General features: G+C 41.0%; 1 protein-coding gene across 1 annotated transcript; it reads right to left on the reverse strand.

Annotated features, from left to right (window-relative positions):
• Positions 1–4,614: 4,614 nt before the first annotated feature.
• UFL1 (UFM1 specific ligase 1) lies at positions 4,615–30,584 on the reverse strand. Its single transcript, XM_082216632.1, has 19 exons — positions 30,389–30,584; positions 27,421–27,566; positions 25,651–25,679; positions 24,573–24,670; positions 23,492–23,606; positions 21,241–21,371; positions 20,412–20,470; positions 19,618–19,764; positions 18,556–18,731; positions 16,458–16,637; positions 15,486–15,606; positions 13,690–13,812; positions 12,670–12,790; positions 11,522–11,688; positions 10,483–10,613; positions 9,370–9,450; positions 7,741–7,826; positions 5,611–5,791; positions 4,615–4,863 (listed from the first exon to the last, which is right to left on the reverse strand). The coding sequence occupies exons 1-19, from the start codon at positions 30,463–30,465 to the stop codon at positions 4,648–4,650; spliced, it is 2,385 nt and encodes a 794-aa protein (XP_082072758.1). The 5' UTR covers positions 30,466–30,584; the 3' UTR covers positions 4,615–4,647.
• Between the last annotated feature and the right edge of the window lie 41,505 nt (positions 30,585–72,089).

Consider the following 72,089-nt stretch of genomic DNA (forward strand, 5'->3'; position numbering starts at 1 on the left):
AGGTTGGCAGGAGCAGGGACCGAACAACGGGAGCTCATCCCGTTGTGGGGATTTGAATTGCCGACCTTCTGATCGGCAAGCCCTAGGCTCTGTGGTTTAGACCACAGCATCACCTGTGTCCCTAACTACTAAGTTACGAAAGTACAAAATGTACATTCAAAAATGGTTTCTGAGCTGCAGAGCTGACATGCCTGGTGAAGTCAGCTTGGAAGCATGAAGAAGAGAGAAATGCCTAGGCAGAAAGTATGTAGTGTTAGGGCCAGCTTCCTGCTAATACAAAGGAAGTGATCTCACAGAGTTCTCTAGTAAATTTTTACAGCTCTGTGAGCCTCAGGCCCCTCACGTGCCTATCTGGCAAAACATGGATTGTTCATTTGACTGCAATAATGTCCCACACTCCATAAAGCGTCCTTGGGACTCGTCTCTGAAGCAGCAACCATCAAGAGGAAACATTCTAAGCAGATATACGATAGGTTCCACAGCCTTGAGATTAGATTATAGCTTGGTAAATTGGGATAGTAGTGGGGAAGTATAGGTAATATTTGCTTCTGTTGCACCTGAAGTGCAGGTCCACATATTGGGGGGGGGGAATAGGCCCCTTTTCAGCTCCTGCAGGCCACACACCAGCCAAGTTGGGGGGGGGGCTAAAGTGAAAGGATGCTAAAGATACCTTTGCACAACAGGCTTCTTTCTACATGCTCTCTTGATCCTCCATTCAGGCAAGCAAAAAGAGCAATGAGAGTTAAGGATAAATTCAAGCTAGGCAAAGTAACCCTCAAGGAGGTTGCAGTGTAGAGAGAGCCAGTGTGGTGTAGTGGTTAAGAGTGGTAGACTTGTAACCTGGGGAACCGGGTTCGTGTCTCCGCTCCTCCACATGCAGCTGCTGGGTGACCTTGGGCCAGTCACACTTCTTTGAAGTCTCTCAGCCCCACTCACCTCACAGAGTGTTTGTTGTGGGGGAGGAAGGGAAAGGAGAATGTTAGCCACTTTGAGACTCCTTAAAGGGAGTGAAAGGCGGGATATCAAATCCAAACTCTTCTTCTTGTTCTCTTCTTCTAGGGCTCCTGACCTGAGATTTTGAAACCCGGGTAGAGTCCCCGAGGGCTACATTTGGCCTCAGGGACTGAAGTTGCCCATCCCTGGTGTATCATGTTGGCTCGCCAACTGGTGGAAGCCTCACTAGGCTCATACCTGGGTAAATTTGCAATATGCTCTAATGCAGAGGTAAACACACAGGATTATGCTGACATTCTGTCTCTGATCTCTTGCCTTGCCTTATCAATCTACAATGGATTCACTTCTAAACTTGAACCTCCGGACCAAGTATATCTGCTTCTCTCTGCCAAGTACTCCCTGTTCTCCCTACCCACTCTGGCAGGCATGCAACTTTTTAAGGCTGTGGCCATAGTCCAAAAGTTAACAAAAACCTGCTTTCATCATTTGCTTTATCCGCTGAACCAAAGCTGGAATTGGAGGCTCAGTGAGGGACAGCAGTGGGAAATCTGTTGTTGGACTCCCAACTCTAGCCACTATCATTCTCACTATTATAATTACTATTAAATTTATTATCTGCCATTGACCGGCAGGTCCCAGGGCAGGCTACAATTTAAAATTCAATATTAAAAACAGGTATGTGTCCTGAAAACACCAATCCCAGGTGCCAAATGCCAGGATAGAGGCGTATCCTTAGCATACATTGGCAACTCAGGATGTAGTAGATTTGGAAAGCCATTGTGGGTCACTGGTTAACCTGCTGCCACTCCCAGTTTAGAATTCCATATAGGCTGAATATTGTAGGTCATGGTGGTGACACAGGGCATACTGGAGACTTCAGACACCTGCTTCTTAGCTTGCTTGCAGCTTCCATGTGGTTCTAAAACTACTGATTTGTGATTCTCAGTCATCTATTGCTCTCCAGTTTCTGATGTAGGAAGTCTGCTTCAGAATGGATCGTGATTTGTACAATTACACGGTGTAAAGTAAAAGGAGGTCCTGTAGGTTAATATAGCCATTTAATGAGTTCATGTAACAACAGCTACATTTTTTAAATAAAAAAACCACACCACACAACTTATTTCAGATGGCCTACAGGTTCCTGTACACATTTGGTTGAAGTATGGTCCCCTTTGGTCGTAGACATCATTGTGGATATATTTTTTTTTCATTCCAATTTAACTGGGCACCCTGATGAAGGTGTTTGAATTTTTGTGTGCATCAAAAATTCACGTGAAACATTGTGATTCTTTTGAGAGGAGTAACATAATCTTCAATCTTACTGCCCCCATATTTCCATTGCAAACGTTCAAAATCATTTTCCATTTTACAATAACAGTAGTAACAGGAGAAGCACGAAAGGTAGAAGGGCTTCATGGAAAAAAGCAGAAGCACTGAGCAAGGAGAGCTTATGTAAGAGAACTTGAAGGAAAGAAAAAAAATGAACAGGAAGAGATGGGAGTAATATAAGGTGAACAACGAATAAATATTAAGAATGGGAACCAGCATGGAAAATTCTGTGGGGATGAAAATGACAAAGGGAACGAGGGAAAGACTAAAACTTCTTCTAGTGGGGCAGATATTCCTGCCATGATTTCAAACCAATCACATTTTAAAGGAATCCAAGTTTGCTTCCACTTCAGACACAGCTGCCTTGCCATAGCTCCCTTTCTTTTGTCTGGCTTGGAGCCAATCTGCACGAGTTACATCATGAATGCAGAGAAAGCTGGCTTAAGGACCGGCAGAACTTGGCATCAAAACATGTTCGCAGTCAAGTATCCGCAAAAGAAACCCAAAGTTGCTGCAAAGTGACTTAATACAATGGGAAACAGCAATGCTTTTTTCTTGTTGTTAAACCAAATGTTCCATACAAAAAAGAAAGTATGATTTCACTTATACCCCTAAGAGGTATAAATGCATCTAAATTACAGCAAACAGCAGGAACAGCAATGAAAAGAGTTACGCCTGGCACAAACAATAACAAAAATCTCAATGAATGGCAGTTCGGGAGAATGATTTGCTCAATAAAACCAAGACATGTACAAAGACCTGACATAGGAACTAATGATAACCTTTTCCTAGCCTTTTCTTCTTTAAATGGATTAAATATTGTGTCTCATAATAAAGGTATTACAAAGTTATAAACACCAGAGTGAAATACTATTAAACGTCACATGTATCTAGCAATGGGACACCACAGAGTGTGTTTAAGAGATCACTTTAATGGGCATTTGTCAACATTTGTCCTCTAGCAATGATCTTAAACTGTGACTCTGACGCCCTTCCCCCCCCCCCCCGAACAAACTGGTTATATATGCTAATATTAGGACTAAAATAATTTGGGGATGCTAACTTTTTTAACCACAAAAATTTCTCTCCATAATGTTAAAATGACACAGAGCGCTGTGTATTCCTGATACACAAACGCACAATGAATTTGTCTGCAAAAAGGCTCTAGTGACATTTCATTTTTAAGTGGTTATTAATTTGTAAAGGAAAAATACAGAATCCAGAGATATATGGTTGACTTCTGAGTCCTGAGTAGTAGAACTCTTACAGGTGAAAATTTAGCCAATTCTTTCTTCTCTCTGAAGTGTCCTATACCTCATAGAAATCAACGCTGGAGAGTTGGCAGGGTCTCTGTAGCAAAGGACGGAGAAATGCAAGGGCTGCTCGGGGGAGGGGGTTGTTTTCTCCCCTTCTACCTGTAAGAATGTCCAGTTAACAGAAATGTAAGGACACCTTCCATTTGCATATAAGCAACAACCTTTTGAATAAATGGCATCTCTTTATGTAAGGAAAACACAAGCATTGTGCGAGAACATATTTGGTGAATATGTAGGCTTTGAGATTTCAAAGAACTCATCAGACAGAATTCTATGAAACGCAAAAAATTGCATAGTCCTACACCAAGTTCCAATCCAACAGTTTAAAAAAATATGCTCAATGTCTTCCATCCTTTGAGACCAACACTGTTTCTGTGGCCTACAAAACTGAGAATTCTTAACTCTATGAAAGCTAAATAAATGCTTTGTTCAGTTGCCAGATATTACAAAAATATTTTTAAAGACAAATTATCCCTTTGGTTATGCTGCCTTGCATTTTCAACAAGCAGTTCAGTTCTTTTTGCCAACCACATGGTTGTTGTGTTTAGGACTGTAGTATAATTATTACGGACGCGGGTGGCGCTGTGGGTTAAAGCCTCAGCGCCTAGGGCTTGCCGATCGAAAGGTCGGCGGTTCGAATCCCCGCGGCGGGGTGCGCTCCCGCTGCTCGGTCCCAGCGCCTGCCAACCTAGCAGTTCGAAAGCACCCCCGGGTGCAAGTAGATAAATAGGTACCGCTTACCAGCGGGAAGGTAAACGGCGTTCCGTGTGCTGCGCTGGCTCGCCAGATGCAGCTTTGTCACGCTGGCCATGTGACCCGGAAGTGTCTCCGGACAGCGCTGGCCCCCGGCCTATAGATGTGAGATGGGCGCACAAACCCCAGAGTCTGTCAAGACTGGCCCGTACGGGCAGGGGTACCTTTACCTTTACCTTATAATTATTACAAACACAGCTCCTAAAAGCCAAGGCTATTTCAAGCATTATCACAGTTTTCCTCAGAGAAAACATCCCAACTCTTCGAACATCCTGAATGAGTTTTATTAAGATTATCATTCCTCTGTTACAGAAGATTTTCTGGGCCTGAGAACAAGGTCTTTGACAGAGCCAGCCAGCTCCTGGAGTTCTTTCCGGATTGCCTCTATGCTTTCTTCTGCATTCAGGTTGTTATCCACTGAGTCGTCGTCCCCTTGCCCAATCTTCTTATTTTGACTTATCAGCTGTTTCACTACTAACCCCTGGTATTTGACAAGAAGAGAATGCTGATCCTGAAAAATGAAACAAAATGTGGCTACTAAGAAGGCAATATGAGCAACTTAAAATCAAATGGTGGTTGCGTTAGTTCATAAAGAAGAACCCGCAGTGAGAAAAGCAAGTTCCTTCAAGCATAATTATGATCACATCTCAAAGAATCAAACCAAATGAGATCTGTTTTAACATGATTTACATACCGCTTAGTCATCAAAACCTCTAATCTGTTCACATAAAATATATACCAAGATCACGTTCACAAAAGATAACCTTAACATTTCTTCAAAATACAAATGAGTGATTTTATTTTTGTCTAATATTAATGGGCAGATCATAAAAAAAATCTATTTTAAATATTGCATCCCGTATTTACAGCTTTCCCTGGAAGACCACTGCACTGTAATATTGCACAGTAGCTGCTTCCCTTAAATTCAGTAGAGCGCATACCTAATTTTCTCCCTTGTTATATATAGTTCACACACATAGTTCACTATATGTGCTTAATGAGAATTCTATGTTGTGGAAATTAATTACTGACCCAGTCGCAGAAATGTCCACTTTCATCCCTCTGCATACATGTATATAATCCTATACATATTTACTTTTACTGATTTCCATACAATTTACTCCTAGAAAGTGTGTACAGGATTTCAGCCTAAGTCAATAAAAATAAATAAATAAAGTGGTTTCTGTGAATGCCAGCATTTTCTCAACTTTTGAAAAGAGGAAATTACAACACTTCTTGGTTTTTCCACTGTAAGTACCTCTGGGATCTTTGTACTTAAGAAAGTAATGATCTGTGGCACACATCTTCCGGGTGCATGAAGCATGCAGTGTGTTGAGAACTGGAACAGCAAGACTGATGTCAGGTGAAGAACGAGAGCTGGATCTTCTGTGACTTTCAGCTGTTCAATCAGAGCTTGTCTGTGTTGGAAGAGGATTTGCCTGAGACAAGAAACAGGATGTATGATGAAAAAAGGCTTTTACCTATTTAATTACTTGCAGATTTTGGATAATGGTGAATTAATCTGTAAGACAATGTTCCTTGAAAACTAAAGTTTTGGACTTGGACCACAGTTCAAAACTATAGTTCCACTGTCCTCTTCTGGGGGGCCATAACCATAAACTCTCACCTTCCCATTTGTATGATCTAAGGCCTTTTAGAGTGGGTGGCATGTTTTTAGTGTTTTCTCTCTCCCCATTCCCGCTTTTAATAGATATACTACTATTGTTTTGGTTGCCTGTGGCAAAAAGAAAACAAATAAACTTCGTAATAATAATACTAGTACAAGGAAAATGACGGCAACTTCACAAATACTTTAAAAAGCTGAATACTATTCTACCCATTAACAGGAATGAAAAAAAGCAATTTACTGGTGCATAATATTACCAAGAGGTATAGGTAAGGGTAAAGGTACCCCTGCCCATACGGGCCAGTCTTGACAGACTCTAGGGTTGTGCGCTCATCTCACTGTAGAGGCCGGGAGACAGCGCTGTCCGCAGACACTTCCGGGTCACGTGGCCAGCGTGACGAAGCTACTCTGGCAAGCCAGAGCCGCACACGGAAACGCCGTTTACCTTCCCGCTAGTAAGTGGTCCCTATTTATCTACTTGCACCCGGGGGTGCTTTCAAACTGCTAGGTTGGCAGGCGCTGGGACCGAGCAACGGGAGCGCACCCCGCCGCGGGGATTCGAATGCGATCAGCAAGTCCTAGGCGCTGAGGTTTTACCCACAGCGTTACCCGCATCCCACCAAGAGGTATAGATGCCACCAAATCCACTCATTATACCCTTCTGGTACCAGGCAGTCTCCTACCCAGGTTCTGACCAAACTTGGCTTAGATTCTGCAAGAGTCCTGTGAACTTCAGGTCATGCATTATTACCATCCCATATATTTCTCCAAACGCTGTTGGAAGTGCCATGAGGTTAAGCAACTCTATTGGACAGATTTAGGAAACCAAGACTACAGTACAAGAACATTAATTGCTACTGCTTGCAGAATGATAAAGGGCTTCTATGATAATAATAAATTATGAATACTGCTATTTCTAGCTAGTTAGCTATGATTCCACCAACTGGTCAATGTGTCTTTTCTCTTAAGTGGCCTTAATGTTAAAACACCTCCCCATTGGTAGCCACGTGGTGGTAAAACCAACTACCTTTAATGAGAACAAATATGTGTAAACACACTGTTGAAGTATCTTTCTGTATTTTTTAAAGGATGCTGTTTCCAATTCCAGTTTAATAAAGTTGAAAGCATTTAATGTCAAATTTAGGACTCATAAGCTGCAAGTTTTTATGTGGTCAATATATATACAAGTCTATTAAGAAATAGAACCCATTGCGTTCAATGAGATGGATTACAAGGTAAGCAGGCAGTGGTTTTTTTCCTTTAAAAATGTTTAGGAGTACTCTCATTTTCTTACTCATATTGAAATACTGCCCCTCAATGAGGCCAAACTTAGATTCACAAGATGTTTAGGGGTATCCGTACTCCTACATCCGCCCCCAGAAAAAAAGCACTGTCAGTAGGTATATGTATTCTTAATATAAAAGGATTTTAAACAGCCACAGAATGAAGATGTGTAACTCGTCAAGAGACTTGAATTTAACTTTTGTCCTTCCTAACTGTGAAGGATCTTAAATGAGCATGGGGTGGGGGTGGGGAAGGCATGGCTAGATACCACCAAGAAAGCTTAGGTCATAAGCAAAAAGCTGGAAAGTATCATTTCTGGAAAATCAACTTACATTAAAGCATATTTATCACCCTATTCCTTCGAGTAGAAAGACTAGTTTGCCAGTGACAAAGCAACGACGTTTGCACCTATCATTCTGAAAAAGTGATCACCTGTAGAAGCCTACGGAGGGAAACTATGTATTGCAAAAATATTACCTTTCTTTCTTCTTATCACCCTTTTTCACCATAATATCACAAGCTTCTGCAGCAGCATCAAGACAGGAAACAAATTCTTCTAAACTCTTCAAAAGAAGCAGAACAAAAAGAATAGCAAAGCTATTAGAATCATAGAATCATAGAGTTGGAAGAGACCACAAGGGCCATCGAGTCCAACCCCCTGCCAAGCAGGAAACACCATCAGAGCACTCCTGACATATGGTTGTCAAGCCTCTGCTTAAAGACCTCCAAAGAAGGAGACTCCACCACACTCCTTGGCAGCAAATTCCACTGTCGAACAGCTCTTACTGTTAGGAAGTTCTTCCTAATGTTTAGGTGGAATCTTCTTTCTTGTAGTTTGGATCCATTGCTCCATGTCCGCTTCTCTGGAGCAGCAGAAAACAACCTTTCTCCCTCCTCTATATGACATCCTTTTATATATTTCGACAGTGGAATTTGATGCCAAGGAGTGTGGTGGAGTCTCCTTCTTTGGAGGTCTTTAAGCAGAGGCTTGACAACTATATGTCAGGAGTGCTCTGATGGTGTTTCCTGCTTGGCAGGGGGTTGGACTTGATGGCCCTTGTGGTCTCTTCCAACTCTATGATTCTATGATATTTGAACATGGCTATCATATCACCCCTTAACCTCCTCTTCTCCAGGCTAAACATGCCCAGCTCCCTTAGCCGTTCCTCATAAGGCATCGTTTCCAGGCCTTTGACCATTTTGGTTGCCCTCCTCTGGACACGTTCCAGTTTGTCAGTGTCCTTCTTGAATTGTGGTGCCCAGAACTGGACACAGTACTCCAGGTGAGGTCTGACCAGAGCAGAATACAGTGCCACTATTATTCCCCTTGATCTAGATGCTATACTCCTATTGATGCAGCCCAGAATTGCATTGGCTTTTTTAGCTGCCGCGTCACACTGTTGGCTCATGTCAGGTTTGTGGTCAACCAAGACTCCTAGATCCTTTTCACATGTACTGCTCTCAAGCCAGGTGTCCCCCATCTTGTATTTGTGCCTCTCATTTTTTCTGCCCAAGTGCAATACTTTACATTTCTCCCTGTTAAAGTTCATCTTGTTTGGCAGTTCTCTAATCTGTCAAGGTCGTTTTGAAGTGTGATCCTGTCCTCTGGGGTGTTAGCCACCCCTCCCAGTTTGGTGTCATCTGCAAATTTGATCAGGATGCCCTTGAGTCCATCATCCAAGTCGTTGATAAAGATGTTGAATAAGACCGGGCCCAAGACAGAACCCTGTGGCACCCCACTAGTCACTCTTCTCCAGGATGAAGAGGAACCATTATTATTATTTCCTTTAAATTCAGTGTGAGGTTTTCCACAGGTTGAGAGAAGCTCACCTAATGTGGAGTGTCATGACTTCCTTCTATACACAGAGGTATCTGATATTTTGCCTATATTGTGACCTCCACGGTTTCCCCCATCCCTCTTGCTTTTTTCACACCTATGAATAAAATGCTCACTCTCAGTTTATTTCGCTTACAGTTTGCCTACTTTGAAATTGACTATTAAGGGAAAAGTGAAGAACAAAATCCGTTACTAAATTAAGAATGACAAACCAAATAAAGCTACACTTCTTTAGGAGAGTGGGTGCAGACTGGATGCCTGAAACTTACCTTGCCATTCAGAGAAATGTGGAGTTTTGTTAAAGGACCTCTTGTCTCTTCAGATAAAGTACTCAAAATCTTTTTCCTCATCTATTTGAAGAAGTGTGCAAATCAATGAAGGTAATTTTAGATTCCAATGAACAACATGTTTTGGTCAATAAACTTAAATGAAAATAAGAAAGTAGTCTTAGAAACACTAATCTTCTATGGCAGGGGTCAACCTTATTGGGCCTTGTGACATATTTGCAAACCAGAGGAATGGTCATGGGCACTTTGCACACTGCACAAACCACATTTAGGCTTGAAAAAAGTGGTTTTGTTGCACTGCCCCCAGACAATGGGGTGTTTGTCACCTTCCTGACAAGAGCCAATTTTCTCCCCACACCTATAGTGTCCTGGAAGATCACCCCCATAACAATTAGGCTCGAGAAAAGCCTTCTGTTGCAGTTAGGCGGGGAGCAATTTTGAGGGGGACGCATAAGAGAAAGGAAAAGCCCCAGCTGCAACCCCCCACTAACTCAGAATCACCCCTTCTTCACATCAATTAGGCTTTAAAGAAGCCTTGTATTGTTGCAAATAGAAGGGCTCTGTGAAATTTAATTGTGTGTGTACGGTGAGGTCAGTATGGAGGGTCACAACCGTGGGCTGAGTTTATTGTACCACCATGCCCCCCCAAATGCAATTTGCTTTGAAATAAATCAGCTACAATTGAAGTTTTCTTCTAAGCCTAATTTCGGCAGGGGGAGGCACGTGGAGGCAGGACCCTATGGTCAGCAAAGAAGGTCTCTGCAGGCACTGTGCCGGAGACCTACAGACAGGGAGCAGCCATAGGAAAAAGGTCTGTAGGGGTTGTGGAGATCTAAGCTATCTTATAAGCACAGGAACCCATGCCCTACAACAGGGTCTAGGAACCAATAGACAGCCAAATGTTGTTGGACTACAACTCCCATCATCCCTGACCACTGGCCATGCTGGCTGGGGCTGATAGGAATTGGAGTTCACCAATAACACCTGAAGAAGCACCGGTCCCCCCTCTCCCCGTCCAGCTCTACAATGAGAGGGGGGGGATGAACTAATTGCTTTAAGAATCTGTGAAGATAATAGGAAATAGTATCAAAGTACCTCGGTGGTAATGGCAGTGTAGTCTTCTGCTGCCATCATTTGATCAGCAGCTAGGCAGTTGAAGATGAGGTTAGTGATGTCAGTGCAAAACGTCTTCAGCATGTGCTTGGCAATGTTACTTTGCGTCTCATCTGCAAAACAGAATTTCTGTGATTAAAAAGACAATTTGTAAATATTTGCATATTACATTAGCCAATCTAGAGAGGCCTCAGCCTTTTTTCCAGCCACAAAGCATCTTACGCTCTGCTTCCTGCTGCTTTTACAGGTGTTAAAATGTCTGTGGCATCACAATGCATGAAAGACCTGCAAATGTTATTGGAAAGGTCAGACAAGATGTTTCAAACTAGGCCATCTTTTGCTTCAAGCAGAGAAAGCAAATATTAAACTGACTCCTACGGGCAATTCTGTGCAGATCACAAATGGTAGAATTCAATGAACATCCACACAAAAATATCTGTGGTAGACAGGGGGAGAAGAATAGAAACGAAAGATGTAAAAAAAGAAAAAGTTTAAGTAAATGGATGGGCAGTATCATCACAGACTCTAGTCTAGTTTTAGAGTTCTTTTTGAAATCAGAAACTGCCCAGCAACAGTGTGTTAAACCAGAAATACATTCTGAAGATAAGTGTGTGGCATCCATTACTGCAAGGATACAGTACTGAGCAATGAAACTTCCCTTTCCTCCCTCCACATGTGCCCTGTGCGCTCCCCAAATCTGCTCCAGAGCACTGGTGCTTTAATGGGTGGGCCGGGACCCACTGGTGGGTCACAGCCTTCTCTAAGGGGGACTGTAACAGGAGCACTACCACCATGGAAATATATGGTAAAAGATTGAGAAGCAGATCCCCAAATGCATGTTTAAATGGGAAGGTTGGGTTTAAAAAGCTTAAAGATATTTGCTCTAGTGGGTTGAGGAAACCCTCAGAACAGATTTAAGGTATGCATGGAGAGAGGGGAGGAAGTTCTGTTGCTCAAGCAGAAATCTAGTGCTACTGGAACTATTTACCTAGCACTACCTTAGATACAATCCAAGCTGTACCTGTAAAATGCTTTGCTCCTTTTTCAAATAATCGGATATTATTATACAGGGTGGACACCTCTTCCTGCAAGTCCTTGATGGTCTTTTTCCTGCTAGCTCCAGAGTAAGTAGAAGTGGAGGACATAAATACAGAACGCACAACTTCCTGGTAACTCTTGGTTAAGGGCCTAAAGAACCGGGGCGGGGGGGGGGGGGGATACATTAGCAAGAGACTAGTATTTCTCCAAATACTACAGAACCTCAACACAACAAAATAACATGCTTTCCTATCCGAAGTTGAACATGTAAAGCCAAAGGCATTTTAAAAACATCAGATGCAACTGTTTTTTTTGTACACAACACAATGGCTAGAATAGCACTACACAGGCCACTCACATAGCCTGCAGCTGCAGTAGTTAACAATGGCAGTTGGCAACAAAGGAGGAGGAGTCTGGCCTGTGTGACTGCTTTAAAAATGATTTCTTTTGCTGGCTTGGAGCTGCTTTTTGTGAGATCAACAACTTTCTGCTGCAGACACATCAGAGAAGGGAGGGTCAGCAGGCTATTTCTCAAGGGCCCAACAAGGCCTGTCTTTTGAACTTTGAGAAGAGAAGAAGAATAGTTTGGATTTGATATCCCGCTTTATCACTACTCGAAGGAGTCTCAAAGCAGCTAACATTCTCCTTTCCATTCCTCCCCCACAACAAACACTCTGTGAGGTGAGTGGAGCTGAGAGACTTCAGAGAAGTGTGACTGGCCCAAGGTCACCCAACAGCTGCATGTGGCAGAGTGGAGACGTGAACCCGGTTCCCCAGATTACAAGTCTATCGCTCTTAACCACTACACCACACTGGCTTTGAGCTGTCTGCTTTCATCACACTTGGTTAATATGGGAACCTGGTAACATAAGTTTGCTTGATTTCATCTTCCCTTCCATTTTTTATGGGTTGTCAATTTTTTAGATTGTAGTCGTTGATAGTTACTGCATTTCTTTTATTGACACGTAAGTGACTTGGGGAGCCCTTCTGGCTGAAGAGTGGGATATAAATGCTGTGAATGAATGAATGAAGGCCTTGCAAGATGGAACACCGGAATTTTGATTTTTCATTCAGCTATAGGATGTGTTAGGCACTGTTTAAGTCAAAACTGAGATAAATAATTGAAATTACCTTATTAGATGGTCAGCGAGTTCTGTTATAAGCTCTTCAGGACAGTCCCTTACATGTTTTCTTAAAACATCCTCAATCTCTTCTGGTGACAGAAAAGGGATCTCAAGGTGCTTGCTCTTATCTGCAATGATCATGAGAAACATAATTAGTATCTTCAATTTACTTGAAATCTACCATGTAAGAACACCAAATACATTCCTCTTAGTATCAGGACTCCCACAGGTCACAAAAAATAAGCATGTGCCGACTACTGATATTCACATTATTCAAAATTGCTACTGTATGTTTATGACAGAGCCCTAGATTTTTTCCCTCCCCTTATTTGCTTTTGTGATTGGATTAATTCAGGAGCCATTTGGAAATATCATGGTAAAATGGGCTTTCCCCCAAAAAATTGCTGTTAAAATTATATGGATACACTGTTGCCATTTGCAGTAAGTAATGTTACCAGACATATATCAGAAATGATGCTCCAATGTGAAAAGGTTATACGATTTAAAGCATTCAGGTAAAAAAAAAAAAGGTTTATCCTGGGCTGCATCCAACACTGTGCAAGTGTAAGACAGATAATGCAACTGATCTTCCTTTCCCTTCCTGTAGCTCCCTGTACATCCCTGAAGAACTTCTCCAGAGGGCTGGGGGGACCTGCCAAACGTTGCCAGCTATGACGTGCTGGGCTACAGTACATGTAAATCACCTGAAACCAGGTAATGGAACTTTGCACTACCAGAGTGCTAGCATGTTCCTCCTCACACTTGCAGCCCCATATTAAAACAGCTCACTAAATTCTCTTCATCATATTTTTTTTAGTTCTGTGCTTGACCTTGATTTTTGCTTGAAGTAGCATTTCTGTGTTATCATTAAAAGGATTCATGTCACAATTCAAATAATTATCTTAGAGAAAAATATAATCATACTAATATATCTGGATACCTTATAGGAGAATATTTCATTACAAACTCAGTACTGCATTCACAAAACTACAAGGATTAGGTTACTATAGTAGAATAAACTACAAACTTGAGCTGCTTGTTTGTGATTCCTCATCACTGTCAGCATCTTTTCTGCCCTTCTTCTTGGCTTTCTTGATCTTAAATTCTCTGGCGTTTCCTCCACCGCTACTTTTCACACTTCCAGTGCCCTCTGGTGGAAAGACTACTTGATTAGCATGTGAAGTATTACTAAGTCAAGTGATGCTTTGACAAATATAATGAAATGAAACCAAAATCCTTATAAAAACAGAGAAAATAATAACCCTGACTATACTATGAAAGTAAACAGGAGTTACTATACCTGGATGCATAATCAAAGAAAGACAGAGCTAAGAGTATAGTATTTCAATATTTGTTCTAATTTCTACTTCATCAGTAAAGCAAACTGATCCTTATGAAAATGTGACTCAGACTTAAGTCAAATAAAAGATAACGGTAAAATGAAAGAAAACAATGTCCACAGCAAGTTCCAAATCAAGATGAAAGGAAATGCATTTAAGCTGACTGACAATGAAATTAACACAGTTCAAGCAATGCTGAACAGGAAATATTCATGATTACTGTTTGCCTTTTGAACAGAACTATCATCTGCACATTTTATTTCAAATGACCCTAAACCAACTAATTGTAACACTTGGGCTACAACCCTATGCTCACTTTGCTGGGAGTAAGCCCCAATGAAATCAATGGGTCTCATTTCTGAGTAGAAGGCAATTCTATAATTGCAATTTGTGAGTGTCCCAATGCCATATGTTAAAACAATAATGTAAAATTCAAGTGTAGTTTTTATTTTGGCATACAATGGGTACTCTGTTTTGGAAGAAAAGCATTATATCAAACTTTGATAAAGTTTGTTAAGAGCCACTCAGCATAAATGCCACTATACAATCACAACTCTGGTTGATCACATTCAAGCTATTTGAAAAATTCAGTGTATATAGTTTCTAAACTCTAGCAAATCCTTTTCATCCTCTGATTTGTAAAGTGAAATGACTCAATTAAATGAATATTCCTTACTTTAGACTACAATCCTATGCACAGCTTCCCCTGAGCCCCATTGAATAGAGACGAGCTTACTTCTGAGTAAACATGCATCATATCGTGCTATCAGAACACAATCATTAACATCCTGACCAAAGCCTTATGGTTTGATAAACAGACTAAGCAATGGTAACATTATGTATATAAACGTGTGACTTGACATTTGCATTAATTACACGTTTGGGGGTGGGGAATGCTAATAAATAAGAGAAATGGCTATAAAGACAACACTGGTATAAATTCCTTCCATCTAATTACAGCTTTAGAGTCTGCCTTATATAGTGCTGTCTAGAGAGCTTCTATAGCCACCATGCCCTAGAAAACTCTGTTCTCTTGGGAGCTTTCCCCATCAATATGGATTTCTTGCAAACTCAATACTGAGTTCTTACTGTACATGTTAATATTCTTCCCCACAAACAACTAACCAATGTTTCTCATTTAGTCAAGTGCCTTACGGTGGGCCAAGACTAAATAAATAAGTTGCGAGTGGTGATGGTGATGATGAGAGGAGCTGTTCTGCTTCACATGTCCAGCTACAGAGTATAATGGCAGAGTTACCCTGCTCCCTCCAACAATCTTTTCTTTGCATTTCCTTGAGCTGTGAAAACCTGACAATAGTCAGCAAAGAAGAGAAGCAGTACTCTTTCTTCCCAAAACCTGTGTCGCTATTGTCAATGCTGTAATGAGGGAGAAGTCCTTGTCATGCCAACAGGACAGCTGCCAAACTAACAAGAAGAAACCATGGAATCAGTAACCAAGTAACTTATGCCTCCATTTTCTTACCTGCTGCTTTCTTTCTTCTTTCATCTTTCTTGTCTTTTTTACTTGAAGAAGCATTTTCTACAAATGCAGACTGCTTCAGGTCCTCTTCTGTGATTAAGTGCACAGGGTTATTTTTCATCTCCTAAAACGAAGATCATACATGCACCTGTTCATGTGAGATGCACTGGAACATACTGCAAATCCTTAAGGTTTCTGATACTATCTCCCCTCCTGTTTAGCATGGACGTAATGTCCCAGACACTCATAAGAGAGTGCAACACATGAAAGGTACATACTCAGCTAATATCTGCATGAGGTATCCCATTTGTCAGGTACTATTACCTTAAACTTAGACACCATCCACTGAGCTGTGCTGGTTTTGATAGGAAGAAGATATGCAAGAAATATAAACAGAATAATCCCATTTTTTCCTATTTTACTCTGAAATGCAGCAACATATCTCAGTTTTCTTTGTTGTACTCTCACCTAGAAATAATCACTAGACAACCTTTCCTTGCCACCTGCTGTTTTGTTATTGATTATCACAGTAGGAAAGCCAAGAATCTGACAGTGACTGGCTTGAGATATAGAATATGGATGTACAAATTCAAGGAATATGAGCCAAATGTGATGGCATCCCAATATTCTCCCAAAATGTGCTGCACAACACTTACAAAACAAAGGTGTCATTTTTAACTATAAGCAAAATTAAATGTAAAACACAATGATGGACAATGCTGATTCCATGGGTAGGTAGTTCAGCTCAAAGACATAAAAACATCATTAATATGTGCTAAAGCCAGGCTTGCACAACATGTGACTTATCAAGCTGAATGCAGCCCGCCAGCCAGAGATTGTTCTATTAACTGCAAAGACAGCTGGGGAAGGAGAGAGCACCTGATAGGCCACACTGCATTACTGGTGAGTGGAACTGAGTTTGGTCGGCTGTAGCTCATGCAGCCCTTTTCTAAAACAATGTGCCCAGAAACAAACCTTTTCAGCTTTCTGGTGCATCAGATCACTAAACAAATCAGCACAGCTGTTGATAAATTTCTCACTGACTACATTAGTGTCACCAAAGACCAGAGTTGAAGGTTGTTTACTGAAGGATCTCATCACTTGCTGGAGCAACATGCTGGCATCTTCTACAGAGAATGAACTTGGAAGAAGAGGCTAGGAGCAAAGAAGCAAAGCCAAAAAAAAAAACCCATCACATTGTTATTTATTGTTCAACCAACTGGCTACAATATATAGAGTTGTTTGTATAACTACCATGCATGATATTCATATCCTGGCACAGAATTTAGCAGTCCTGAGATTATTTTTTTAATACTGCTAGTTTTTACAGCTGCAAGAAAAGGTTTGAAAGGTGTCTGAACGATGCCAGGTGAAATCTCAAAAGCATGAGGTGAGGTGGGTATTGACTACCCTGAATAACTTTCTGCAGCAGAAAATAAATTATGCACATCTCTCTGCATTGACTCAATCTGCAGAGTTGATACTCACTGCAGAAATCAGCTTTAATAAGGTGCAGAATTTAGGTTACCTTGATGCAAAATCCTGCCTGTCTACTCATTTAATCTTTGTCTTGTGTTAGAGAGATGAATAGGTGAATAGGTGGATGAATGTACTTTAATAAAGAGGATTTTTTTAAACCAGAAAAACTGAAAATGTAAAGATGACATTGAGAGACAGGAGGTTGGGAAATCAAACGCTTTTTGACAAAATAAATCTTTACAGCTTTTTGTAAAGTGTCAAAGCCGTTTCAAGCTACTTGCCATGTTTGCATTAAAATAATGTACAAATTAAAAACTCCAGGTAGAATATAAAGCCAGGTAGAATATAAAGCCAATTCAAAAGGCATTTTATAACCTGCAGTATTTGATAACAGGAGTCTGTGCCCTCTGCCTGGATGATGACAGATAAACATGTAATTCCCTGTTTCTAGGGAGCTTGTTGGGAAAATTATTACTGCCACTTTGTACAAAACTGGTTTCTATCTATTGCAGTGAAGCAACTGTGAGCTAAATATGTCCACAAACCTACAGGCAAGTGGTGTGAAGAATTTTAAGCTGGAATTACAGAATGTTGTAAAACACACAAGTGTATTAGAGTTAACCTGTGAATTCAGTTAGTGGCTTTATCACTCTCTTTCAGTGCTGCCTGGGCCATAATTTATTTCCACTTCCAATTTTTCACACTACCTTTGGTAAATTAAAAAATGCATGTGGCACCTATTCGGAGGAGTAAGTATGCTTTCAGTCTTCAAAGCTCTATAGCTCCCCCCGCCACACCCGATAAGGAACAGTTTCTATCACCAAGCTAAAAGCCGCTTTTGGATAAATGGAATACAGGAATACGTACTGTCTATTGAGACATAAAGCTTGATAGCAAATCTTTTTTTGTTTAAGAACTGAAGTCCCATCTACAAAAATAGCATCTCAAGGAGTATTAGATTCTGCCACATCAACCCTAAGCTCTTGCTCAATATTGATTTGGCAGAAATTATGCTTTGAAATTAGGGCTTAATGCTTCTCAAGCTGGAACAAGCGAGACTAGCAAGTGATGACCTTTCAACTGCCATGTCCTTGCAAATTGCAGTAATCACTGCTTTAAATCTGTGGTGTATAATTTTCCTCTGTGTAGCTGCATAAAATAGTCTCTGTTGCCACATAGGAACACGGGGAGCTTCCTTATATAGACAGATAATTGGTCCATTTGGTTCTGTGCTGCTGGCAGTGACTGGCAGTGGTTCTACAGGATCTCAAACAGGGTATCTATCCCCCATGACCCCACCAGGAAATGCCAAGGATTGGACCTGGGTCCTTCTGGAGGCAAACGGTTGTAATGTAGCACTGTGGTGAATGTTTGGCAGTGCAAGGATTTCCCTTGCGTGACGGAACATTCTCAAGTCTCTTACTCCAAACAACCTTGAAGTTTGCTCAACTCTCAGGAGATTTGGGGATGACGCATAGTGTGACGGAGGGGGGAAATCTCCTTGTGCTAGTGCAAGAAGTTCAGTCATGACCTGTGCTGTGACCCCTTTTGAAAAATAAAGCCAGCAGAAAAAAATGAAAAGCAAAGAGCATACCGCTATATCCACCCACGTTCCAGAGCTGATGGCTTCATCCACGGAGGCCTCCACCTGATCCACAATTTCCTGACCAACACAAGATGATTTCAGAAACAAGAGCTGCAAGGACTTGTACCTTTTCTTTATGTAGTTCACAGGGTCTGGGATGCCAAGTCTGGACAATGCATCAAATTCTACAAAATTACAGAAAGTCCTTGACTTTGAAGAAAACTAAACCGAAACAAAACAAAACTGGGGACAATGGGCTAGACATCTCTCGGTGGACACTAACTACCCTCTTCGCAGCCTCTCTGTGGCTTTTGTTTCTTGCTCACTCTGAAGCAGTAGGGAACCCAGGAACTGGTGTTTGTATGTTAACTTGATATCACTCCCCAAATAGGAGAAGCTGGCTAGCCTCCATTTTCCCCAATACAACAGCAATAGCTTCACTGAACGGAATAATGAAGAGTTGGGATGGTCTTGTCCATTCCCTGCTGTCCCATCATGTGTGGATTGCCATGTGTGGATTCAAGAGTGGGACTAGGTCTGCTCTTCCAAACCTGCCCTCTATTACCAAAGCTTACAGCTTCATCCAGGACCAAGGAGGAGCTCAGGAATTTGTCCTTCTTCCAACCCAGGAACTATACTAGTGAGCAGGGGAAGGCGATGTTCTGCATTGCATTATCTCCTGCACAGGTGATGAGAGGTGGAGGCCGGTTATTAAGGGGAGGAGGGTGCTGCCCCACAAAACTCAGTCAGACCCCAGCTACTTGTCTTCTTACTCCCAGCCAGCACAGAGGCTGGCACTGTCTGTCAGCTTTCTCCTCCTTAGTTTTAGTGATGCCCTTGTAGAACTCAGGAGGGAGTAGGATGGGGACAAAATAAGAATTGGCTCTGTCTGTTAGTGGCTCTGCCTACTGCTAACCTTCCTGCCCCACCAGTCTCAATGGGCACCAACCATTACTGATGAGGAAAAATGGGATACACGAGGGTCGGAGGGAGGAAGAGATCTTTAAGAAATATGCTTCTCTTGACCAGTAATTATCAGAAAGAAAAGTTCATTCAAAAGGGGTAAGTTACCTAAATAACCATTTTGCTTGAAAAATGAATCCACCCAGTTGCTCTGTGTTCTGGAGTAAATGTCAGGGATAAACACAGCCTTATCTTGCCTTCCACCAACCACTGTGCCTTTCAAACGTCCAGTACTAACAAGTTCTTCTAGCATAGCTGGGAAAAGAAACAAAGCAGTCACAGCATTAGAAATATTTATGAATATGTGATTAAAAATACAGGGATTACAACCACAACTCAGAGGGATGTATGCAGGCCTATATTTTTTTCTGGGCAAGTTAATTAATTTGAACACACAGACACACCTAGATAGATAGATAGATATTAAACTGTTCTCCTCTCACCTGCTTCCTCTAATACAGTACATTATATATTAGGTGGGGAAGTGTCACAGGCCAAAATAAATGCAAACTACATTAAATGATAGTGAACAGGAGGGACAAACAATAATGATGTGTAGTAAGCAGGAGCTGGAATAGTTTGGGTAGTGCATGCTAAGGACTGCAGAAGTCTTTTGGAAATGAGGCAGGGTTATCCCTATAAGGCATGTCATGCAATGCCAGAACTGTTTAACTGAAACTAGCTCAGCACAGACCACACCTCCTGTGCTGGTCCCCCAAAACAAACAAACAAACAAACAAACAAACAAGAAAAATGCATTTTAATGGGTCAGTTTCACTTTGCTTTCGAAAGAAGAAAAAGGTAGGCAAGCTTCAAACCTTATCTTAATTGCCTCTTACTTAACACTTTCTGATATTAATTACAAAAAACATCAGCATTAAATAAGTCTGAACAAAACTCACAGTAAAGCAGATGCTCCTGAAATCCATGCCGAGTTATTAGGTTAATTATTGGCGTAGGTCTAAAGAGAAAAGTGATATATATATAAGAAACCAGGACGCTCATACATAAACACTTTGGGCAGGATTCAGCATCTGTGAAAATCACCCCTTGGTTGTCCCGATCAATTTGCCCATCAACAAAAGCCCTGTGGAAGGACTTCCATGTGTGCAATGGGACTCTCCCCCCTTTCCCTATGCACAACCAAAATCGATTTTGGGGGGCTGGGAGAGCCCCCATAAAAGCACATGGGGGGGTCCTTCCACATGGCAAGCCAAAATGTTTGTCCTCATGGAACCATCGCCTTAGCACAACAGTGAATCTCTCCTTAAATAGCTTTATTTATTCCACATCGAGCACCAAGTTTGTGAATACTGGAATAAAATAAATTCCTATTTTCTACTTCATAAACAGAATACTGTTAGAATATGTTATGCAACCACTAATGCCTTTTGTTTCTAGTTTTTTCACTGCTAAAGGCAAGAAATTTGTGGAGATTTTGCAGGGAGGAAACATTTAAGGTTGGGACTTCAGTAGCTGCGTAAAGATTTGGAATTTTTTATTGGAAAAGTTGGAGAATGTCCAACTTTTGTCTATTTATGGGAGCAGATTCTTTGATGAAAAGCCAGAGCCAAAGTGATGCAGTTGCCATTGCTATTGTAATTAAAAACAGTTATGTTTGCTCTGGAAAATTTAATCTTGCTTTTATGCAGGAAGTGTCTGCATATCTCACACAAGGAGCAGATAATCAGAGCTGTTTATCCCAAAACAGAAACGTGTCTTTCAATTTACCTGGTAATGGCAGTGAACAGACCACGGATCCGGGCCCGATGCCGTGTGACAAATGCATCTGTGAAAATCACTCCTCGGTTGTCCTGATCAATTTTCCCATGGATAATTTTGCCCAGGCGGATGGAAAATGCCTGAGAACATAAACACAGCAATTAACCGGAGAAGCTATTTGACGTTGCACTGTTTTTACATTTTGACTTTATGCTGCTTTTAGCAGGCTTTTAATACGTGCATGTGGATTCAGCCTTGAGACAGGATTTGATGTTAGGCTACAACCAACCGTTAATCCACCACTGCTTCTAGGTACAGATAAGAGATCCCTCTTCAGAACTTGAATGCTCAAGAAGACAATTAAGACAATGTAGGAACTCACATTCCTGCTTACTATCATGGGACTTGATAGTAAGGAAGCTCTGAAGTATGGAACACATTATAGCACTAAGGTTAAGTTTTTGCAGTTGATGGATGCCTCCACCATCTGTAGTCCTACTGGTACATTCTGAACAATACTCAATGGATTCAAGAGCGATAAGTGTTTCAAAAATTTGTGTAACTTGGAATTATCCTTCTGCCTGAAACTTTGGCTGTGCTCTGTTTCCCATCTGTCAATGGCAGCAGATTTCTAAAACCTTTGGTCTGCATTCTTTTATTTGGATTTCATCTTATTTATTCTAAAATATTTATGTGCTTAAAAATGAAGGTCTTTCTGGCAAAACGCCATTAAAGAGGTAGAAAGGTGGGCTTTCCAAACTTGGGCATAGTTCCAGGGCCCTAATCAGATACATTTCAGAGATTATTGGAGACAGCCAAGATGACTCAGTTAAAAATCTTAATAAGCCTTGTATGCAACCTTGAAATCTAACATAAAAGGTAGCATGTTTTAAAACAAATGTTATGAATGAATGAATGGTACCCCCAAGCCAAACGCTCTAATGTTATTTCAGAGCCACCTCCTCATATCAGAGTCTTGCAGGAGGGAATGTTGAATGAATGGAAGATTGGGGGCCAAACAGGGAGAAAACCTTGAATTGCTGCTGCCTTATCGATGAAGCTGTGAAGTAGAATCCTGCTGTGTTGTTCTTGTTTTTCAAAGCAAACAACAACAACAACATGATGTCCAGAAGGCAGGAATCGACACCTATCATTCTTACATAGAAATCCATGTTAGTACTGAGAAAAAACATGTCATGTGGCGGATCTCTGACCAATTTTGAAGTATAATTAAGGTTCTTGCATCAAGATCCTAAGAACTCTTGTGCAAAACAATATGAACTTCAGTGACAGAATACCTGACGTTGTACCAGTATTAGATTACACGCAGTTACATTACTTGGTACTTTGCATAACCTGACGTAAACAGGTTCTCATGTGTAAATAAGACATAATGTAGCCCATTTTACTTCCTAAGTTGAGGCCCTATCCAGTGTTCCCATTCTGCTAGTGCAAGAGACTTGGGTTTGCAGAACAGAACTTTCCTCATTCCTCCTTTGCCTGTAAGCCCTCTAAATGCCCTCAAAATAAACTCTGAAGTTGGGGGACCCCAGAAAAAAAATGGGATGAACACAGGGGGAGGGAAGAAATGCAAGTGCTATGCTGTGTTGTAGCTATGGGGGGGCGTAGTTGGTTTTTTGCCCCAGGTGAAGCCTCCAGAGGGGCACCATTGAGGCTCCCAACCTCTGTGTGTGTGTGTGTGTGTGCGCGCACACCAATGCATGGGTTGGTGTGCCCAACTAGGTCTTTAAGCTAGGTGAAATAAAGCCTAGTTTTGCTCCTGGTGCTATGGATACCATCCTTATTTTCCTGGTATGTTAATTTAGGAAAATGCATTTTTGCTCATCTGGCTGCAAACCAACACACTGGGGAATCAACAAACACTTCCAGTTTCTACAGCCCAATGGTCTGTGCTAACCAATGACTACGGATCTTAAGAATTATTTTTGCCTTTTCAGAGAATCTTACTGAAGTAGTAGATCAGATAGGTGTTCCTTTCTTATACTTGAAAAGACTGCTTCACTTCCCTATTATTAGACACAGTGGCTGCCAGGAAATTAGATTCAATACTGCAGTCACTGTATTTAGAAGCAATAAGCAAATTAAAACCATGTTAGACTTTAAGTACCATAAGAAAAGATGTTGTCAAACTTAGATCACAAGCTAGTGCATTTGATACTGGAACTTATTATCATAATAGTTACGAGAGGTGAAATATCACATGCTTTAGTGAAAAGTTGGCCATTTTCATATTAATTACCTGCTTCAAGAAATCTCCAGGAAGGTCATATGCCTTGCACAAATCAGATATTTTCACTTGCCCAGATTCCTGTAACTTGTCATTTGTTTCTTCTGCTATCTGATCTAGGTAATTCCTAATATAGAAAAAAAGGAGTATAAAATTCCAAATTTGCCTTGTGTGCTGTAACATTATTTGCTTTTAGTAATCCTATATACCGGTAGTACTATATGAAAACATTAAGTGTGTGTTGCGTCTACTACAAACTTTGTAAAAGATGTGATCATTCTCCCTCAAACAGAAGTTACCATTAGCTTTCATGTTTTACAAAACTGATAAAGCAAATGTAATTCTTCATAGTGTTCTGTTGCTTGATATATCTCCTATGAAGCTCATTTCTAAAACTTAAAGATCGTAGGCTGATATTGGAGTTTAAACTGAGCGGCACCCATATCTGATATCACAGCAAACATATGGTCCATGTCAGCAATAGAACGCTGCATAAATACTAGATATAAACTGTGATTTAATCAGGTTGTCATTATATATAGGTAATTTGCCCAAGGTCCATTTAGTCCAGCATCCTAATTCTCACAGCTGGCAACCAGATTCATATGGGAAGCCTGCAAGCAGGACCTGTGTACTCTCCATTTGTTCTTTCCAGCACCCGATTCTTAAAGGTGATACACATTACACTAAGTAGTAAGAGTTCCTTGCACACTGTGTCTCTTTTTCAAACGACCCAAGAGGGCAAACTACTTGCTACTGATGCTAAGGAGTCTCATCCATCTCCTCTACACACACTGGGCATAAAAGGGACACAAAGCCCCCCCACCTTTTAATTTCCAGAGCTTTTTCTGTCTTTGTCTCAACAGTAATGAGGAAAGTTTAAATGCCTTCCTTTGCATTAGCGAGCATAAAACAATAATGTGGTTCTCAAATGTTTGTATGACTTCAACTGCTCAGCTTGTACAAAAGCAGTGGAGTACATTCTCAGACACAATGCATAATTATTGGCTTCCATTTCCTCATTCTGGATTAATCACATCTAAAAGCCCATTACACATTTACATTGTATTTAATCACTCTTGAAAGAACTCACTCATCTATAAGCTGCCCCAATACTAGTTGAACTGTTCGGTCTGATTTGACAAGGTCATTAGCTCGGTTTTCAATATGGAGCAGATCTACATTTACTACCTGCAGGGGGGGAGAAACAGGTTAGCATCTAGAATTCAAAGCCATCATCTACTGTTAAAATGGTACACTTTCACATTCACAAACCATTACACTCTAGCTACTTTTCAATAATTCAGATACAGGTGTATCTTAACTGAAAAAGAAAATGTGATATTGGAAAAGAAAATAGCAATCAAGACAAGTTAACACACAAGGTAATAAAATCTCTAATTATTATGAAAAGCTTCAATTTAGCTGAAGCTTTTCAGATGGAAAAAGGTTAGCAGAAATGAAATATTAATTCCCTGTCTCAGCGATCAGTCATTGTTATTTGTGCATACTGTGACATTTAAAAAGCCCAACTTCCTTGATAGACTCTAAACAGGCTTCAAAAATTAAAACAAGTGTGATGGGGTGCTTATGTTGATGAACAGTACGATTATGTTGCTCCCATTCTCTGTAATTTTATAATAATATATAAAATTACAGAGAATGGGAGCAACATAATGGAACCTACAGAGACACCACAGTTAGTAAAAATGAAATATAGGTTAGCAGCTAAGTGTTTATACTCCAGAGGTGGGGAATCTCCAGGACACGGGACAATTTGGCCTGCTAGGTCTTTCCCCCAAAACCATGCCCACCCAGCTGACATTACTGGTGGGTGGGTGGACAGGGGTTAATGCTGCACTGGCTGTGTGATCCTGTTCCCAGCAGGTAACAGGACTGTGTAACCTAGAGGCAGGATTTAATCTCCCCCCGTCAGCTAACTGCAAGATTGCAAGACTGGGGACTTAAAAGGGAAGGGGGGGACACCCACCCATACACTATTCAGTAAGTATTTAGGTTTCCATACGCTACCCACTTACCTAGGAGTAAGCCTCACTGAACACAATGAGACTTATTTCTGGGTACAAAACCATTAAAAACAAAAGTGTATTTCAAATTGGCCCAATTAAGCACAGATAAAAAGAAAAGTATTTATGCTTAAAGCAAGTTACCTGTTGCAAATCAACAATGTTTACACGACCTGTAACAAAAGAAAGAATATATTAACAAATAGATTTTAATGCTTAATACAGAAAGTCATAGACGAAGTACATTATAATGAACTGTTTTATTACTCTTTATATTTTGATTTGAAACTTCAAACATGGTTTAATGCATGTTGTCTGGGAATTAACCCTGCTTGCTAAATGGAATTTACTACCATGAAGTGTGAATAGGACTTCCTTTATACATAATTTTTCCAGCATAGTTGCAACTGCCTCTAAGTTTCTTGCGTATTTGTCCAATTACATGTAAAGGCATCTACACATGGAAGAAAGTCATGCCACTTGTGTAGAAATCTTTACACATACCTGGACCAGCATGGTGTTAACTATAAAGGTGGTGGCAGCAGCAACATCTGGAATAGCAAAGAGTATTTTGCAGGCACGCTCTAGATCTTCCATGCACGCTAGTACCGCAACTTACATCAGTGGAGGGAAAGCTTTCAAAAATAGCTATACATGAAAGTGCCCCCACTTTGAAATGAAATTGGAAGAGCTTGTGAAAAGAGTTGTGTGCTCATTAAAGTGCACAAGAGTTTGTATCATTTGCACTATGGTAAACTCCACTGAAATAAGTCTGTTAATCTGCATAAAGAATAAGATTTTTGTTGATGAAGCCTGCTGCTAGCTAATGCTTTGTTCTTAAACTAAACAAACAATGGCATGAAAACCCAAAAGGCCTTTGCCTTTATTCCTGTACTCAGCATGAAAGGGATGCTACAACTTCAGATATCAACTGATACATGCCAGGAAGAAAGCTCCCTCAATTATTCTTTTCCTCATACCCTAGGAGTTTAATTGTTACCAGCAGTGGCACAGCTACTGTTCAAACCCAATCTTGAGTGAGGCAACTGGCAACTTCCAAAATGGGGAAAGAGTTCATTTTTAAAAAAAAGAAAACTGTGCCAGGCTGGGGGGTAAGAAACCCTTCTTCTGATTCAAACTCATGCTTCTCATGGGTGCTTTTTATGCAAGGGATGGAATAACTAATGACGGTTTGGCTCTTACTCACCTTTCAGATAAGACCAGACAGCTTTGTAAATACAACTGAATTCTCTGTTACAATCCTGTCTCCAGTTTCACTTAACTTTTTACACTGTTTTTTACAACTTTCCCATTCAGTGCAGACAATGTATGTAACATACCAGAATAGTGCTAAACTGTGCTTGCAATTCCACATAAAAATATCCTACATACTTCTTTGCACTTCCTTTTAAATGATAAATGAACACCAAGTATTCCAAATTCAGCAGCAGCTTGAGAGGTAAGTGGAATGACATAGAGGCTGCAGTCCTATACCCACGTGCCTGGGAGTGAAGCCTATTGAACTCAATGGAACATAGTGTTGAGTAGACATGTATGGGACTGCAATGTAAGTTACCTAACATTACCATTATTAGATGAGCCCTGGGTTCCTTCCAAGCTAGGATTCTGCCACTAGCAGTTTGGACCATCAGAATTGCTGCTTTTGTTTTTCACCCCACCCCTAGCTGATCTTGAAGATATGTCAACAGGAGTATCTTTCTAATGGTTATTTTACTTTGGTGAGTCCATTCGCACTATGAAATAGTGTTAGAATCATGACCCTTAAATGCCTCGATGGCAAAGATACATGTTTCTATGTATTTTTATTTTCCCAAAGCAAATTACCTTTAAAGTTTCTTTCTCTATTGTTGAACTTGTAAACATATTTAGAAATAATATTTTTTACACACTTACCACCATGAACATGAAGTTCATCACGGATCTCTCTGCTAATCTGCGCAGGAGTAATATACTCTTTTCCATCAAGAGTATGCACCACTTCCAGCTGTTTTTCAGCAATCAACTTAGAAACGATCTCTATGCAATTACGTTCCGACAGTCTGCATACATAAAAGAACAGCAAAACATCTTGCATGAGATCCTGACAACTTGATTTTGAACAAGTGCTACTTCATTTCTAAGACAATCTGGAGAAGCTTTAGCAATCTATTTATGCCACAGAAATTTTCAGTTAAGACAAGTGTTTCTGACAGATTGACAATACAATCAAATTATCCCTTAACGCTCTGTCTTACTGCAAACAGAAAGCAGAAAGGTGAGTTTCACTACCACCACACCATGCTTACAGGTTAAGCAGGGATTCTTATCAATATTAATAAAACTGGGAATGTTACTAGGGGTCTGTACTCCAGATTAACTTGTGCAAAACGGGCAAGAAAGTTGTTTATTGGGGCTGATCAAACTTTGTGGAGCTTCATATATACTGATTTCCAACAGCTTTCTCCCCACACCTTAGATTCCAAGGCATTTCCCAAATACCAGGATAGCAACTTGTAGGTACATTCGACAGTGGATGCCTAATGCCGTTTTCACAGAATTACTGCAGATTTTTTATCTTCAGCAGATTATATCAGAACTTGAAATGTAACATCGCATTGTGTTTTTGGATAATATTGGTTACCATTCTAAATGCACTGACACTAATTATGAGTAATGGATATCAATTGATCTTTTTTGCAGCTAAATGGAACAGAAGTTTGTATTGTATTATATGGCCATTCCACAAACGAAAGCAATTGCCAGCCTTATCACAAGCTCACAAAAACACTGTCTGCTAAATATTAGACCTTGTGGACTGCCATGGGCTTTTCAGTTTTATATTATTATATTAAAAAATAATACAAAACAGTATGCAGTAATACATATTCTGAAAATGTCCAAACATGTATGTCAAGTCATACTTTCTTAGTTCTGTTCTCATATATTACACACACACACACAATCATATTCAACTGTCATCACAGTAATCAAAGGTCCAGTACAATTCTTTCAACGGCAAAGCCTGCTAAAATAAGCACTTTGATGAAACTGCCAGAAATCATTTTCAGGTGGCCCAAGAGTTACCCTTTTTGTGCTTTCACAGCAACATTGCAAGTTGCATTTTAGTGAGCTGGTGCAGCCCTTTAGCTTTACAGTACATGCATCTTAAAAGACCCACAAACGTATTATAGTACTGGGATGCAACTTCCATGGACTAAAGAGTCCACTTCATGAGGAGCAAGCCGAAAGCTTATTCCCCAAACAGATACGTCAGGAGCTACAAGACCCTTTTAAATGCTTCTGCTGCAAAGCAGGCTGACACAGGAGATCGATATACCAGGAAATAATAATAATTATAATAATTTATTATTTATACCCCACCCATCTGGCTGGGTCCCGCCAGCCACTCTGGGTGGCTTCCAACAAAACACTAAAATACAATAACCTATTAAACAGTAAAAACTTCCCTGAACAGGGCTGCCTTAAGATGTCTCCTGGCAGCTAAAAAAGCCAATGCAATTCTGGGCTGCATCAATAGGAGTATAGCATCTAGATCAAGGGAAGTAATAGTGCCACTGTATTCTGCTCTGGTCAGACCACACCTGGAGTACTGTGTCCCGTTCTGGGCACCACAGTTCAAGAAGGACACTGACAAACTGGAACGTGTCCAGAGGAGGGCAACCAAAATGGTCAAAGGCCTGGAAACGATGCCTTATGAGGAACGGCTAAGGGAGCTGGGCTTGTTTAGCCTGGAGAAGAGGAGGTTAAGGGGTGATATGATAGCCATGTTCAAATATATAAAAGGATGTCACATAGAGGAGGGAGAAAGGTTGTTTTCTGCTGCTCCAGAGAAGCGGACACGGAGCAATGGATCCAAACTACAAGAAAGAAGATTCCACCTAAACATTAGGAAGAACTTCCTGACAGTAAGAGCTGTTCGACAGTGGAATTTGCTGCCAAGGAGTGTGATGGAGTCTCCTTCTTTGGAGGTCTTTAAGCAGAGGCTTGACAACCATATGTCAGGCGTGCTCTGATGGTGTTTCCTGCTTGGCAGGGGGTTGGACTCGATGGCCCTTGTGGTCTCTTCCAACTCTATGATTCTATGATTCTATGAATGTCAGGTAGTTGTTTATCGCCTTGACATCTGCTGGAAGGGTGTTCCACAGGGCGGGCGCCACTACCGAGAAGGCCCTCTGCCTGGTTCCCTGTAGCTTTGCTTCTCGCAGTGAGGGAACCGCCAGAAGGCCCTCGGCGCTGGACCTCAGCGTCCGGGCAGAATGATGGGGGTGGAGACGCTCCTTCAGGTATACTGGACCGAGACCGTTTAGGGCTTTAAAGGTCAGACTTTGAATCGTGCTCGGAAACGTACTGGCTAATGTTAAATGCACGGGGGAACTGTTGACACGTTTGCCGGATGCGTGGGAAAGGGCGGCGGCAGCAGCAGCAAAGCACGGATTCCCAGGGCGGACAGGATCGCTGCTGCTGCTGCTCCACTGGCTCCTATGCCTTTGGCAGCAGCACCTTTAGCAAATGAGCCTTATCCGGGTGACATTTTTCTCTGGGCCAGGAAAAGCTCTAGCCCCGCTGTACTGCATTTCTGGATGCCAAGGTTGTCAAAAGCAGAGCACGCGGAGCGGGGATGAAAACAGCAGCAGGCCACCCTACTTTAAGAGCATTACGGCACTAAGGTGCTGAAGGGCTGCGCCGCTTCTCGGAGCGTTACGGGTCGTGGCCCAGAGGGACGCCCGTTGAAGCGGCTGCTGCTGAGCAGGGAATGAAGGAGCCTCGGGCTCGTCGCGCGAGATACCGTGGAAGGAGCGAGATTCGTCCGCGCGAGGGGGGCTCGCGGGTGGCTCCTCCCCTTCTCCCCTCCCCCCCTCACCTCTGAGTCGCCTGGGCGAACTGGGCGGATTGGAACTGCTGGGACAACTTCAGGATCTCTTCCCAGGTAGCCGCCATGGTTGCCCCGCGTCCGAGGAGGGGGCGGGGAAAGGGGGGGAGGAGGAGGAGAAGGCGGTGGCGGCGGAGTGGGAACGGCGAGGCCTCTGGCACTCACACGTCAGCTCAAGAACGTTCCGCGGACGGAGCGCGGCGGCGGACATTCCTCTGCAGTTCCGGGCAGAACGCGATCTGGCTGCCGCGGCAGCGCCACCTGCAGGAAGACAGCTGCCACTGACGGTGCGCAGGGGAATGAGGAACGCATACACACACCCTCCTCCCTCTCACCGTCTGCAGGGGGATCCGCGTGCAGTCAAAATACATTTTAGGAAATCATTAAAATGCAACGTGCACTGATGCCCCCCCCCTTTCCTGGCTCTTGGCGTTTCCGGAAACATCAAATTCCGCCTCTAGTGTCTCTTCCCTAACGCTTCCTAAAATAAATCAATAGGACCGCAACCGTTGTGAACTTGCAGGACGAATGCGTGATCTAAAATGATCTAAATGTGCTTGAAACATTATAGAAAACAAAGCATAACGAGGTAATTAATTGCTGTGGGTTTGTGAGCGCCGGTCACGTCGGAAGGAGCCCGCGAGGCACACGTGGATCAGGTTCTTCTATCCTGCGCAGAACAGGGTACCCGATCTTCCGAGGGAGGCGAGGCGCAGCCTTCTCCGTAGGTTCGTTCCACAGGAAAATATCACCTTACCAAGTTGGGGTATTTAATATGTGCGCTGTCAGGATCCGCCCATTCCAGTAGTTCCCACACACCACCCAACAAATAGATGGGGCAGCCTAAAAACTTGCGTTTTCTAATGCCTTCCTGGCATGCGGGACTCTTGCAATTCCCTGCGGCTGCCACTGCACACTTAAGGCACATTGAAGCTGCAGACATGCGGGGCAGGTGGCCTGGCACCACGGGGGTCAAGCCACCAGAGGGGAGAAGGGCCTGCAGCCGCAGTCTGCACACTTGGGATACCCGGAGTCTTGGAATGAAAACTGGGCTGGTGCCAATGGGCAGCATCTTCTTTCACACACTTTTTCTGAGAACAACTCACTAGGTAGAGGAGACATGGAGGAGGCCCTTCAAATATGACAAACTACAACAAGCAATGCAAACCAATTGTTTATCGTGCTCCTCTTACATTTTCAAGTGACTTTTTCAGCTTTGCTGGCAAGAAAAGATCACAAAAACAATTTTGTCTCTTTGTACAGATTCATTTGAGGATGAACAATGGCAGACACCGGATTGATTTTTTTTTAATTGCTGTGCCAATATTTTAACACTGATTGATGGCCATTTGCAAAAAAATTACAATGAATTCAGGTTTAACATACATTTTACCTTTCACCAACTGTATCATATTGATTCACTCTGGGAAAAGCCATTTGCCTACCCTAATTAGAAACAATAAAGGAAAATGCCAAGGTATTAATGTTGTCAAAATGAATCAATGCTGTAAGTGTGACAAACTATGTTACAAAATATTAATATACCCATAGGTGTTTGCCATCACTGATCATTCACATAGGAACAAACCACATTGATTAACCACGTGTGAGTTAATGGAATATTATGCCAGTCCTATAACTTCTGTTCAGAGTTACTGAGGGCTTCTCTGAGATTCTTGAGACTGAGGACTGTATACAGCAACACATAAATATTTGATAGTTTTAAGAATAGTTTAGACTTTTGTTTTGCCCACATTTTTATTTGGTTTCTTTTGCATGGACAGGGCACTAAAAAGAAAGGTGGTGCCCTACTGTGTCAGACTCAAGACACCTTTGAAGGTGGCATGGCCAGTAGCATGGAAGGACAAACTCCACTCCCTGATAGGAATGGTGAGAAATAAATGTACTTTCCATTTGAATGCAAACCCACCTAATTTGCACTTCCTGCACCCACATGTGAACCAAAACATTTCACCAACTACACCTGGCAGTATGCCTCATTGATCTCAGTGGGACTTACTTCTGAGTAGATGTGTACAGGTTTGCCCTGCAAATTCTGATTTCTTTATTCGGGTGGGAACGAAAGCCAACTGTACTAAACCATTTCACTGAATACATTTCCACACTCTAACGTTGTGCCAAATTGCCTTTGATCTTGTTTCAGGAAAGTGTTGAAATGAAACACAGGGGTTTATTGAGACTATTTATTTTACCTCGTCTGTTGAATACGAGGCAGCAACTTTTCAGTGGAGGACAGATACAGTTTTAATGCTCTCAGGCTTTTGCACAGCTTGAAATCAAATTTATTGTCGTATTAGTAGGATAGGTTGAAAAATATTAAAGCTGGATTAGCCACCTGCTTGTCATCGTGCAGCTAAATACTTGAATGAAGAAGCTTGAGAAGCTGCCATTTGTGGAACAACTGGTCATTATGGAAGGATGCAGCTATACAGAGGATCACATTTTTATGCAAGCAGAAACAACACCGCAGTTAGCATAGCATCATAATTTTTGTATGCCCCTTTTTCCATGGTAAGCCATCCTCAAAGTGGTTCACATTGAAGAGTTTACACAAGATAAGTCACTAACTATTCCAAGGTTCAACAAAAGGTAAATAATCATATAAATGATGGAGTAATGGAAATATCTCATATTGATGAAAAAAAAATCAAATGATTCACTGATAACTTATAATAAATAACATCTGATAATAAAATGTTAAAACAATCCACATAATAGCAAAAACAATGCATCTCCAAAAACAAATTTTGATCTTCACCAACAACCACTAAACAATCCCCCACCATGATGGTTTTCAGGCTCCTTGAGCGGCAGAAGCAGCCTTTATAGCTGGCCTTGATGATGGCTTTGCCCTCTCAGCCTAGATGAAAATGGGCCAGACAGAGAACAGGGACTAGGCCCCGCAGGACTCGGAGTGAGATGGGACCAGCTTTCTCTAGGCACCCAGTTTGAACACAGGAAGGGGAAGTGGGAATGTGTGGGCCAGCTAATGCATCTTCATCAGAAGGTGGGGAGGAGCAGCATTATGTGTAAGTTCTAACCAATGTTAGAACTTGCCCCATTTCTAGTACCTTACCCCCCCACACAATTACAAGAACTGGAGCAGTCTGTACTTGTGGATGTGTCTTCCTTTAACACCCTCAGTATATCCACCTATGCCCAACCAGGAACCAAGACCACTGTACGGCCCCTTTGCCAGCTGAGGAGTGTGTGTGTGTGTGTGTGTATGCATACTGCTTATTTAAATAGCAAGAAGATTAAAAAAGAAAATCCTAAAAGCAGTGATTTGATACTTCAGATTTTCAGTAAGTCGGCCAAGTGTCTCCGGGAAATTTTTTCTTCCCTGAGACCTCATTATTTGTTAGAAAAGTTAAATCTGCCACAGTTTTGCTATTAGCCTTGGGTTACCTAACTACTTTTGCCAGCATTGAATTGTGCCTCAAAGTTAACTTCCAAGGAAGGGTTTTATAGAGCTGCATGTAGCCCCAATGGCTTCTTCCTAGTAGGATGATGACTAACAAATGGACCTCAGAAGTTTATTTCAGCTACAGCAGAGAACAGGGCGAGTCAGCAAAAGGATCAGTGGCCAGTTGATAAGAACAGGGAGCCGTGTTAATACTACAGTTGGTTCAGTGCTTGAAACCAAAAGTGAAGGGAACAAAGTCCAGACACGAAGTGGGTCACAGGTGCTCCTCTGTAAGAGTTAGGATATCTCACCCATTGCTCTCAGGAAAGAAACCCTTGACCGTGAGACACTGCATAAAACTCACACTGCTGAAGAAGACTAAATGAGCTTTCAAACATTTTTTATTGAACCTGAGGGGGAAAGATACTAATTTATACTTACACCTGGCATTTGTAACCAAGGCCATCAGTCCTGCTGTCTGGCTGGTCCTGCTGCCTCCTGCATATCTAGGAATGGAGGAAGAAATTGTCCCAGTTCACATTTAAAGGCAAAACTGTCTAATTTGCATTCTTTTTAAATTCAGTAGCAAGCAATACAACATATACAGCATCCTTTACAGAGTACAGAGGTTCAGAATAAAGAAGACACAGAAAAGGGACAAAAAGTGTAAAAATAACCATTATTCTTTTTCTTGTTCTTATTTATTAAATTTATATACCGCTCATTATCCGAAGATCTCAGGGTGGACCACAAAATAAATAGTTAAAACAAAAAACAAAATAATAACTCTTTTTGCATAAACACGTTTAAAAGGCCGTAAAATATTAACCAGATAGAATATATCAACCACATCTGTTTAAATGGTGGAATAATTAAATTGGTGGAATATTTGCCATGCTCCTGGATATTAATGGAAGTCGCAAAATCAAACCAAATTAAAATAAGCATCGCTTTTAAATCGGCCTCTAAATACTCTCAGCTTGTGCATCAATTGTGTGTTCAAAAGTCACTTTGAGAGGGAGATTTATAAATGCTAAACATCAAATAGGACCTCTGGTAATAAGGATTCTGTCTGAGCAGCACTGATATCAATCTCAGATTACTCTACTTCTGATGGACGGGGGCACCCATTTGGGCTCTGCTTCAGGCAGGTAGCAAGCTGTCTTGGGCCAGACCCACACTGCAAAAAGGGTCAAATTGGCTTAGTGGATTCAGGCTCCTCATTTATGCCCTGCTGTGATCTTGAAGATTAGCCAATAGTGTGTAAGTGAGCAACATGGATGTGATTCCCAAGAGATCTCAGACCCAGACCTGCTTAATTCAGCAAAGTGTTGGCATTGTTGCACCTTCAAAGCATACTTTCTGATGGTAATGATGCTACCTCTTATTTACGTATATGATGTTAGCCGCTCTGAGCCCGGCTCTGGCAGGGGAGGGCGGGGTACAAATAAATTATTATTATTATTATTATTATTATTATTATTATTATTATTATTATTATTACTACCCCATTCTGGTTCCTAGTCAGCCTCCTCATTAGCCGTGACTGCTGCAGTGGGCACACAACTCACCACTGTGCATGTTGTTTTCTGGACCAGAGGAAATCTGCCCCCAATAAGATCTTGTGGAAGGAGAAGAAACAATAACGTTTCCCACTGAAAATCATGTAATCTGAACTGTAGACAATTTGATCTTCCTTTTATTCTTGGCTTTCATTATGCAGTGTTGCATGTTTCATGGTGAGACTGGTGTTAAGATTATTAACTTTTCTTTTTAATGCTGTATTGGACTAATTTAAAAGCTGGGGAGAAGCTGCTGCTGGAGTTTGATATGAGGATTAGGGAAACAAAATAAGAATTAACTTGAGAATTTATGTTTCCAGCCTCCTCCTTTCTAGAACGAATCATGCTGTGAGTTAGGGGATTTGGGGTGTCAGTTTTTGGGATTTATAGTCATTTTAATTCCTTATTAAATTGAACATGTTTTTCACATTTGTAATTTTACTCTGGAAATACGGGTATTGCCTTACATACTAGTTTAAAAATAGAAAAAGGCAAGCAGAGACACACAGTACTTTGAGGTGACAAGAAACGGGTGGAAGGAAGCGCCTTGTAACCATCCTCTCCCTTTTCTGGCACTTCCAATTCAATAATAATACATTTTGCAACTAACAGTTTGGTGCACTTTTATAGTGCCCTACATCAAATGCCTGAAGCAACCACCTCACGCCGTCTAATGGTAGGGCCAGCCCTGTTAAGTGTGGAGATTAATGGTGGAAGAGCACAACTACCTGAAACTTTCAGCTCATGGCATGGAAGCTCTTAATGTGGAACAGGAATAGAAACAGAAAGTGTGCTCTGCATGTGCCCAGAGACACTCTGTTATCTTTTTATTAGTTCACCTCCAGAAGTGGGAGCTTGAAATTAACTCTGGGTTCCAGGTCTTCTGAGGCCAAAGCCCAGTAAAATTCTAATTAAGCATTTGGAAGCTGATAGATTAGTGGCTTCCAGACCTGTTAGGGAGCCAGTTTTCTACTGTAGGCTTTCATAATTACTCAGATCTCTGAGGGAGGAAGTTGGTCAGTAATGTGGTGGGAGAGATAATATTTCTGTTCTTTCCTATTTATTTATTTATTATTTACATACATACATACATACGTTCAGGAGCCTAGAGCCCTCTAGAGACTGCTGAACTTTCAACTTCCACCTGTCCCAGCCAGCATGGTCACAGAAATAGCATTTTCCTATTAGACATATATTTATTGACAACTGCTTTACCATGTGTATTTACATCCCTCTTCGCATACACTTAAAAAAAAAAAGTGCCACGAGGAACAGCTAAAGAGCCGTTATTGCTCTTGCCATTTTGGATCTTCATCAGGCTGGCAGTGTGAACACTGACATATGGGACACAATGTCTCATAAGACCTCGGGCAAAGCAGGCACCAGATGGTAATATTGCCACTTCTTCTTTCTCTCCTTCTTCCTTTCCTTAAATATCGAATATTGAGGTGTAGAGCAAGTCCAGCCTGGCTAATATGATTAATAGAATCATAGAACTGTAGAGTTGGAAGGGATCCCAAATGTCATCTAGGCCAACCGCCTGCAATGCAGGAATCTCGACTAAAGCATCCATGACAGATGGCCACCCAACCTCTGCTTGAAAACCTCCAAAGAAGATCCTTTTCCAGTATTGGATCCATGTAGTCCACTAGTAGTACATTGCTCAATGCTTGGCAATCCCAAATATGACGGTGACCTGCTCTGAATTAAGGACTGTGGTACTTTCATTTTTGGAATCCACCCTCTTCTGCAAAAAGATGAGGGTTTAGAGAGTCACATAACCGTCATGAGTTTCTCTTCTTTCAGGAAGGATAACCGCCATCTTTATATATGGTCAGTGGCGTAGCGTGGGTTGTCAGCATCCGGGGCAAGGCAAGTAATTTGTGCCCCCTAACCCGTGGATTTTAGCAGGGGCAGAGAGCTGCGAGTGCGAGCGCCCCCCCAGATGTTGCGCCCGGTGCGGCCGCCCCCCCCCGGCACCCCCACGCTACGCCACTGTATATGGTGCTAATGCTCTTGCTCTCCTGTTTTGTTAATGCAGGGAGGGGGGAATGACTTTATATTTTATGTTTGTTATCTATGCAACTGAAAATCCAATGAAAATTATTTTTAAAACAACAACACCAACACCACATCACCATCATAACATTGTGCTTTTTGAACGCAGTCCTGCTCATACAACCCAGTAACACAGACCAAATTATCATAACTATATTGCAAATTAAGCAACAATGCTAAGTAATATTTAATGCTGGGGTTTAATTGTTGTAACACCCCCATCCAGGACCTTGGGGTAAAGGATGCGTAATAAATTGTAATAATCGTGAACATATAAGCATAATGCATGGGTCAGCATTCAGGATCACTGTAATCCCTGGGTTCAGTGTTGAAGAGTTACTTATCTTTTGTATTTGATTCTGGCTCAAGCCGCCATCCAGGAAAAAACTGAAGCTCCAGTTTGGAAGATTGAGTTTAGAAATCTGCCCTCCCCTGCTTCTTCAATATTTGCTCTACAAAAGAAGAGCACATTTTCCAGTCTTGGTCTCCCCTTTCTAGGAGTTTCTGAGCTATTTTTAATTTAACTCGCCAAAATCTACACTTCTGACGTGGGCTGTCATACGTCCGGATTTTCCTGACAAATGAATCCCGGCTATGTTTGGGAAATTCCAGACGTATGGCAACCCCTACCCCTTTCTGATCGAAGCTGCACCCTCTATGCCTTGTGCTCAGGGTGAAGCAGGCTCGCTCTTTTGAAATTTATGGAGAGTGGCTGAGGAATAGGAGGCATTAATACCCAAGAGCTCCCCGGTCTACCTATTTATTGAGCATTCATCCTGATTTGCTTCTCCAAAGCTTAAGTGGGCATTAGACTATACCATCCCACACTTTCCAGTGTATTTCTCCACAACTTTCTTAATTGCAAAACAACAACATTTTAAAGTAGATTTGTTGCACTGATGCAACAGAGCACTTTTTAATTGTGCAAGTCTAAATTTACATTAGGGGGGACGTGGGTGGCGCTGTGGGTTAAACCACAGAGCTTAGGGCTTGCCGATCAGAAGGTTGGTGGTTCGAATTCCCGCAACGGGGTGAGCTCCCGTTGCTCGGTCCCTGCTCCTGCCAGCCTAGCAGTTTGAAAGCACGTCAAGTGCAAGTAGATAAATAGGTACCGCTCCTGCGGGAAGGTAAACAGCGTTTCCGTGCGCTGCTCTGGTTTGCCAGAAGCGGCTTAGTCATGCTGGCCACATGACCCGGAAGCTGTACGCCGGCTCCCTCAGCCAATAAAGCGAGATGAGCGCTGCAACCCCAGAGTCGTCTGCGACTGGACCTAATGGTCAGGGGTCCATTTACCTTTACCTTTAAATTTGCATTAGGTGCTTGAATCTCTGCCACAAAATTGTGACAGTCTGGAGGTACCCTCAAGCACTTTTTCTTGAGTAACCTTTTGCAACAGTTACAGTTAAGCATGTGTTGTAGCTCCACCCTACATGCAAATTATGCTCCCTAACAGTGATGTATCTTTGATTTATTGCAATAAGAGCGCACCAGCAGTGCCTACCACTAGGTGGCTTCTCTCCCCCCCCCCACTCCCTGCCATTACAGCTTTACATAAGAGTGGCTTCCATAAAGCTACCCAGCCATGACCAAGGCAAGACTTGAATCGGGTTCATTGGCTCAGAGCAACTCTTAGCCACTATGTGCACCAGCTCTGTTTGTACATAATATTCACTTCTTAGCATGCCAAGACTGTTGTACTACCCAGAGCAATGCCCAATGGCAATGTTCCACAACCACAGACAGTTATCAAACATCTTTTTGTCCAGGCTCATAACAAGCTGTTTAGATCTAGTCTATATGAAAGGGCCCAAATAAAATTGTTAGTAGAAAATGGGGGAAGAATAGAGGCCAAGGGAGGATAATTACGATACAAGTTCACTTCAAAGGTGTGGACAGTGGTACCTTGGGTTAAGTACTTAATTTGTTCTGGTGGTCCGTTCTTAACCTGAAACTGTTCTTAACCTGAAGCACCACTTTAGCTAATGGGGCCTCCTGCTGCCGCCACGCCGCCGGAGCACAATTTCTGTTCTCATCCTGAAGCAAAGTTCTTAACCCGAGGTACTATTTCTGGGTTAGCGGAGTCTAACCTGAAGCGTATGTAACCTGAGGTACCACTGTACAGGACTTTCTACATTCCCATCAGTTCCTTGTATTTGGAGACTTTTGTTTGTAAATAGCGAAAAGCTGAAGTGAAGTTTGAGAGCAGGAATGTAAAGAACTTGACATTTATTTTAAACATGTTATAACAAAATACCAAGAGTTTTCTATGTCTTGCCCTTTTTTGTACCATCCTTTCATAGTGAATCTCTTGTTTTGCCTCTAATCTTGGTTTCACTCTCTGCTCTCATCTCCTCACACAAATGCCAATTGATGCTCTCTTTTCTTTCCATTATGGCCAGGCCAATTATGGCATATATTGCAAATACAATTGCTCAGGGAAAGGCCTGCTAATTAATAGGATTAATTTGATGGTGTCACAGATTCTCACGGGTTTACAATCTGGAGACAATGGCAGTTTGTTGCTGTTGGCACCAAACTCATTCTCTATAATAAGGCTTTGACGGAACCTGGAATGTTTTATTTGATCTTTTATTCATTTCTCAAAGCAATTGCTGGCTCCAAGATGCTGCGAAAACTTAGGCAAGATAAATTTCATTACTCAAAAGTAGTGCTGGCTCTGAGGATCCCCCCCCTTAACTTAGAAGAGATGGTAGTGTTCCAACTAAGAATTATGCCATTGCGCCTCTGGCATCCTTGAGTGATTCATGCAAAGGGAAAATGGTGGAGCCGTTGGAATGGACTATGAAACCTTTCCCAACATTGGGGTCCTGGCAAATGCCTAATTTCACCAGCCACTGGAGCCATGCTTGCTCAAAAAACATTTATCCCATAGCACTTCCTTTAAGGATGTTCTTTCTAGCAGTCTCTTATCACAAGAAGGTGGCCTGCTTCACCTGAAACACTCAAATGCAGTATAGCACTTTGTGAAAAAGCAAGAAGGAACCAGGGGAAGGTATTGGGCTCACATGCCACCCCTTCACCCTCCTTTTACTGTACAGCTGGGGAAGGAAGTTGGCAGCATGTAGTTTCACTTTCAGAGAATCATGGCTTGTTGTTACAGAAAAGGAAGGTGGTTAACCTTAGAAAAGGCAAGTGGCTATTGGCTAAGTCACTGGTGGGGCAGTACCAATTGGAAGAAGCCTCTTATTCTTGCCAGGATTCAGGTTCTTCATTGGCAGCTAGGGTCTTCATTGGCAGCTGGCAAAGAGTCAGGTACATGATTAGGTATTAGTGTATACCTGAAGTTCTCACACTTCACTGACACACATGTACAAGCAATCTTTTCAACAAGGGCAGCCAGTCAATGCCAAGGTTTGCTTCCTTGCAACAAGTACACACAAACCGCACATTCAGCTGTCAAGTGAAGCTAAGGGAATTTCATCATTTTGGGAAGGTGCAGAGTGCCAGATGATACTTGGTAACTTATTTTCTGTCTCAAGAGCCAAAAAGTTGCGGCCTATCCATGCAGCCTAACCGAGTAATTGCATGTATTATTTTGTAACACAATCCCCAAACTGCTTACTCTGTTTGATGCAAGCTTAATGTATCAAATTGCACTGGATATTGCACTGGATTATTAAGAATCCCAAGTGTTCGATTTCCCTTTCTCACCTTCCACGTATATATCTACCCAATTTGATGCAGTAGAATGAAGCTCTTTGAAGCCTTGGGTTGAAAACTGAAGGTCAGGTGAGTTATTTGCAAAGGTTTTAGTTAGATGTGTGCAGGTTAAGCCATTTGGAAAGTGTTTTGATTGTGCTTTTTGTGGTATTTCAATTAAGTATTTGTATTTTATTATACACTGTTATTATGCACTGCACTGGCATATATATTTTAGGAAGCATGGTCTTGTAAAGAAATACCTAACATCTCTTTTCAAACTTCTGATCCCAGAAACTTAACTTTAAAAAGTGAAATTAGGAAAAATGAAGAGGCAGCACTGATCAACAAAGGGAGGGATAACAAAGAAGGGAGTCAAGAGGTGTGAGGGACACACGTTTTTGCCAGCATGTTAACATTTCTTGCCCTTGACCCAGACTTCTGAAACAAGCATTAGAAAGTGTTGCCTTGCTATGGTTGTTGCCTGCCCCTAATTGAAATCTATAATTCCATTACAGATGCATCCAGACACATTTAATCAAACCATATCCTGTTGTGCAAACTGAGATCCAAGTTCACAGCTCATCCCTAAACAAATTACACTCGGCATGAGAGCCCGAGCTCTGAATAGAGGGTTTGTAATGAATGCTGCCATCTCCGTCGGGTCAGCTGGGAAATTGGGTTGCCACTGTTAGCAATTTCTATAGAATGGCAGGGTAGCTCATTTTCCAAGCTGCCTTTTGGATATCTAAGTAGGTTACCACATGTGGTTCCTTATTCTTTTGCATTTGTAGTGTTTTGCTGTGAAGGAAATGCTTAAGCATAATTTCCTCAAGATTTTGCTGGGAGCTAGCCAACATCCCTCCTTCCAAAAATGAGGGCAGCTATCAGTAGCTACCCGTGGATTACTGTTATTCTGGAAACCTATCAACTGAATAACACAGAGCATATTTTGGCAATGTCTTTATCATCAAACAGTAATTTTAAAACCCCTGACACATTTCTGTTTTCCTCCACTAGATCCCATGGCTAAGTTTATTGTCTTGCATTTAGAATTCATCTGAAATATGGAGATTTATATCTTCAGCTCAGCTCAGTGCAAAAATTATTTTATTTTTCTGATTTCATTCCTTTGTTTACGTTGTGATAATGGACTCTAGATGGCAGCGTGGATGAGTGAATATTGAGTGTTATAAGAAAAGCTTTTCCCCTCGATGTAAATACGTTCAGGCATTTAGTGACAGAATTTTCTCCCTATTTCACTCACATTTCTCTTTTCATTATTCTACTACTATTGCTTATCCATTAAACATACAGTAAGGATTCAGAAAAAAAGGATTTACCATCTAAACTTAAAATTGTATGCCTGTGAGTTTTGATGGTGGTTTGGAGTACGCTCTGACCTTTTGTAATAGGAAATGCTGAGGGGGAATAACTCCGTGTTGCAGGCATGTCAAGGGGTTAGTGAACCTTAGGCAGCAGAGTTCAGAGCAGCCAGCAGAAGGGAGAAATTGTGTTCTTTTGGAGCAACTACTTTTCCAAATGACCAGTGAGAGCTGCATTACAGGGCTCAAGTACCAGCAGATTTTATGTGAAGACGAAGCATCAGAGATAACAGACTTCTGGAGGCCATATACAGTACATCATTTCCTTGTAGTACTTAAAGATATCTATTGTTCTGTAACTGTATGAAACATATAAGAAAAAGAGGAAGGAGCTCCACAAATCTAATACAGATATGGGCAAGACATTCTGGGACCAAGAGGATCTCTACCTCCTTTTATACACAGTTTCTCATTGCAGGCTATGGAGACAGGACTTAGTGAGTGCACATCCATTTCTTGTGCACAATAAGAAGTCATTCAGGTATGCATGGGACTTCCTTCAAGGGAATATGTCATTGGCAGGATGGGAAATGACTCCCTTTCTCCAAATTTTAAAATATTCCCTTGCACAGAAAACCTTTTGCACCAATCCTTCTGAAATCTTGTATGTTACTGACCCAGGGACACCTCTGTATATGCCATTTTCATACAGATGCCTTCCCAAAGTATGTGTGCAAACAAGCTTGCATGCATATTTCTGTGAAAACACATGTATCTATTTTTGTATGTGCAGAAGTGAAATGCATTTGTAATTGTAAATAAAAATTCTGGCCAATGGTGATTTTATAGTTGCATCACAAAATGACTGAGGAAAGGGTGGCTTTAAACTGAGACATAAGGAACTGGATACAGAAAGTGTGTTCTAAGTCTGTTCTTGGGAGATTTGAGGTTAGCCTTTAGATGACTCTTCTGCCTGTTTATTCATTATGAGAGTACAGTATTAGCAATCAGACCCTTGGCTAGAAATATGCTTCCTCACGAGACATTTATAGGCACCACAACCAACAAAAGAATCTGGCACAGAATTATGTTCCATTAATAACAAGTCAACTGACAACTTAGGCTGTAGGTGTATGGATACATATTCATTTCTTTGAGGCAGCAAGATTTGGAGGTATGACTATATTATATTTTACATTGCTATTTCAAGCACAGATTGCAAGGAATATTCTCACAAAAAACTCTTCCAACAGCTATATCAAAGCAAGGAGAGAAACAGGGAATTTCTGTCACAGGCAGAAATCTTCTGCAAGTGTGACTACCCATATTCACCAGCAAAAAGGATTATGTTGACAAAACATCCAGATGGTTTTATATTCTTGTTATGACTAAGTCCAAGATCTAGATAATATGTAGTATGTATCAGACTCCACTTTCATAAATGTAAGCTAAAAACAAAAATACTGATTCCACCACAATTGGTCATCCTTCGTTAAAAAACTCCCTAAATTAAAAACTGCCAAAATTATTGCAGAATCCCATGATAGTTAGTCAGAGTGGACAGCTGGCTCATCTTGATGTCTTCCAGTTCCTCCAACTATCCTTTCTTATTCCTTACTGACACTTGGTGCCAAGGGCCAGAACCTTTTGATCTGAAAAGATGGACTAGCCAGTATTTCATTATCAACTCTTAGAACACAAAAACAGATTATACAAACCAGAGCAAAATCTCTTCTTTTTTAGAAAACGAAATAAGATTTAGTTCTGAATTTTATTTAATTTATTTATAAACAGGTCATCCAGAAATTTATGAAAGATTTATGAAATGTGCCTATTCTCAATAATGAATCCTCCTGACTTCTTTAGGTTCTTTATGGTGGATATGCAGAAGGTAGATTGGGATCTATTGTTGATGTCTGGGTGATTTGCAGTGGACCAGCAAGTGTTTTCCGACAGCAGTGACACGACTTCCAATTCTTCCTAAATTAGGCCACTGAAATGAAGAAATATAATCAGGAGAGGATTTCTGAAAGGAACTAAACTCAGTTTGGTTCCTGGCACTGAAAACAATTTTTTAGGCCAAGAATGTTCCCAGAGCTACCCTTTTAAAAAAAAATTAAGTAAAATAAAATAAAATAATTGTATACCTTTTGAACCTGGCTCTGGATGACATATCTTGAGATTCTAGGAGAAAACAAAGTAGATCTGAAAGTCTGAAGTCTGCCCACTCCTGCCCTATGATTATCCGAAACAGCCTTCACCAGTCCCAACATGGTCAAAGATTACTACTGCCCACCTGTGGTCCCACAACCAGTTAAGCAAGGAATATTTATTTTGATAACCAGATAACATTTAATCAGTAGACAAACAAAATACTCCAGACAGTTTTGGATGCTTCTTATAGTAAGGATGGATTGTAGGATCCTTACTGTAGGAAGGAATCCCAGAAATCTTTTGTGTCCTACTTCAATAAACGAAGTAGCTGAAAAATGCTGGATCTATAAATGTGTAAGAGATAATTAGTTATCTCAGCTATAGTCAACCTTACACTACTTTGTTCCTGCTCCATACCTTCCTTCACCGTTATATCTTCAGGTTTAAACACTGGCTCCCAAAACAGCAAAAGACAGAAGTAAAGTTTGTGGCATGACTAGGGCAGCCAAATTTTTGCAGATTAAACATTACAGTGGACCTTGCAAAGGCAGTTTGTCATGCTGGATTAGGCCTGCATATATAGCCGATGAGGCACCTGAATCAGACTCTCCTTTTCCCGTTTTGTTTATCCATCTATTTTGGTGCTGAGCACTAGGATATCCTTATACATGGCATCCTCCTGCACACGGTGCCTTCTATATCAAAGCTAAAGAATTATGCTTTCTGTTTTAAACCGATCTCTAGAAACATTTGGGTAGCAAGCCTTTGAGAAGCTGGTTTGTGTTAATGGGCCATTGCTTTCAGCAACCCTCCCACCCCTTCCACACAACCCAATTTCATTAAGTTTCATAATTTTGAAAAATAAATTAAATTCTATTAATAAATGCTACTTCTCAGTGAACAATAATTGCTTATCAAAACAGCTTAAATTTTTATTCTGTGGCCACTCGAGTAATGCATATTGAAAAACCTTGGTATCAAGTGAATAAATGTGCCAGAGTGATATAGAATATTAATAAAAATACTGAAGCTTGTCTCACAAGATGAGACAAAAAAAAAATATACAATCTTAGCTCACCTCATTGAATGATGAGTCAATATTTATCGAGTTTCCTTTGGGGTAATATGTGACAGCAGCCACAGATAAAAATTTAAATCTATTTTTGTCGTAAAAATAAAACTCATATCCTAGACCTGAAGGAGGAACATGGTGGGCTTAAGCATCTGTTTGTTTTCCCCTCAAGATATTTCATGCTAAAATTAGAGCCTCAGAGCCACTTTTATTTGTGTTATAGCTGAAATTATCTCGTGAAATTGCTGCGTGAAATAACTGTCACATATCTGCTGACATCAATGGCCACATAAACGTATCAAGAGCACAGATGTTTGTTTTGTGGAAAGTTGACTCTGGCTATCCTTAAAACAAGAGACAGAAGATGAAAGCCACTTTTACTGCTGTCTGAGAGGGCAACGGGCTGTGTAATTATTGGCACAAAATTACAAGTCCTTTGAGAAGAGACAGAATGTATTTTTGGTCAGCATTAAGTAGCAAGGAGTTCTCTTCAGCACATCTGGAAGTTGAAAGTAGCACATCAGATAACTGAAATGTACCATTTTATTTGGCAGTTTGAGCTCTCTATATAGCTTTTGCATACTATTATAGCCTGTTTTTTCCTAGTGCATTAGGGTGTATTGAATTTTTCAGTTTTCAAATTCCAACAATAAGGGATGCTAAAAAGTTGTAACGTGACTTGAGAATTCCAAAGATATTTGGAATTAATATAATTTTGTTTTCCTTGGTAAGTAAAATGTGTGTAAAACTGCAAAGAAGTAATTTGAAATGATTGCCAAGGACTTGCAGTTTTGTTGTTGTTTAGCATTACCCAACATTTTCAGAAGGTTAAAATTAAAATTCTTTGTCTTTGTGCTTCTTTGTCAAATGTAGACTTACCAAGCTAAATGTTGTGCAATCACAAAAATAATAGCAGATTTGAATTCTTCATACCCAAAAACATATTTTTAAGACTCCTCACTGAAGAAATGTACAAAAATTAATTACAGCCCCTAAAATGACATGTCCTACTAGTGCATTTATTTCCTTTGAACTCCTGTTGACATCAGTCTGTCTCAAGAGACAATGGAGTGCGCCTCCGGGAATGAAGTCAAACCACTGTCTTAGCAGCAGTGAAGTGACCTCCCTCGGGTGCAAGCCTGGGCAGTGTGTCTGGAGGTCCTGGGCTGCCCAGATGACAAGAGCTTCTCAGCCTTGCTGGTGTGGGTCAAAGGGAAGCAGAACAATTTGTTTAGTCAGCTGTGCTGCAGGAGCTGCCAGGAGGAGGCATACAAGATGCCATTCAACCTTCTTAGGGACTCAAATTTGTGTAGGGTTTACTCTTTAGCATTTTCTTCTTCTGAAGATATGCTGCAAGGCAGCAGAACTTTAGGATCAGATGAGCTACCTTCCCAGGTTGATGAGCCCCATCTTCCCCTCACTTTCCTCTACAGCACATGCAGTTATAATAATAATTTATTATTTATACCCCGTCCATCTGGCTGAGTTTCCCCAGCCACTCTGGGCGGTTCCCAATCAAGTGTTAAAAACAATACAACACTAAATATTAAAAACTTCCCTGAACAGGGCTGCCTTCAGATGTCTTTTGAAGATAGGATAGCTGCTTATTTCCTTCACATCTGAAGGGAGGGTGTTCCACAGGGTGGGTGCCACTACCGAGAAGGCCCTCTGCCTGGTTCCCTGCAACTTGGCTTCTCGCAACGCGGGAACCGCCAGAAGGCCCTTGGTGCTGGATCTCAGTGTCCGGGCTGAACGATGGGGGTGGAGATGCTCCTTCAGGTATACAGGACCAAGGCCGTTTAGGGCTTTAAAGGTCAGCACCAACACTTTGAATTGTGCTCAGAAATGTACTGCCTTCTTGACAGTTGGACCCACTGTTGGTCTTATCTATTGAATCCATCGGAGCCTGTCTTTGCATGCAGGGGAAGTCCTTAACTCACAGAGGGTTTGAGATTCATTGGCTATCCTCACTCATCTGGTTTACCAGCTGATTGAAGCCATCTCAGGGTGTGGCAACTGTTGCATGCAGAAAGCTTCTAGGAGCCACAGGTGAGAGCTGAGTGCAGGGTGGGACCAAAGGTGGACAAACTACCCCAGAAGGAGCATGATATTACCCACCAGAGGTAATATCCATCCCCATACACCCTATACACACCTCCTTTGAACTATTCATATTCTCAGGGATAACAGTCACTGTAGTTAATGGTGGTTGCATAATAGTGCAGGAACAGCTGAAAGAGACAGTGATGCTGCAGTGCTCATTTCTCATAAAATGCAGAATTCAAGCACCACTGCTCCTTCCTTACCTAATAGCTGTCCATTGGTTTGTGCGCTGATCGCCTGTGAGATCTCCAACTGCATAGTTCCTTGAGATTTGCAGGGGAAACAGCTAATATTGAGTAAAAGTTAAGTCATAGTAGGCAAGGTCAGCTCAAGCATGTAAATTCCAGTCAAGGAAAGTCAAATATGGAAGTCAAGAACAGATCTAGGATAACAGAAGAAGAAGAAGAAGAAGAAGAAGAAGAAGAAGAAGAAGAAGAAGAAGAAGAAACTGTACTCTGGACAGCTCCAAGTAAGCCCTGTTGGTTGATACTCTTATTAAAGTAGCTTTAGGACAGCAGAATATCCGACTCATGGACCTAATAGGCACAGCAGTGGTCCTAATTTGGCCCATGAGGCTGTTTTGCACCAGTCATGCTCACATGTGATGTCAGGTGCATGGTAGGTAAACAGATGCTTGCAAAAGAACAATTGGCAGCTTAAAATGTTCCTTAGCAAGCAGAGTTCACTAAAAAACTCCACTGGGTTTGGCTTCACTAGGGAGTCCCCTAGTGCAGCTGATGGTGCTCACTGAATGGTGATGAGAATAAGCCTCTTTGATACCTGTCAGTGCCAATCAGCTGATGAGAGTGTGCCTTCAAAAGGGCTCATTGTCACTGCCAATCAGCTGATCGGCAATGGCAGCAAGTCCCATTGAAGTTTTCCATTTCCAGGCATGGCTTGGATTCCATGGACATTTTTCCTCTGCCAGTCTTGAACGCTTAAATCTTGTCCCATTGTCTTTCCTCTTTCTGTGTCTGGCAGTGAATGTAGCAATGGGAGCCTTTCTATGAGGTTTCCAGATCTCCTCAGCAGTGCTGGGGATCCTGCATGCAAAGTAACCCACCACCGTAGCGCAAGAAATCCATTTTTTAAGAACATGGGCTTTTTTGTGATTAGGAGAATGACAAGGAAGTGCACTGAAAAGTGTGGAATGAACGGATGTAAAAGAAAATGTACAAACACTACAAAAGGAAATCAGAATCAATGCTCAATAAAGACTGGGCAAAGCGTAACCTCCATGTAAACTTTGTGCAAGCAAATCTGGAGAAATACTCAATAAACAGGTCATTTGGAGGAGTCCTGACTGGTAGCGGCTCTTCAGGGTTTTGTGCAGGTAACATTCCCAACCCTACCTGGGGATGATGGGGATTGAATACCTGAGATCTTTTGCATGCAAGCAGCAGCTCAGCTCCTGAGCAACGGCCCTTCCCTCCTTAGGCTGAAGCAAGTAGTTTAATGTATGTACAACATTATTTCTAAATAATTAAAACGTGAGATGGAAGAAGACTATTCAGTCTGCACCATCATGGCATGATGGCCAGTTGTAGGTGCTTGGATTCACTCTGCTTCGGTGGAATGAAAATCATGTTTCATTAACATCATAATTAAAAACGGTTTGAATGTGAATGGTCATTCAGTTGGGACAGCCACAACTGACTGGCTATTTGAAATCCTTGGAAACGACACTAGCTTAAATTATTTTCATCATAAACCTGATTGTAACTAGTTATCCTATTGGTTTAAAGTGAAACTTTTTTTAAAAAAAAAGCTGATGAAAATCAGCAGAAATTTCAATATATAGAAAGAATGATTTGCCTGCAGAGTCAATTTTTTTTTTAAAATTTTCTGTCTAGTGTGCCAACCATTCCACCATAGCCTTGCAGGCACTCACAGCCATTTATTCTATTCATAAGCCATATGGGCTATTATTCGTCAGTATGTGATCCAAATCAGTGACAGAGCAGTCAGCACTGGCATACATCGTTATTCCTGTTTTGGAAAGAAAATGACATGCTGTTTTCCATTGTGCTATATAATGATGCACTAATTGTTCCTGATGCCATAAACATTTTCATAATTTCTTTTTTTTCTCATTAGAGACATGGTTTAAGTCCTAGCCTACTGTATGATTATGTAGTGCCTTGTTGCCATGCAGGCTGTGATGAAGGCAAAGAAGGGCAGCAATTACACTGAATTAGGCAGCCCAATTTCACTTGTCATTATTATCTGCATGGAAAGTATTTTCACAAACTGTCCATGGGAAAACCCTCAGATGACTGAAATAAGCATCTTCTATTTGTTGGGATAGCTTGGGCCAGCAAGTGGCTGTCAGAAAAGGATGTTGCTGAATATAAATATATTTTAGAGAAAACACATCATATTGATTTCTCCCGCTTTTAGAATCCAGGGAAATTTTCTTAGCATGTATATCATAATCTATGGCCAATAATAAAGAACTGATGTTAGATTAGACTGGGAAACCTGTGGTCTTCCAGATGTTGTTGGACTACAGATGCTTCCAGATGGAGGTTTTATATCACAAATAGGTCGTTCAGTTCCAGTTTTTATTAATGCAAAATAGACATGTTAGGTTTGATGTATTCTGTATTTTCTCTTATACTTATTTGCTGTCTGTACCAGCGGATGGAAATTGACAGAATGTATTCATGCTGTGTTTTTTGTCCCTCCACAATCACTTTCTCCCTGCCATCCCTTCCTCATATTTCTGTACCTGTGCATGTGTACCTTTAAAAAAAACCTAATAATAATCACTAGATGTGTGCAAGAGCACATGTTGCCAGTCATAACCATTAACAGGGCATTTACATATCCCTCCCTACTCACACAGCATCAATAAAATATTGACATTCCAATAAAGCCTAGCACAAGACTTCTGCATTTTCATTATTTTTAAGTCCCAATATATTACGGCCTTTGAGGTCATCCCCAGTAGGACCTATATGCCATTGTGTGATAGTTATTCCTGATTGAATCCATTCCACAAAACATGTGAAAGCGTAGTTGCCAGACGGAGTTCACTATCAAAATTAGTGTTTTCAGAGCTGAAAACTGAATGATTGTGCAGTAATTTTTCTTGCAATTTAGATAAGATACCAATTATTACCAATTAGTATAGGATATCTGCCTTATCCTTTTAAGGAAAAATTTGCTTATGGACCTAATGTTTTATTTAGATGGGGGATGCTGCCACATTCCTGCTTAGACTAAAGCAAGGGTAGAAGGTCTCAAATTCTAGAAGGCCTCAAGTTCTTCATTCCTGGAGTAGATGCTTAGGTTTAGGACTGACCTTGTGGGTTGTCTGTTTTTATAGTTCTGCAGAAGGTAAGTAGAATCTGGATTGCTCTTTCCTTGTCTTCCTAATTTAGGGAGGAAATTGTGCAAACATTGTATTTTACAGCTTGAGACAACAGGGCTAGATGAACAAATGGTCTGACCTAGTATAAGGAAACTTATTATGTTCCTTAAATTTGTTTGCATATTATATATTTCAAAGGACAAGTTTCAGTTGGACCATTAGCCCAAGAGTGGACATTTCAGCATTCCAATATCAGCTTCTCTAAATCTGACAATTTCATCTGTCAACATATCTCATTTTCCCTGCCACATATTGGTTCCACTACATTGCATTTTTGTAGCTTTAGCCTCCAGCGTTGGTTTCCTAATCTGTCACATAGTCGTGTTACTTTTTAAAACTACCACATGCTGTATTCACCATACTATTCGATATTATAGAAAATGTGGCCTGCGGTTCTATGCAGGTTCTTACTATTGATCTCAGTGAGACATCTGAGTAAATGGACATAGTACCATGGTGTGTGTTAGTGAAGAAATGTCTGTCTATGAAACCAGGTAATATTATACGTGTGCTGAGCCAAGGCAGCAGGAGCCCTATATAACTCCAGGTGCCACATGAATTTGGTCCAATAACTAGAAATATGTATCCAGGCCCATTGTTTTTCATACTGTAGCCAGCAACAATCTGCAGTTGCTTTCATTCTGTTCTGAAAAGTTGGTGGAGGAACTTTGCCATCTTATTTGACTGAACAGCTGCACATCAGGGGTCATCCAGGATTTAACACTAATGGTTTCTTAAGGCTTCTGCAACTGTTAACTAATTAAAGTTGCAAACATTAAAGTCAGAAAGTGAGGTGATTTCAAACATTAATGGTCTAATAAAGCAATAATTGACAACACCACAGAAATCTGCTGTAATAATTTCTTTCTCCAGCTGTCTTATACTAAGCTTGCAGTGTAGTAAGTCATTCACCCCCACAACTTTATGGTTCACTCCTTGAACAAAAGTAATGTCATTGTTCTAGGCCTCTTGGGCAACATTGAAACTTTCTTCTATCTCCTAGTTTCAGTTGAAATGCTTAATTGCAACCCATGTGGTGCTTTCTAATTTTGCTGATATATTTATTTTGTTTCTTTTCAATCTAGGGCTTTTCCTGCATTATAGTATGCACTGCTGTAACATAAAATTTAGTCAGTTTAAGAAATTAGTGTTTGTGTGTATTTGTTCACTTACTGCACAGTCCCAAAGCTCATTTGTCTATTTAAGTGTTTTTATTCTATTGGTGATTCGGCTTGAAATTTATTATTTTTATTTAGCACTGAAAGGAACACATTTTTCAAATTAGTACAGTCTTTCCAAATCTCCTATGCACTTTCCTCCAGTGAGCTCAAGCTGTTGTTCATAGTTTTCCTCCTCCTCCCCATTTTATTCTCACAACAATGCTGAAGTTAGGAAAGTTAGGCTGAAGGTGAGTCCCAAGGCAGAAGTGGAAGGCTGCAAGACAACAGTGCAGACCTCTGAGCACAGGTATGAGGAACTTGTGGCTGGCCAGATACTGCTGAACTACCACTCCTATTACCCCTGGCCATTGGCCATGATGGCTGTGGAGGATGGGAGTTGTAGTTCATCAACATCTGGAGAGCCAACGGTTCCCCACATCTGTAAAAAACAGCTTAATAATATTGTTCACATTATTATTATTATTATTATTATTATTATTATTATTATTATTGTTATTAAAACATTTTTTAACTTAATTTCCATTTAATATTTCCTTTTTATCCAACTCTGATCTGGTAAAAATGTTTTACTTCCTTTAGGTCAGCCAGTACACATCCAAGTTCAATCTTTCCTACATTAAACTTGGTAGCATGGGCATATTGCAAAGATGTTGAAGTTAACACAATATTATGTGTGCTAGTCAACTAAGTTTTACTCAGAGTAGACCCACTAAAATTAATGAACCTAATTTAGTCTATTTTGAGTAAAATCATTGTTTCTGAGACACAGATTATTGACAATGCCCAGATTTCCTCATCAGTAGAAATGTATTTCTTTGCTAAATGTGATTTGTGTCAACTATTAAACTTCTCTTATATAACAATGAACTAAGTAGAATCTTATTTCACAATGAATACTAATTGATTTCTGCTTTAGTGAACACACTGAAGTTGCCTCAAGATGCATGTCTCAGTTATGCAATCTCATCTGTCTGAATTGCTTACAGGATCTAAATCACAGAGGCTCAGGAGCACGACAAACTTTTATAGGCAATTGGACCTTAGGGCAGTTTTACTGAGCTAATAAATCAGCTTCTGTAATGTAGAACTTAAGTCATTTTTTCCTCAGCCTGTTAGACAGGTGTAGTTAATAAGGAACACCAATTTCTGTGGCCCATACATTTCTGTGGCCTACTCGTGACATAGCAGTGTAGCTGGCGTCACATCATCTGCTAATGTTGTGGAGGTAGAATGTCAAGGAATGGTATGTTTAGAAATAGTCATCTAGTGTGAGACTAGCTGCTACTTAAAACTGACATCTTTTCAAGAACACAACCAAGTGTCGTAGGTAACTGTCCAAGCGAAAACACTGGAGGGGAAGCACAGAGAAAAAGGAGAGGTGTCTTAAACTGGGTATTCAAAAATAACATCCCTTCCACATGTCCCTTTCTTGACATGTTTCAAGAAAAAAAAAGATATCCGGGGCAAAGAATCTTAGGATGACTAGCAAAGCAGCCATACCAGTTTCACCAAGGATAACTTCTCAAGCGAAATATTTGCTAATATACATGAAACTAAGGAAACACGGATCAAATAATGTTTGGTGTCGTTCCATGCCAATGGGTTAACTGTGTGATGAAAAGGTTTAAATATTGTCAACAAATAATATTTAAAAACCTGTTTGCTAGGATTAAGTAAGACTCAGCTCCAGGTTAAGTTAATGACATCACATAGTAAAACCAAACCTATGCATCTTTAGCGGAATTAAATCTTATTGAGTTCAATAAAGCTTTATCCCCAAGGATCTGCACCTCAGAATTCAGACATGCAGTGTTGCCTAAGGGTAATATCCAAGTAAATCATAGAGCAGTTCCATTGAAAGGGATGGTTTTAAGTCACTTAATTTCATTAATTTACAAACCAGCAAAAAGGCAGGCTATACAATTTTTGTAAGTAATGAAAAATGTATTTGAAATACACTTACACATCATGTAGGGGATTATTATTATTTCCAACATCACTGGAAAACCTTACTTTTTTGCTGTTCTAAAAAACTCCTGAGACACAGAACTGAAAGCACTTACCAGCCTTTATATTTTGTTGAAGATAAGAACGAAGTTGGGGATTAGAAAGAACAGTTTCTGCACACCATGATATTTCCCCAATTTATAAAAGTTTCTAAGGTCTGGTTTTTAAAGATTGTGATCAGATTTGGTACCTTTGGCTCCTTTCAGTGTAAGTTTCCTAGTTTAATTTTACTTTAAAGAAGCAGGTGAAAGGCCATTTGGCACCAGCCAATTTGTTTTACTTCAGCTCCCTGAAAGGATCACAGTTGCTTAGCAACCAGAGTCGTTCTCCCTCTGTGCTTGCACTGGGCCATAGAAACCTAAGAGTTTTCATGTCTTGGGCTAGTAGCATCAACATAAAAGTAAAACATCTTCCAGACTTTTCATCTTGGAGTTCTGATCTTATCTCCTGCTTTATGTTTGAGGCAAAGAAATTAAAAGATTTAGAAATCAGCAATGTGCTTTTATGTAATGGATTGCGAATGTAGATTGTGCAGATTCTCACCTGTGTTGCATACCCCACCTCCAAATGTCCATCATTAGTTGAACATGCTCACTGTTATGTACTGAAGTTCTCACCCTGGGCCAGCAGGGGGATACTGTAGATAGTTATGCAAATGAAGGATTGAAAGTGACGTTCAGTGATTGGATAGTTTTAGAAAGTTGCTACAGTTACGTTGTTCTGGAGCTCTATATAAGCAGGCTGACTGAGCTCTTCAGTTCAGTTCTGTTCTGGCCTCTGAATAAACAAGAGCTGTTTGAAGAATCGCTGTGTCGTCTGATATGTTCGACCACAACTTAACACTCACAACAAAACTACCACTGCAAAAGAAAAGGGATACATGGTTCCCTCTTCTTTGCAATTAAGGTCCATTAAAAGGTTGTGTTCAAAATAAATAGTATACCACAAAGAGAGAAAATGTTTGCAAATATTTAGTAATATACATGGGTAGATTAAACCGAAGCATTCACCCTTTTCTGTGTCATAATTATAGCTGTTCTTTTATTCTTCTGTCCATACTCAGCCGGGAAATTAGATGTGGGTGGAGGCTTAAATCTGTTATATAAGTTTTTCATTGGTGTGTGGAGTTAGTAATAGAGCAGGCTTGTAGAATTCATCATCCAGAAAGCTCACAAGACATATTTTATCATCTGTCCCCATTTCTTTGTAAATAACTTGGTAGCTTTTATCAAACTCCATGTTGGCCATAAAAATTGGCAGTGTGCTTCATTTGGCTTGATGGGTCAGAAGGCAGGCCTGCTCTAGAGTTTGTTGGGTATATTTGCAGAGACGTTTTGGGGTTGCTGTTGAAGGGTAATGGGAGATAGATAGATAGAGAGAGAGAGAGAGAGAGATGAATATTCAAGGTTACATTCCCACCTGCTCTCATGTTCACTGCTCATATTTGCTTTTTTCTGAGTTAAATACTGTAATGTGTACACACATTCACACACACACACACACACACACACACGGTAACATTTTAACATTCTGAGTAAATATGTATGCTCAACCAGCATACATATTTACTCAGAATTAAGCCTGATTTACTTCAATGCCTTACTCCCAAGTAAGTGTATTTGGCTGCTATCTTAATTTAACTGAAGAAGAAAAGTCTGTTTCACTCTTTGCTCTTTTCTGGTCTTTCAGTTATAATGCAAATGGTAGATAAAGGAAACAACTATTATTTCTGTCATCTTTACTTTCATCTTTGGGAAATATTTCAGTCTGAAATACGACCAGTTATTTGAGGGAAAGAGTTTTGTTTTTTGCATGAGTACTGGAGAGAGAAAAGCTGAAATTCTGCAGATGTGAGGGCACCTTTGTACAGTGTGGGATGCCTTGTTTATATTAATTCTTATTCACCAGCATTATGATATTAGGTGTGAAATGTTTGTGTGATTCTAGATGGCCCATGTTAAGTATGCTGTATTAACTTGGATATTGTTCCGTTTCATGTTGAAGAAGCTGGTGTCATCAATCATGTTAAGCGCTACATCGCTTTGGGCTAGTTCCATTGAAATTAATGTTATTTAAGTAGCAAAATACCACCAAGTGAGAATAAGACAGATAAAATCTGACATTTTCTTTTTTCCGATCCCCCCTTTATACAAATCAATGTATTCCCCACGTCCTTGAATTTCTGCATTGTTGAATATAGAAAAACAAAACTGACTGGTACCAGCAGGGTCCAGTGCTGCCTTGTCCAATGCAGCCCAGTACAGTACACCATTTGATGCAATATCCCTAAAGACCTCTCAACCCACAAGGACACTTCAGCTTCTATATTAAGTTTACTTCACATGAGGAGGAGGAGGAGTTTTGGATTTCATATCCCACTTTATCACTACCCAAAGGAGTCTCAAAGCAGCTAACAATCGCCTTTCCCTTCCTCCCTGACAACAAACACTCTGTGAGGTGAGTGGGGCTGAGAGACTTCAGAGAAGTGTGACTAGCCCAAGGTCACCCAGCAGCTGCATGTGGAGGAGCGGGGAAGCGAACCCGGTTCACCAGATTACGAGTCCACTGCTCTTAACCACTACACCTTCGCTGGCTCTCTAAACCAGCTATTCTACCTGCTTTGAGCTTTGTAAGTTAAAACATTACTCATTCTATAGAGTCATTCGGATTCTGTGAAGCAAGATGTGCTTGATGTGGCCCACCTTCTTGCTGTCTATCTGCGATGGAGAGCTGTCAGGATTTATCTGCAAAGAACTGATGTGCAGCAGGGTTCTACTTTGGGGACAAAAAGTTCAGCCTGACAGCTTTCTAGTCTACTCCAGTTTTATAGCTCTATGACTGATGGCACAGTCATAATGTTTACTTGGAAGTAAGGCCATCCAGCTTCAGTGGGACTTACTCCAGCTAAGTAATTCTTGTAATAACACGACCATGGTGAATCGTTAATGGAAAGGAAAGAGGTGCAAACCGAACACCTTGGGAACAGAACTAGATGCTTTCAGGCTGCTGCTGAAAATAGCAGACCTATATAGCCTTTTCCCTTTAGAGATGGTATAATCATGCCATCACGCTCCATCCTCTGCTTCCACTCCACTTCACTGACTGACCCTTGCAGAATGCAATGACACCACACCCAGTTTTAGCAACCAGCTTCAAGATTGCTGACATACCTAGTTCCATAATGGACAATCCTGGTCAGTTTGTTCAAGGGAACATATCAAGCCAGGATTCTTTTAAAATTTGCAAAATCTCTCTTATCTGATAATCAGAAACAACATTTGGACAAAGCTTTTGAATAAGGTGCCTTTCATTTTATTTTTTCTCATGAACAGCTGATACCACAAACTACTCTTAAAGTCTGCACCCATTCCCTTAACATTAAGAAAAAGGCCTGCCTCTTACAGGAAAACACATTACAAATTTATTTCCTTAATTAAAGGAAAGTTAATCCCTTTGACTGTGTCAGATAAAAATGATAATGATATTTTTCTTTGTAAGATTGCCATGGAAATTAACAGGAAGCAGATTCCTTTAAAAAGAACCAGTCTCAGTCACATTTATGGCTTGATGTACGTATCTCCTATGTGTGTGTTCTTATTCTGTGTGCTTGAGGTGTGTGTGTGTGCATGCATGGGTGCATCTCAAATCCATTCTGTCACAGTATGCCTCTAAGGGCTGACAGGGCAAAATGATGATTAGCAGCAACAGGAACATGCTGCCCTGTTCTCTTTAAGGAAGAAATAAATGTTAGATGTGCTGTATCATCATCATCATCATCATCTCTATAATGCCCTTCATCTGAGGATCACAGGGCGGTTTGCAATAGAAATACAAAGAAATACATATTGTAGTAAAAAACCAAAAACAATAATCCACACACTGTTTAAAAGGTCTTTCTGACATTCCTTAAACTAGTAATTTGTAATAACAGTAGACAAGAGTCCTAATTTAAGGAATGCATTGAATATGGCTGCCCCCCCATGCTTTTAAAAATATGATATGCCAGCAAAAAAAGCAAAAAAGTCAGGTTATATCAAACTGTAGGATCTGATAATGAGTAGTAAAACAAAAGGCTCAATAAATATGCAATTGTTGTGTGGGTTGGGGACTATTAATAAGAATAAGACAACATTATGTACTTACTCAAACAGGTAAAACATTGGTCAGAGTGACAGGATGTATTATTTTCTCTATTATAATAATAGAACATACACCTCTACTTATATAATTTTGGTGCGGGATAGCTTAGCTTATGAACAACACCCAGAAGGGCTCTAGGCAGCTGGCACCCTAAGGCTTTAGGCATTGTAGCCAGCTGCTATGCACACAGCTTGCTGGCAGGGCCCACAAGGACAGTCTGTGACATCACAGAACCTAGCAACTCCTGTCTGGTTGCCTCAGAAGTGAGCTTCAAAGAGGAATAAGCCAGCAAGTGCTCTGCTCCCCTAAAATATTTAAGCCTGCCCCCCCAAGTTGATGGGCATTGCCATTCAAACGGTGTGCGTGCACTGCATCATGTGAACAATTATGCTAGGCAGGGCTTACGCCCCCCCCCCATATTTTATTCAAGTTGGTACTGTTGTAGAGATAGATAGATAGATATGATTTTACACTTTTCAGATGATCTTGTGTCTCCAACAGATGATTTTGACCCACAAATTTTGGTTCAAATCCTATTGTAACTATGAGCTGGCTGGAAGACCTTGGGAAAACAAATAGCTCTAAGCTGAACATCCATCTGTAAAATGGGGGAAAATATCGACCATTTTTCATGGGATTGTTTTTAATATGGGCACTGTGAAGCAATTTATTGCACACTTGAGTTTGAACCTAAGATTTCTGCATCAGGCTATGCACGTTTAGGGCATGCTAACAGCAAGTTCACTGCAATATTGAGTAGACATTTTCCATTGTGTTCTAGGAACACTGAGGTTAATGAAAAGCATATCAGCAGTTCCTCACAAGGAAAAGATCAGTAATGGAGGACAAAATGTCTTTGAAAGACAGTGTACTCTATTACTAATCTCATGATGGTAGCAGAGTGCTTGAGGTAGTTTAGATTAGAACACAGTAGTTTTCCTGCTGTTATTGCAAGGCTCCACATGCCTGACTGCCTGAAGTGAAGCTACATCCATGATTGCAGCATCTCCAATACTCAAAAAATTCCTGGTAAACATACAGAGGTCGCTTGACGGACAACTCTATGTGGAATAGATTCTCTGATAGTAGCAACTTTGAAAACACCTGATCTAACACCTGATATGTGCTGATCTTGCCATAAGATGATTGATACTTTGAAGGAAATTCGACCAATGCAGGTGCTTTAGTTATGGTTACCAGGGCCTTGTCATCAGTGATCAAAGACAATGAGAAAACATCTTGTTGTCATCCGTCTGTCTCGGGAGACAATGGAAAAGTGCATCTTTGGGGGTGAAGTCAAACTGCTGAAGAGTTACAATGCCTACTGTGGTTGGAGAGATTGATATGGGAGCGGCATGTTTTGTTGCAGCTGGGGCATAACAGCAATATTTCATCTTCTGCACTGCTCCACTCCAGTCCACTGCAATTCAAGCCCCACCCACTCACTGCAGTCAGATCGGCCCAGGATTTGGATGCTCAGGGAGCAGGAAAGTCTGCCAATCAAAGTGGCTGACCAGGGGATTCCCCAGCTGCTTGCTGCCTAGCCCCAGCATTGCTCCTGGGAGATCTGAGCCTGCTGTGATGAGCCACAACAACCTCCCATCCTGAACTGGATAAGCAGCCATTTGCAGCAATATCTCATCTTCTGCATAGTATCTTCTGCGTAGTGTTTGGAAGAGGCAATTCACAAGACCTTTGTAGTCAGTGGAAGAGTTCCAGTTGGAGAGCTTCCTGATGGTAATGTATTGTGCGCTGCTAAGGCATGCAAGTTTTCCACAAGCATTAACTTGCATTTCTCCTTGCTGCAAGAAATCCATTGAGTAGAAGTATTGCATGCTGGAGCCACATCTGAATAACAGTATGCATTCAAGCCTTTGTGCAAGACCACTCGGGGTAGAGCTTTTGCCTCAGCCCAGTTATATGCTATAAAATATGGTTGTTCAGTCCCGCTATACCGCAATAAAATGAGGTTGTTTCTGAAGGCCCGGCTAAGTAGTGCTCTTCCTCTGAAACCCAACACAATACATGGTATCCGATAACAGTACATCCTGGGATTTTTGCTCCACGTGTACATATGCCCCAAAAGAAAAAGGGAGTGTAAGGAGGGTGAGGAACGGTTGAAGGGAGGAATAAGAAACACACACAACATTTGAACATGACAAATATGTACACAAGGGGTGGGAAACAGAACAACTGTAACAGAGCAGCATGCTTAATATAAATAGGTCTGAACCAGCATCCAAATAGTTTTGCAACATCTAGTCATTGTAATCCCAAGGAATCTTTGGATTTATGTTCCCATTGCCATAATTTCATTGCAAACTACTTTAGAAACTAAGTAGTGGTCTAGCAGGAGAAACCTACTGTTCAAATAGATACCCAACCCCAAGTGAGTGTCCAAAAGTATCTCTTTGGGTTTCCACCTACTAGTACAGGTGCTGGACTTTGGATGGAGAGTTCCCTCCAAGTGCTTTTGTCTATAGTTGGCAATGCTTTTGAAGTCATATATGCAGAAAACAGTGAATGTTCATTGTTTGAGGATAAAACCAGCTCTACTTTTGCCATTTATTTTTTGCAATGATGTATGGCTCACGTTGCTGCAATCATGGTCACAGACAAGTTATGATGATTTGCTGTGAAGTTGATTTATGATCCAGACACTGGTGAAAATCATTTTCTCTTTCACATCTTGCTGAAACCATGTCCCTGGGCTGAAAGTTTCATTAGAAAAGATGCTGGGATAGATTATTATTTTCCCTTGAGAATTTTGATATCTAAACTTATTTTCTAATCTGTTTTTATGTTGATATGGGCTAAAGAAAAGCATAAGCTATTTTATAGACTGCACATACTTTTTAACCAATATTATATTTGTCAGAATTGCTATGCATATAGCAAAATTTGATTCCCTTTGGAAGGAGGTAATGGGAGACTTATTCACATTTTGGAATATTTGAGTTTATTTATCTATATACTGGTTAAGCACAGGTAGACAATTTAACTTAAAGAACTAAGATGAGCCCTCTTGCATTGGACTAAAGACCTATCTAGTCCAGCATTTGGTTCTAACAGTGGCCAAGCAGATAGTCCAAAGTTTGCTGCTCAAATATCGGATTTCTAGGGAGAAAGCCAATATCTTAACATGCTCGCAGAACACAACTCAACTCTCCAGGCTTGCCCACACTTCCACTTGTGGAAAGCTTGTGTCTGAGTGGTTTTCTGCTTGACCCACACTTTCTAGGCACGCATCTGAACTGTTTCTCCGTTGCCCTTCTGATTTCCTAGGCAAAACCCGCTCTTTAGTGCAAAATCACTCACCTAACAGAAGGATACATCTGCCCAGACTAGCAAGTGTTGGCATAATGGTTAAAGTGTTGGACTTGGACCTGAGAGACTAGGGTTTGAATCCCCACTTGACCATGAAGCTCAGTGGGTGACCTTGGGCCATTCACAATCTCTTAGCCTAATGTACCTTACAGGGTTGTTGTGAAGGTGAAATGGGGAGGAGAACCATGTATGCCACCTTGAGATCCTAGGAAAATAAAGGTTGTATATGAATCTAATAAATAAATAATATAATAAGTTTTAACAGCTGGGGAAGGCCTATAACTCAATAGCAGGACATGTGCTTTGCATGCAGAAGGCCCTAGATTCTATTCACAGCATCTCCAGTTAGGATAGGTAATGTCTCCTATCTGGAACCCTGGAGGGCCAGTGCTCGTCAGCATCAAAAGTACCAAGCTAGATAGTCTAAGTTGTTACTAGGCAGTATTATGCAGCTTTCAGGAATCTTCGTAGCCTGCTAACCTTCTTTTGTTCTACCCACAATTTCACAATAATATAAAATAACATGAACAATGTGCACTTACAACACTGCAAGAGCAGGGTGGTTTCGAAATGCACAAGGGAGAAAACAAGCAATTCATCAAAACCATGCGAACAACAGTTGTAGTAAACTGAAACAATTCTCTTTTCTGATTGCCAGTTAAATTACCTCTATTCATACAAAGCATAAAAGGCAGCCAACTTCTAACTGGAAGCTCTTCTTCCTTTGTAAAAGCAGAGGCTTTTTAAACAGACCTTAAATATATTGACTATTGCTGGAACACGCCCCAGGGATATATTAGGCCTGCCAAGATGGATGCAATTTAGCTCCATTGATTAAATAGCTTTTACTAATGGAGGCATTGAAATTGTATCGGAACATAAACAATTCTGGCACTACTTAGAAACTCATCGAAGTATGATAGGTTTTTATGCAATCATAAAAGTGCAAGGATATTCATTTTCTTACATTTCTTACTCCTCTCTCTTTAAAGTGGAATTTATGCTAAGAAACACACCCCAAATGGCCATGCTGTTGCCAGAACTCTTCTTTGCTATCTGCATCATCCGTCCTGTGTCTTTATGCCATCACATTGGGCTTTTTCTGTAAATAATGCAGCAAATAATGTGTAGCAGGATAGGGAAACAGAAGCTTAGATCCACTGTAAGGCTCCATGGGCAGGAGTGTTGCATGAGCAGAATCCTGCTAACGTGATGCTCTCAAGAGCAGAAGGGGAACAGCACTTTTTGCAGATTCCTCCTTTGTCCCACTAAAAAAATCTCCAAAGGTTTGGGGCTCCCTGTGGAGTAGAACAAGAGGTGACAAAGCGAAGGGGAGATAATTGAAAATTGCCACCCCGGATCTGTGCTCCAGTAGGAGATTCCATTGGATCCCAACTCCCTCAGTGAATGGAAGGAGTCATTTGTTAGGATCCTAGTAGATGCGCAGAATCTGATGCCAGGATATGAGAGTAAGTTGTGCCATAGCATTTGAAGGGAGAGGGAGGTTAACTCAGCCTGTGATATTTGAGCTTCTCATAGAACGTTATGCTCCTAGACTTTTTAATAATCCCCCTCAGTCCCAATTGCATAGCAAGCCATGCAAGCCATGGAAAGAAATAATTGCATGCCACTCCAGAATAAAGGGATACTATTGTGCTTTCCATTTCTATTCCCATCTGAAGGGAACCTGCCTATCTAATCTATCTAACTAAAGGTCAATATCAAATTCCAGGTGTCATAGCCCCTATTCCTCCAGAGTCATAACACTTGGATACAAAACCCATAGTTAGCTCCTGTTCACTTTGTTGAATTAGGAAGCAGAAAGCCAGCAGAAGGAAGTTTTACAGTACAGATAAAAACCCCAGAAAATAACATTATTTGTTTTCTCTCCCCTCCCCTATTCATTTTATACAATGGACATTCTAATTATCGGAAATGTGTTGATATATGAAAGCCTGCAGCACTTTTGGTTTAAGTATTAAACACTAATGTCAAGCCGTATATAAGCCTTTTGCTGTTTAATTATGCTAATCAGGTTGAAAAGTAATTTTGCAAATAAGCTTCGGTATTTCTTTAAAGGTATCCAAAAATAATATATTCCTCCCATAGTCATCAGTTTAATGACTGGCAAATAATGACCATGTTATTATGTGATCATCACTTACCATCTTGCTGAAAGATACCTGGCCTATTTTAATGTAAAGTGTTAGTATAATTTAAAATTACTGGCACTCCAGTCCTAAACACATTCACTCAAATATAAATCCCATTGATTTCATAAGAATTTGCATCTAAAAGGGAAGACATTTAAGACTAAGGCTCAAATTTTTCTCAACATATTCCACCCCTCTTCTAACAGCAGTAGAAGCAGCACTAGTAATACTGTCAAGAGCCAAAGGGAAGAAGGAAGATAAACAAGCACTGAATGCTCTAGTTAATATAATAGAATCCCTGACATTAATTTCAGATAAAGATGCCTAAAGTTTAAGGGATATGGCAAAAGATCTTTGATCCTTGTGAACAGCTTGGCTTACCTGTGCTGATGCTTGCATGACATCTCTCAGAGAAAACAGAAGAGAAAAACAATTAGCTAGCTATGCAGCCAAGAAATAAAGGCCATTTCATCAGGCAAGCAGAAATGCTTATACTGTACTGATGGAGTGATCTGTGTAAGGGCTCATCCACACTTCCGCTTATCCTTCCACTTTCCCTCAGTGAAACCTGTTTTCTTATGAATTGAATTTTGCTCTGATTCAAGAGTAAACAGTGTGTTTTATCAGAAAAAGCAGCAGGACAAATGAAAAACCATCTCTGACTGATATTTTCTAGGCATAGGTTGTGGTTATGAATCTAACACTTCAGTGCTAAAGTTTTCTGCCATTTTGTTGGTCTCTGACCCCAGCATTATGTCATATTTTCTGACGCTGAGCTAGTATAGAGATTGGAATGTGTTAAGTACATGTGAGCACATTCAGCAAGTTTTAGCTCTTATTCCTTGTCTGTAAAGCAGGGGTTGCAACACCTGCCTGGTCTTGTGTAATCTGAGACAATATGCAAAATTATACACGCCTTCAAACTCCATTTAATAATGTATTTTTAATTCATTTGTATTGTGAGTTCTACGTTGAAACTGTGTAACTACTCTGCTGTGTGTCTCCTCAGATTCTCCCCATCTTATTTCTTTGAAACATTTTGCCTAGTGTTGTGAGACACTCTCTCTCTCTCTCTCTCTCTCTCACACACACACACACACACACAATGTCATTGTTCAATGTCCCCTTTTAAACAGTGCATGAAGAAATCTATTCAAACACATAGGGAAGGCCTTCATTTTTGTGCTGAAGCCATGAAAGGAGTTACAGTCCTAAGCAAGAAAGCCAAACTTGTGTAAATACCCATTGCTTGCTGGGAGAAAATGAAGTTCTCGGAATCATTTCTGATGAATACAGAATCACTGGTTGTGGTGATTCACCAACAGTCCGATCCAAACCTAAAATCTACCCAGATGAGAAAGTTTGGGTTCAGCAGGTGTCAGGATTTCCCAGCTGAGGCTAGGTCAGCCTAAGTCCCTCACCCTGACTCAACCAGGGATCTGCTGGCTCAGTCATGGCTCAGCAGACGTAATTAAAACTGCTGCAATATATGCTGTCATAAGTCCCCACAATGGGGAAAGACTTGCATGTATTCCAGCTTGATCATGTGGCCTAGGACCCAAACCTCAAACCTCAGCCCACATTCACCTGTTGGCTCAGTGAGCAGGAACACTCCCAGAGGCTCCTAAACAGAGTTTGGAAGAGGGGTAACTTATGCTGGCCCAAATTACTCTGGCTTCCTATAGTTAGGATTGCTCTTTCAGTGTTAGATATACATACCTAGGGGTCAGTCTAGCACTTATGGTTCAACCACTCTGCATCTGTTCTTTGCTGGATATTCCAGATTTGGGGGGGGGGGGGAGACGACTACATGGTGAGTGCAATCATTATCTTAATCTTGTGATCCTCAGTGCTGATGACCAACAGAAACTTTGTGCTGATCATCAAGGTGGATCTCAAAGTGGGGTGATGCTGGCAGTGAACAGGGATGACCATGGAGTCCCCCCTTGAAGGTTTCATGCAGAATTTCTATTTGTGTATCATAATATACACTATGAACCATTCCTGGAGAGGTAGCCTATTCACAGAAATCTGCTTCAACATGTGCACCACCCTTGTTGGACTCTAGTTCTTCCATATGATTTAATAGTTCAATGGCAGAATCATTCTATACTGACATTTCAGATAATGCGGAAAGGAGTTTTCTTGGGAACAGTGAGCCTACTGGCTATTGTTAGTCCAGTGGTTTTAGTTTATTATTTTATTACCCCCCCACACACCCTGAGGTTTAATTTAGAATACACTTTTTAAAAGTTAAATAGCTTGCAATTAAAAATTGCACACCCTTCTGTTCTCCTTCCTATCTTCTCTCCTCTGGAATTGTCATTAGTGTCCCCATTGTGCATCTTCCATTTTTGGTCCAGATTGCAAATCTTCTGTTTTAAAATGAGAAAAGAAGAAGACGCTGCTGCCATTGGTATCACAAACAGGCCATTAAAATGAACTGTGAAACATGAAAAATAAACAGGTATGCTACTCATTCATCTTAAACGCCAGTATGCTAACGGTGTTCAGCACCACTGAGATTAATCAGCAGATCAGCCGGCTGAGACTTCAGCATTAAGAAAATGATTTGTTTCTTCATCTGCAATAAACTGACTAAATATGGAGGCTGGCTAAACATCAGTGAGTTGGGAAAGTTGCTAAGTTGAAAGTAAGGGTGATGCAAGAGCAATGGTCTTTCTCTGCAGTTACCAAAGGTTTGCTGTTGTTGATGATGCCATTGTGTGAGTGCCATGATGTTTTACAGTTTCATAAGGACCGATGGATGGATAGACAGACAGACATAACCTGACTATTTTGTTCATCTCAGAAAATAAAACACACGCACTATTAGCATGCCTTTATTAGGAAATCCTTTCTGTCTGCTGTTACTACTTGTTTTCCCTTCTAGCAAATCTGTGGCTGAAAGTCAAAATGGCACTGGCTAGCTAAGAACTGTTGTGTGGAGACATCTGCATGTTTGTTGCTGGGTGGCTGTGACCAGGGAGACCTGGATTCAGTCCCCTTTCCACCCAGACCTGTGACTCTGTGACTGGCTCTGTCAAAGCTGGCATCAATGGAGTGGGTAAAGGGAATGGGAGACTTGCACATTCCTGCTGTGTGAGGTAAATACCTGCAGGTAAACTTGCAGGTGGTATTCTGCATCTGCTTGCTGGTTACCAGGGCCAGCAGACCTTACAAGACCAACAACATCAGTGTTATGTTGCTGCAGTGGCTCTCATCTACATACCAATTTTAAAATACATTTTTGAATATCTATAAATATTTGCTTATAAATGCTTCTTGGGAGGAAAGCAGTGACAAACCTAGGCAGCATCTTAAAAAGCAGAGACATCACCTTGCTAACAAAGGTCCATATAGTTAAAGCTATGGTTTTCCCAGTAGTGATGTATGGAAGTGAGAGCTGGACCATAAAGAAGGCTGATCGCTGAAGAATTGATGCTTTTGAATTATGGTGCTGGAGGAGACTTTTGAGAGTCCCATGGACTGCAAGAAGATCAAACCTCTCCATTCTTAAGGAAATCAGCCCTGATTGCTCACTGGAAGGACAGATAGTGAAGCTGAGGCTCCAATATTTTGACCACCTCATGAGAAAAGAAGACTCCCTGGAAAAGACTCTGATGTTGGGAAAGATGGAGGGCACAAGGAGAAGGGGACGACAGAGGATGAGATGGTTGGATTGTGTTCTCGAAGCTACCAGCATGAGTTTGACCAAACTGCAGGAGGCAGTGGAAGACAGGAGTGCCTGGTGTGCTCTGGTCCATGGGGTCATGAAGAGTCGGACACGACTAAATGACTAAACAACAACAATAAATATCTACACAGAGAGAGACTCTGTCCTGCTGCTGTCTTTGATGATGTGGTTAATCCAAACACATAAAAACACACAGTGAATCCAAGTTGAGAAACATCTCTCATTTAGGGATGGCGCACATACCAAACAGTTTGTAATGAAAATCTTAACAATTTCAACTTAAACTTCATTTTCCAAAGAAGGTAGCTGCTTTCTCCTTCCTATTTCCCCAATGCCTTTGGGTCCTTCTGAATCATGATTGACAAGAGCTGTGCACCTCTGTTCTCGTTAGCATTTTTAATTTTATACTCCCTAAATGAATTTCATGGGATCATCAGTTTCTGAAAGGCTTTGAGAAACATCAATATGTTGCATCCTCAATGTTAATGATATAAGCAACACTGATTTTGTATTCAGAAGTTAAATGGAGGGATTCTTAATGGCTTATGAGCTTTGACATTCTCATCGTCTACAGAGACACTTATGAAATACCTGCCTCCCTTTATGGAATTCAGCTGAATCTCTCACTGTATTAAAATTTGATATTGTTTGAAGACTTCTTGAAGGATCCCATGGGGGGGGGGAATCCTGCTTGGTAGAATGTGCATGTTGCTTTGCATTTTCAGCGTACAACTGAAGCTTGGACAACACCCAAAGAAACACACAGCTACATATTACCTCATAACCAAGGAAGTATTGGCAGAGGTTTTTTTTAACGCACGTCACATGGAACATCACCTTGGAATTATGGGGAGTTGGAGCACTCATTCTCTGGGTATTTGAATGATATATTCATATCCCGTCTTTTCTCCAAGGAGTTCAAGGTAGTGTGCATGGATCCCACCCTCCCAGTTTTTCCTTACAACCACCCTGTGAGGTAGGTAAGGCTGAGAGGCCCAAGATCACCTAGTGAACTTCATGAGGGGTAAGCTGAGTGGGGGCTTGAACCCCGGTCTCCCAGATCCTGCCCTAGCCGCTACACCATACAGCATTTGTGATAAGAGTATGGTGGTCTGCTGTTCGATGGAGCGAGGAGGGAGAAAGAGAGACAAAAATCAAATTTGAACATGCTTAAAATATCTCTTTGAACCCCAGCCTTTCTTCATGGTTTACTATCAAAGGGTGAACGTCCAGAGTGGTAGCCATTTTAATCTCTTGAAGCAAAAACTACAAGGAATCTTGTGGTACCAAAGATGAACAGATTTATTCTGGCATAAACTCCCATTGATTAGAGCTTATGTGAAAGCTTATGCCACAATAAATCTGTCAGTCTTTAAGGTAACCGCAAGACTCTGTGTTATCAAAGGGAGAATTATGCAGATACCCGACTTTTTCCCATTGAAATAAGTTCCCATTGAAACGTGTGTGTTTCAAAGAAGTCAAATTCTAAAAGTAAGCAGTGAAAGAATAATGAACAAATCTTCTGCTTTATTTTTAGGGAAATAAACTTAGGATGTCCATAGTTTTGCTCAAGTGATTCCCCCCCCCCCGCGCTAGTGAGCATGAAATCAAGTATTCTAAAGAGGTCTCATTTGTAGCAGCTGCTAAATGTTTAATACCACATGGATATTTTCACCAGACAATCCCCAAAGATAAAGGAATGTTTCAAGTGCGTGTGAAGTCTAAATTGTAAGCAATTCATTTTAGACATAATAATTTATTGAACAGTCCATGCTTTGAGAAGGAGTGCAGTGTTCATTAGGAAAATACAGATGGTCTTCAGATGGCTAACAGGATTTCACACTCATTTCACTGCGACTTGCTGTGATATTGTAAGGGAAAGTAATACTGACTGTGAGCTGTCTGTGACGGGAGGGGGGGTGAGCAAGCGTTTATGATAAAACAACTCTTTTTTGAATTCACTGTTATGATGAAATTGTCATCGCTTTACCTATGACAGCTGTTCTTTTTAGGGTGCAGATCCACAGCCCACCCTTTTGCCGCACTCATTCTAAGACAGCCCCCACATACCATTAGCTAATTGCAACTGAAACTGTGACTGCACTGCTCCAATTCAGGCTGCTGGTGAGGAAATTGTGTGCCTGGCTGTGCCTTGCATAAAACAAAATCCTCCTGGCACACAGAAAATATCTGTGGCTGGAGCTGATGGGAGCTGTTTCTCCAAACATCTGGAGGGCATCAGGTTAGGAAAAGCTAGTCTAGAGAGTCTCAGGAGAATATCATGATTTGACATGCAAAGGAAAAGCATACTAAGATATATATTGCACACTGGATATGGTATCACACCAACATATTACATTGTAATCTGCTCTCACATAACTACACCTCCCAGCATCCTTGACAAACTATAGTCCCCAATGTTTTTTGTAGGGAGAATGTACTTTAAATATATGGAGTGGATGCAACTATAGTTACACACTCAGCACAAAGTGTCATTTGACCCTTGGATCCTTGCACATTTGGAGCTAGCCAATGCACAAGTGACCTCTGAAGTGGGCCTACCTTTGATATAAAATGTATTCAGATAATCCCCCCCACCACCAAAGAGGTTAAAATCTTAATACCTGTACTAGTAAGACCAAAGGAGAGCTTAATGGTTGCTGGCATGCATCTGTCTTGGGAGACAATGGGGGAGTGTGCTTTTGGGGTGAAGTCAAACTGTTGAAATGTTACAGTACCTGCTGTGGCTGTAGAGACCAATATAGGAGAGACATGTTTTGTTGCAGCTGGGGCAGATGAAGGCATCTGGTTGTGCTGCTGCAGATGCACCATGGCGTTTCTTCTCTCTGCGCTCCTCCCAGCAATCATTTCTCCTCTGGTCACTGCTATGGATACACAACCTAATTGTCTGTCTTCATGCACTAAAGTCATCTGCAAGGAATTCCCACATGGTGTGGTTGATGTTGCCAACCTTCATGTCATGTTTGCAGACATCTTTGTAACACAGTTGGTCTGCCAATGGACCTGGTGTCTGAAGCCAGTTCCCCAGAGCACATCCTTGGGGATCCTGGCATCTTCCTTGAACATGACCAAGCCAATGTAAATGTTACTGAGACAGAAGTGGAAACATGTTGGGAATGTGGGCTTGGGAGAGCACATCTTTGTTTGAAACTCTGTCCTGCCATGTGATAACCAAAACCCTTCTGATACAGTGCATGTGAAGGCATTGAGATGCTACTACTGACAATTGTAAGTTGCCCCCACTCACTTCCACAGAGCAGCGTGCTCAACACATAAGCCTGGTAGACCTTCATCTTTGTATTGGACATTACCATCACATTCTTCCGTACCCTTTTTGAGAGGCAAGCCATTGCTGTAGCTGCCATGCCAATACACTTGTCCAGCTCAGCATCAATGGAGAGATTGCTGGTTAATGTGCAACCCAGGTAGACAAACTAGTCTACCACATCAAGTATCTGATCACCAGTGTTGATTTGTGGAGTGCTGGCGATGTCCTAATCCAAGATGTTGGTCTTTGTGAGGCTGATGGTAAGGCCAAACTCCCTGCAAGCTTTGGCAAAATGGTTGATTAGTCTCTGTAGAGCTTACTTGGAATGTTTGGTCAAGGCTGTGTCATCTGCAAACAACATCTGTCAGAGAAGGACATGCCACACTTTTGTCTTGTGTGGAGATGTGCCAAGTTGAACACCCCCCTCCCCCTGTTGCTCCTTGAATGGATGTACGCACCATCTTCAGTCGAGATGAAGGCACATGAGAGCAACATAAAAGAATACACCAAATAGAGTTGGGGTGAGAGTCTAATATCTTAACACTAATAATACAAAACGACATATTCTCTTCTACCAGGATCCAGGCAGAACAGATAATGCAAGCACGGCACACCACAATATGATCTTTCCTAGCTTTGGGGATGAGGAGGAAAGATAACATTTAGATCTAGGGAAATTGGTTATTTTCAATAAATTCCAATCCATATCTAGAGCTCTCAAGAACCAGAATTATCTGTTGATTATGTATTAAAGCGTTTAGATTGTGCTTTCTGTTGGGGCTGGTGTTGCAGCAGCGGCAACACATACATTTACAATTCTCTTAAAAGTCCTAAAATCTTTCTCCCCTCTACCCCAACAAAAGAGTGAACTACAATACCAATGTTTTATTAATGCCAATTCCCCAAGGAGAAACTGAATCACAGGCGTGTGGGTTTGGCACTCATGAGTAATTCTGCCTACTGAAACCTCTGCCCAATAAAACATTAATACCACTTTGCACTGTATTCCCTGTAATATGTTTAAATCTAGGCACAGAAATAAACTTGTGAAAAAAGCCTTGTGAAACATCTCATAGTTTGTGAGTATATCACACCTCTGGTGTGATGAAAACATTTTGCTTTTCCTGTTAAGCTGTGGGGGCATTGTGCCCTTTCTTTTGT

The sequence above is a fragment of the Podarcis vaucheri genome (assembly GCF_965113315.1).
Source record: "Podarcis vaucheri genome assembly, chromosome: 3".
NCBI classification, from domain to species: Eukaryota; Metazoa; Chordata; class Lepidosauria; order Squamata; family Lacertidae; genus Podarcis; species Podarcis vaucheri.

Excerpts from the sequence above, each read along its gene's own strand:
- UFL1 (XM_082216632.1), bottom strand. The coding sequence starts at position 30,465 with ATGGCGGCTACCTGGGAAGAGATCCTGAAGTTGTCCCAGCAGTTCCAA. Across the intron at positions 24,671-25,650 it reads ACATTGTTGATTTGCAACAG|GTAGTAAATGTAGATCTGCT; the intron begins GTAACTTGCTTT and ends CCCCCCCTGCAG. Across the intron at positions 13,813-15,485 it reads AAGAAGAAAGAAAGCAGCAG|AGGGCACTGGAAGTGTGAAA; the intron begins GTAAGAAAATGG and ends TCTTTCCACCAG.